The following is a 72,089-nucleotide window of genomic DNA, read 5'->3' as shown; positions in this document are numbered from 1 at the left end:
GAGATGTTTCTTCAACTTGATTGGAGTCCACCTGTGGTAAATACAATTGATTGGACATGATTTGTAAAGGCGCACACCTGTCTATAGAAGGTCCCACAGTTGACAGTGCATGTCAAAGCAAAAGCCAAGCCATGAGGTTGAAGGAATTGTCTGTAGAGCTCCGAGACAGGATTGTGTCAAGGCACAGATCTGGGGAAGGGTACCAAAAAATGTTTGCAGCATTGAAGGTCCCCAAGAACACAGTGGCCTCCATCATTCTTAAATGAAAGAAGTTTGGAACCACCAAGACTCTTCCGACAGCTGTCCGCCCGGCCAAACTGAGCAATCGGGGGAGAAGGGCCTTGGTGAGGTGACCAAGAACCCAATGGCCACTCTAACAGAGCTCTAGAGTTCCTCTGTGGAGATGAGAGAACCTTCCAGAAGGACAACCATCTCTGCAGCACTCCACCAATCAAGCCTTATACAGGTGTGCCAAGCTTGTAGCGTCATACCGAAGAAGACTCGAGGCTGTAATCGCTGCCAAAGGTGCTTCAACAAAGTACTGAGTAAAGGGTCTGAATACTTATGTAAATATGATATTTCAGTGTTATACAAAATTTTCTAAAAACCTGCTTGTGCTTTGTCATTATAAAACTCTAATATTTCTCAAATGTCAGTATTATGTGACAAAATAAGCTAGTTTAGTGTAGAGAATAATTTTACAATTTAAACCGCTGTGAAATATATTTTCTATAACCCAAAATATTTTTGTTTCAGCTGTTTGAAGCTGGTGTACAAAAACCGAAAGTAAAATACGCACACAAAAAATCTTAAGAATGGGAAGCATAGAAATCTACAGCTTCTTAGACTTGCTTTCAAGTAGAATGATTGTCAGTGGCTGATGTGGATGTGGTGTTGGAGTCAGGCGCAGGACACAGAAGCTTAGTCCAACAGACTTTACTAGTAGTAACACGACAATACAAAGTAACGGGCCTCAAAAACAACGGAGGCGAGCGATTACGCATACAGTGCGCAAATACACAAAATACAAAAGAATACGCAAATAGTGCGTCCGTGCTCTAAAATACATGAGAGCAAAATCACAGCTCCTACGGACAGGCGGAACAATTACACACAACTAACTACAAACAAAACGAGAAACTTATAGGGGACATAATGAACACTAAATGAAAACAGGTGTACAAGGAAGACAAAACCAAACAAACATCGATAACATACAACGGTGGCAGCTAGTACTCCGGGGACGACGAACGCCGAAGCCTGCCCGAGCAAGGAGGAGGAGCAGCTTCGGCCGAAATCGTGACAGTACCCCCCCCCCTTGACGCGCGGCTCCAGCCGTGCGCCGACCCCGGCCTCGGGGACGACCAGGAGGACGCGGAGCAGGGCGCGTGGGATGACCACGGTGGACACGGTGGAACTCAGTCAGGAGAGATGGATCTAAGATGTCCCTCCTCGGCACTCAGCACCGTTCCTCCGGGCCGTACCCCTCCCACTCCACGAGATATTGGAGACCCCCCATCCGACGTCTCGAATCCAAGATGGACCGAACTGTGTACGCCGGAGCCCCCTCGATGTCCAGTGGGGGCGGAGGAGTCTCTCTTATCTCACAGTCCTGGAGTGGACCAGCTACCACCGGCCTGAGAAGAGACACATGGAACGAGGGGTTAATATGATAATCAATAGGCAGTTCTAACCTGTAACACACCTCGTTCAATCTCCTCAGGACTTTAAATGGCCCCACAAACCGCCGACCCAGCTTCCGGCAGGGCAGGCGGAGGGGCAGGTTTCGAGTCGAGAGCCAGACTCGATCTCCAGGTGCGTACACCGGACCCTCACTGCGGTGGAGATCGGCGCTCGCCTTTTGTCGACGGATTGCCCGCTGCAGATGGACGTGTGCAGCGTTCCACGTCTCCTCCGAGCGCCGCACCCACTCATCCACCGCAGGAGCCTCGATCTGGCTCTGATGCCATGGTGCCAGAACCGGCTGATACGCTAACACACACTGGAAAGGGGGTTAGGTTGGTGGAGGAGTGGCGGAGAGAGTTCTGTGCCATCTCTGCCCAGGGATATACCTCGCCCACTCCTCCGGCCGGCCCTGGCAATAAGATCTCAGAAACCTACCCACATCCTGGTTCACTCTTTCTACCTGCCCATTGCTCTCTGGGTGGTACCCCGAGGTAAGGCTCACCGAGACCCCCAAGCGCTCCATGAACGCCCTCCAGACTCTGGAGGTGAACTGGGGACCTCGATCAGACACTATATCCTCGGGCACCCCGTAGTGCCGAAAGACGTGGGTGAACAGTGCCTCAGCGGTCTGTAGGGCAGTAGGGAGACCCGGCATTGGGAGGAGACGACAGGCCTTAGAGAACCGATCCACAACGACCAGTATAGTGGTATTCCCCTGAGAGGGGGGGAAGGTCTGTAACGAAATCCACTGAGAGGTGAGACCATGGCCGTTGTGGAACGGGCAGGGGTTGTAACTTCCCCCTGGGCAGGTGTCTAGGCGCCTTACACTGGGCGCACACCGAGCAGGAGGAGACATAAACCCTCACATCCCTTGCTAACGTTGGCCACCAGTACTTAGTGCTAAGGCAGTGCACTGTCCGGCCAATACCTGGATGTCCAGAGGAGGGGGACGTATGAGCCCAATAAATCAGACGATCCCGAACCTCGAGCGGAACGTACGTCCGACCCACAGGACACTCTGGGGGACTAGGGTCGGTGCGCCAACGCCCGCTCGATTTCGCATCGACCTCCCACACCACCGGTGCCACCAGACAAGACTCCGGCAGTATGGGAGTGGGCTCAATGGACCTCTCCTCTGTGTCATACCGCCAGGACAGGGCGTCTGCCTTCCGTTCTGGGACCCAGGGATGTAAGTTATTTTAAATACGAACCGGGTTAGAAACATGTTCCACCGAGCCTGACGAGGGTTCAATCTCCTAGCTGCCCGGATGTACTCCAGGTTACGGTGGTCAGTCAAAATGAGAAAAGGGTGTTGAGCCCCCTCAAGCCAATGCCTCCACACCTTTAGGGCCTGTACCACGGCTAACAGCTCCCTGTCCCCTACGTCATAATTTCGCTCCGCAGGGCTGAGCTTTTTGGAATAAAAAGCACAGGGGCGGAGTTTAGGTGGCGTGCCGGACCGTTGCGACAGTACGGCCCCAATACCGGCCTCTGACGCGTCCACCTCTACCTGGAATGGTAAAGCGGGGTCCGGATGCACCAGCACCGGAACCGAAGTGAACAGGTCCTTCAGTCTCCCAAATGCCCTGTCCGCCTCAGCTGACCACTGCAAATGCACCGGGCCCCCCTTCAGCAGGGACGTTATGGGAGCTGCCACCTGTCCAAAACCCTGGATAAACCTCCGATAGTAATTGGAAAAACCCAAAAACTGTTGCACCTCTTTAACCGTGGTTGGAGTTTGCCAATTACGCACGGCTGACACACGGTCAACCTCCATCTTCACCCCTGACGCGGACAACCGATAACCCAAAAAGGAGACAGACTCCTGGAAAAACAGACATTTCTCTGCCTTGACATACAAGTCGTGCTCCAACAGCCTTCCCAACACTCGGCGCACCAGGGCTACATGCTTGGCTCGGGTAGAAGAGTACACTAGAATGCCGTCAATGTACACCACCACACCTTGCCCATGCATGTCCCGGAAGATCTCATCCACAAAGGATTGGAAGACTGAAGGAGCATTCATTAACCCGTATGGCATGACGAGATACTCATAATGACCCGAGGTGGTACTAAATGCGGTTTTCCATTCATCTCCCTCCCTAATGCGCACCAAGTTGTAGGCGCTCCTGAGATCCAGTTTTGTGAAGAAACGCGCTCCGTGTAATGATTCCGTCATACTCACAATCAGAGGGAGTGGATAACTGTATTTCACAGTGATCTGATTGAGACTACGGTAATCAATACACGGGCGCAACCCTCCATCCTTCTTCTTCACAAAAAAGAAACTTGAGGATGCAGGGGAAGTGGAGGGCCGTATGTATCCCTGTCTCAGAGACTCGGCTATGTATGTCTCCATAGCCACCTTCTCCTCTTGAGACAGAGGATACACATGGCTCCGCGGAAGCGCTGCTCCTGTCTGGAGGTCTATCGCACAATCCCCCTATCTATGAGGAGGCAACCGCGTCGCCCTCGTCTTGCTAAACACGAGCGCTAAATCCTCATACTCAGGGGGAATGTGCATTGCAGGCACTTGGTTCGGACTCTCCACCGAGGTCGCCCCCACGGAAACACCTAGACATCGCCCTACACACTGGGCAGACCACTCCTTGAGAGCCCTCTGTTGCCACGAAATGGAGGGATTATGGGTAATTAACCAGGGAAGCCCCAGCACCACAGGATACGCAGGAGAGTCGATCAGATATAACTGAATAGTTTCCTCATGACCCCCCTGCGTCCTCATCCTAAGTGGTGCTGTGACCTCTCTAATCAACCCCGATCCCAACGGGCGGCTATCTAGTGCATGGACAGGGAAGGGAGCATCAACAGGAAGGAGGGGAATCCCTAATTTTACACAAAAATTCTGATCAACAAAATTCCCAGGTGCGCCTGAATCGACTAGCGCCTTATGCTGGGAATGAGGTGCAACCTGAGGAAATCTTACAGGTATACATAAGTGAACAACAGAGAGCTCTGGGTAAGTGGGGCGCCTACTCACCTGAAAGGACTCCCCAGTGTGTGGCCTGTTGTCCCGTCCCCCTGGAGACCCTCCCCAGCACCTAGCCGCAGTGTGCCCTCCACGGCCACAGTTGGTGCAGGGGACGGCCCCCCTCGGGCTCCCTCTCCTCCTCTCTCTAGCGCCAGCACCCCCGAGCTCCATAGGGCTCGGCTCGGAGGTGCTGGAGGGTGCAATGGACGGCCCCCACTCGGGACGTCCGTGGGTGGCCAGCAGGGTGTCGAGACGGATGGACATGTCCACCAACTGGTCGAACGATAGGTTGGTGTCCCTGCAGGCCAGCTCTCGACGAACGTCCTCCCGTAGACTGCATCGATAGTGGTCGATGAGGGCCCGCTCATTCCACCCCGCATCCGCCGCTAGAGTCCGGAATTCCAGGGCGAACTCCTGTGCGCTCCTCTTCCCCTGTCGGAGGTGGAATAGACGCTCCCCCGCCGCTTTCCCCTCAGGTGGATGGTCGAACACTGCCCTGAAGCGGCGGGAGAACTCCGCGTAGGTGATGGTGGCGGCGTCTATTCCCCTCCATTCGGCGTTGGCCCACTCCAACGCCTTGCCAGAGAGACAGGAGATGAGTGCGGAAACGGTCTCGTATCCCGAGGGCGCCGGGTGTATGGTGGCCAGGTAGAGTTCCACCTGCAGGAGGAACCCCTGACACCCGGCTGTGGCGCCATCATACGCCCTCGGGAGCGAGAGCCGAATCCCACTGGATTCCGGAGCTGGGATGGGAGGACTGACCGATGGTGGTGGTAAGGTTGGAGGAGGTGTGGGCACTCCTCCGGTCTCCCATCGGCGCAGAGTGTTGATAACGTCCTGCAGGGCGGATCCGAGTTGATGGATCCTGGCGTCTTGATCGCAGACTCGATCCTCCAGCGACTCGGGTGCTGCTGCTGCTCCTGCTGACTCCATTATGGTGTGTAATTCTGTCAGTGGCTGATGTGGATGTGGTGTTGGAGTCAGGCGCAGGACACAGAAGCTTAGTCCAACAGACTTTACTAGTAGTAACACGACAATACAAAGTAACGGGCCTCAAAAACAACGGAGGCGAGCGATTACGTTATACAGTGCGCAAATACACAAAATACAAAAGAATACGCAAATAGTGCGTCCATGCTCTAAAATACATGAGAGCAAAATCACAGCTCCTACGGACAGGCGGAACAATTACACAACGGTGGCAGCTAGTACTCCGGGGACGACGAACGCCGAAGCCTGCCCGAGCAAGGAGGAGGAGCAGCCTCGGCCAAAATCGTGACAATGATAGATCTATAACTTCAAAGAACATCCCGGTCAACCCTACTGCCTCTGATCTGGCGGACTCACTAAACACATGCTTCATTTGTAAATTATGTCTGAGTGTTGGAGTGTGCCCCTGGCTATCCGTAAATTAAACAAAACAAGAAAATGGTGCCGTCTGGTTTGCTTAATATAAGGAATTTGTCCACCACTGGTAATGTGACTAACATGACCACTTTAGAGCGTATTCCAATCCTTCGACCCAACATGACACCCTTTATAAAGCACATGTTTATATCATATATCATTGTGGATTATGTCACATTTGACGTTGGTGATTATGTCACATATGCCACATTTATGAACCCTTTATAAAGCATGACATACGGTTATAGATACTCTGTAACACATTTATGTAATGCTTATGAAGGCATTATGAAGGCTTTATAAACTGAACGTCATTTAAACGGTCCAATCTCAAATCCCAAATGCTGGAGAATAGAGCCAAAGAAAGACAAATAAAATAGTTTTAGCTTCACTGTCCAAAAAAAACAAAAAACAAGGGTGGGTCAACATTATTCCCAAGATGTTTAAATAAAACAACTTGGTCATGAAGAAGTTTCAGTAGATTAGGAACTGATTCCTATAAAGCTATGCGGTGTATAAAAAAGCTGCACATTGTAAAGTCATACCACACAATGATATTACTTCTTATTGACATTCAACCTGTGAATGAACATTTTAAATATATAAATGATTTAATGTTCAAAACAAATATAATGCAGTATTAGTGTAGTAGAACAGTCCTGACATACTGTACCTTGACAACTAAAATGTATATTGTAACATCCTTTAAAAGCTACCTGTTCATTGACAGAACGAGCCTTCTGGATAGTATATAAAACACCAGTGTCTCCCTGTTATTTTTCTCAACAATCTAACCTATAAACAATGTTTCACTCCCGTGTAAAATACAGTGGCTTGCAAAAGTATTCACCCCATTTTTTTGCCAATTCTTCAAGGCAAAACTGCTCCAGCTCCTTCAAGTTGGATGGGTTCCGCTGGTGTACAGCCATCTTTAAGTCATACCACAGATTCTCAATAGGATTGAGGTCTCGGCTTTGACTAGGCCATTCCAAGACATTTAAATGTTTCCCCTTAAACCACTCGAGTGTTGCTTTAGCAGTATGCTTAGGGTCATTGTCTCGCTGGTCTCAAATCTCTGGAAGACTGAAACAGGTTTCCCTCAAGAATTTCCCTGTATTTAGCGCCATCCATCATTCCTTCAATTCTGACCAGTTTCCCAGTCCCTGCCGATGAAAAACATCCCCACAGCATGATGCTGCCACCACCATGCTTCACTGTGGGGATGGTGTTCTCGAGGTGATGAGAGGTGATGAGAGGTGTTGGGTTTGCGCCAGACATATCGTTTTCCTTGATGGCCAAAAAGCTGACCAGAGTACCTTCTTCCATATGTTTGGGGAGTCTCCTACATGCCTTTTGGCGAACACCAAAACATGTTTGCTTATTTTTCTCTTTAAGCAATCACTTTTTTCTGGCCACTCTTCCATAAAGCCCAGCTATGTGGAGTGTACGGCTTAAAGTGGTCCTATGGACAGATACTCCAATCTCCGATGTGGAGCTTTGCAGCTCCTTCAGGGTTATCTTTGGTCTCTTTGTTGCCTCTATGATTAATGCCCTTCTTGCCTGGTCTGTGAGTTTTGGTGGGCGGCCCTCTCTTGGCAGGTTTGTTGTGGTGCCAAATTCTTTAATTTTTTAAATAATGGATTAAATGGTACTCCGTGGGATGTTCAAAGTTTCTGATATTTTTAAAAAACGCAACCCTGATCTGTACTTTGTCCCTGACCTTTTTGGAGAGCTCATTGGTCTTCATGGTGCCGCTTGCTTGGTGGTGCCCCTTGCTTAGTGGAGTTGCAGACTCTGGGGCCTTTCAGAACAGGTGTATATACACGGAGATCATGTGACACTTAGATTGCACACAGGTGGACTTTATTTAACTAATGATGTGACTTCTGAAGGTAATTGGTTGCACCAGATCTTATTTAGGGTCTTCATAGCAAAGGGGGTGAATACATACGCACGCACCACTTTTCCGTTATTTATTTTTTAGAATTTTTTTAAACAAGTTATTTTTTAAATTTCACTTCACCAATTTGGACTATTTTGTGTATGTACACGAAATCCAAATAAAAATCCATTTAAATTACAGGTTGTAATGCAACAAAATAGGAAAAATGACAAAGGGGAATGAATACTTTTGCAAGGCACTGTAAAAATGGGAGTATAAACATGTGAAATGGAACTGCTAAAATAGTCAATGTATTGTCGTGTCATATTCTGTTGGGTCAAATTATTCGCAAAATGTGGTATGGAAAACCTTTAGTACTAAGACACTTGACATTTAACCCAAAGTTATTTTTTTAAATATTTTTTTTTATGAAAGCGTGCTCAGAACAAATATTTTAAAAAGGAAATTCAGCTGTAACACATGCTACACACAAAATCCATATCTGCACAACACCCTGAGACTAACCTATTATGAAAAACATATATACTGAACAAAAATATAAATGCAACATGTAAAGTATTGATACCATGTTTGATGAGCTGAAATAAATAATATTTATCTCAAATTTTGTGCAGAAATCTGTTTACATCCCTGTTAGTGAGCATTTCTCCTTTGCCAACATAATCCATCCACATAACAGGTGTGGCATATCAAGAAGCTGATTAAACAGCAGGATTTTTACACAATTGCACCTTGTGCTGGGGACAATAAAAGGCCACTCTAAATTGTGCAGTTTTGTCACGCAACACAATGCCACAGATGTCTCAAGTTTTGAGGGAGTGTGCAATTGGCATACTGACTGCAGGAATGTCCACCAGAGCTGTTGCCAGATAAGTGAACGTTAATTTCTCTACCATAAGCCGCCTCCAACGTAGTTTTAGAGAATTTGGCAGTACGTCCAACCGGCCTCACAACCGCAGACCACGTGTAACCACACCAGCCCAGGACCTCCACATCCGGCTTCTTCACCTGTGGGATCATCTGAGACCAGCCACCCGGACAGCTGATGAAACAGGAGTATTTCTGTCTGTAATAAAGCCCTTTTGTGGATAAAACGTATTCTGATTGGCTGGGCCTGGCTCCCCAGGCCCACCCATGGCTGAGCCCCTGCCCAATGAATTCATTTCAATTAACACATTTCCTTATACAGTGGGGGAAAAAAGTATTTAGTCAGCCACCAATTGTGCAAGTTCTCCCACTTAAAAAGATGAGAGAGGCCTGTAATTTTCATCATAGGTACACGTCAACTATGACAGACAAATTGAGAAAAAAAAATCCAGAAAATCACATTGTAGGATTTTTTATGAATTTATTTGCAAATTATGGTGGAAAATAAGTATTTGGTCACCTACAAACAAGCAAGATTTCTGGCTCTCACAGACCTGTAACTTCTTCTTTAAGAGGCTCCTCTGTCCTCCACTCGTTACCTGTATTAATGGCACCTGTTTGAACTTGTTATCAGTATAAAAGACACCTGTCCACAACCTCAAACAGTCACACTCCAAACTCCACTATGGCCAAGACCAAAGAGCTGTCAAAGGACACCAGAAACAAAATTGTAGACCTGCACCAGGCTGGGAAGACTGAATCTGCTGTAGGTAAGCAGCTTGGTTTGAAGAAATCAACTGTGGGAGCAATTATTAGGAAATGGAAGACATACAAGACCACTGATAATCTCCCTCGATCTGGGGCTCCACGCAAGATCTCACCCCGTGGGGTCAAAATTATCACAAGAACGGTGAACAAAAATCCCAGAACCACATGGGGGGAGCTAGTGAATGACCTGCAGAGAGCTGGGACCAAAGTAACAAAGCCTACCATCAGTAACACTCTACGCCGCCAGGGACTCAAATCCTGCAGTGACAGACGTGTCCCCCTGCTTAAGCCAGTACATGTCCAGGCCCGTCTGAAGTTTGCTAGAGTGCATTTGGATGATCCAGAAGAGGATTGGGAGAATGTCATATGGTCAGATGAAACCAAAATATAACTTTTTGGTAAAAACTCAACTCGTCATGTTTGGAGGACAAAGAATGCTGAGTTGCATCCAAAGAACACCATACCTACTGTGAAGCATGGTGGTGGAAACATCATGCTTTGGGGCTGTTCTTCTGCAAAGGGACCAGAACGACTGATCCGTGTAAAGGAAAGAATGAATGGGGCCATGTATCGTGAGATTTTGAGTGAAAACCTCCTTCCATCAGCAAGGGCATTGAAGATGAAACGTGTCTGGGTCTTTCAACATGACAATGATCCCAAACACACTGCCTGGGCAACAAAGGAGTGGCTTCGTAAGAAGCATTTCAAGGTCCTGGAGTGGCCTAGCCAGTCTCCAGATCTCAACCCCATAGAAAATCTTTGGAGGGAGTTGAAAGTCTGTGTTGCCCAGCGACAGCCCCAAAACATCACTGCTCTAGAGGAGATCTGCATGGAGGAATGGGCCAAAATACCAGCAACAGTGTGTGAAAACCTTGTGAAGACTTACAGAAAACGTTTGACCTGTGTCATTGCCAACAAAGGGTATATAACAAAGTTTTGAGAAACTTTGGTTATTGACCAAATACTTATTTTCCACCATCATTTGCAAATAAATTCATTAAAAATCCTACAATGTGATTTTCTGGATTTTTTTCTTCTCATTTTGTCTGTCATAGTTGACGTGTACAGGCCTCTCTGTACAGGCCTCTCTCATCTTTTTAAGTGGGAGAACTTGCACAATTGGTGGCTGACTAAATACTTTTTTCCCCACTGTATGAACTGTAACTCAGTAAAATCATTGAAATTGTTGCATGTTGCGTTTATATTTTTGTTCAGTATAAATATATATAATCAAATTCAGAACGTTCAGAAAAGTGCATATGCCTGTTCTCTGTATTTGTTGTATTTTGTATTTATTAGGGATCCCCATTAGCTTCTGCCAAGGCAGCAGCTACTCTTCCTGAGGTCCAAAGACATTAAGGCACTTACATCACACAAAAAACAAAAGGTAAAACAGTACATCATTTGACATTATTACACCACTATATATCTACTATACAAAATGTATAAAACCACCATACAACAATATTACAATGTATGTGTGTGTAGAGTGCGTGCGCAAGTGTGTGTGTGCGTACGCGTGTCTGTTCCTGTGTGTGTGTATCTCTTCACAGTCCCCGCTGTTCCACAAGGTGTATTTTTATCTGTTTTTAAATCTGATTCTACTGCTTGCATCAGTTACCTAATGTGGAATGTAGTACTGTGTGCCTCCCATAGTCTGTGTTTGACTTGGGGATTGTGAAGAAACCTCTGGTGGCATGCCTTGTGGGGTATGCATGGGTGTCTGAGCTGTGTGCTAATAGTTTAAACAGAAACCTCGCTGCATTCAGCTTGTCAATCAATCAATCAATCAATCAAATTGATTTATAAAGCACGTTTTACATCAGCAGATGTCAAAGTGCTCTGCAGAAACCCAGCCTAAAACCCCAAACAGCAAGCAATGCAGATGTAGAAGCACGGTGGCTAGGAAAGACTCCCTAGAATGGCAAGAACCTAGGAAGAAACCTAGAGAGCATATCAACACTTCTTACAAAAACAAGTAGTGATGCCAGGGTAGTGGGTTCGATCCCCGGGACCACCCATACACAAAAATGTATGCACGCATGACTGTAAGTCGCTTTGGATAAAAGCGTCTGCTAAGTGGCATATTATGATTATTATTATCATGAAGTCAATCTCTCCTCCACTTTGAGCAATGAGAGTTTAAATGTATATTATTAATGTTAGCTCTCCGTGTATATTTAAGGGCCAGCCGTGCTGCCCTGTTCTGAGCCAATTGTAATTTTCCGAGGTCCCTCTTTGTGGCAATGGATCATGTGACTGAACAGTAGTCCAGGTGCGACAAAACTAGGGCCTGTAGAACTTGCCTTGTTGATAATGTTGTTAAGAAGGCAGAGCAGCGCTTTATTAAGGACAGACTTCTCCCCATCTTAGCTACTGTTGTATCAACATTCTTTGACCATGACAGTTTACAATCCAGGGTTACTCCAAGCAGTTTAGTCACTACAACTTGCTCAATTTCCACATTATTCATTACAAGATTTAGTTGTGGTTTAGGGTTTAGTGAATGATTTGTCCTAAATACAATGCTTTTAGTTTTTGAAATATTTAGGACTAACTTATTCCTTACCACAACACAGTTGTTTGGGGGGCTGGTGGGGGCGTCCACGGCCATGGGGGGAGCATCTAAGTCCCCGGCGGAGGCGGGAAATGTTTGTTCCCTTGGACTGTCGGCGTGCGGCAGTGAAAACTCATTTGAATCTGCTGGGGACTCGTGTGCTATTAAATGTAAAATCTGCGACATGTTCATTGTTGTCACGGGGAAAGGTCCGATGGATACCTTCATTTGTGAAACATGTATTGAACTTGATGCAGCTAAAGAAAGGATTATTACATTTGACCAAGCGCCTTGAACTGAATAAGGATTCTATGAGACTATCGGCATCTTTAAATGCTTCCTATCAAAATATCCAAGAGGATCATAATGGGACCTTCCTGGACTATGATCAGTTTCTGCCACTGCACCCCTCTACTAGCTTGAACCAGAAAATGGCTACTCATTGTTCGACTCCAGGTGAGCGTAAATGGATGCGTGTCGGAACCAGAAAGAAGGAGAAGAATCGTTCAAGCCATCTTCCCCCGCGTCACTTTGAGCCCCTGTACCAGCTGTCTTCTGCCGGGGGCTTGGGTGTTCCATCCATGGCTGTGGATTCCCCTCCAGCTACCTCTCCCTGTCCTAGTCAATCAACTGCCTGGGCACAGCCTGGACCACTGCGGCCCCCTCCGCTGGGCCGTGCTCTCTGGATCAGAGCTCTGTCCCTTTGGCTGTTGTGGCCTGCACGCAGCCAGCGTCTCAGCAGCCCTCTTCTCAGGTGAGTTCTGTGGCTCTGGCCTCGCAATCAGCTTCGAGACATGGCAGAGGCCGGATCATTCTGGCGATTGTGATTGGGAGTTCGATATATCTGTACCTGGGGCAAATACTTTGTGTTTTCCTGGGGTAAAAGTTCAGGATACCACCAGGTTGCTTCCTGAGGCTGAGTCAGTCACCGGGGGCTGATACTGTCATGGTTCATGTGGGGTCAAATGACGTTATGAAGGGCAGATCAGAACAGCTGAAGATGGATTTTAAAGAACTGATTGGGTCTCTACTTGACACCAACAAACACACCATAATATCTGGCCCTCTGCCCTCCCTAAATCGTGGCATTGAACGGTTCAGCAGACTTTTAGCCCTCCATAACTGGCTATGAGACTATTGCAGCTCTGTGGGTGTAACATTTATTGATAATTTTGATACCTTCTGGAAACAAATCTCGTATTATAAGGAGGATGTGATCCACCCTAATCATTTGGGATCCTGGATCCTTTCACAGCATTATAAGGCTGCGTTGAGACAATTACTTTTCCGTGACCCAAGTCCAGTTCATTTAATCCCTACCATTGTGTCGCTGAGTTGTCATGATGCTTCAGCAAATGTACATTATCCTAGGGGCATTGGAAGACACAATGTAAGTAACCTAATGTATGTCCCTCTTACTGCCCTGAATGCCTCTGCTGATCCTACAGCTATTGTATGCAGTAATCATATGCCTATGAACCAGAGCATAAAATAATGTATGCACTCACTAACTGTAAGTCGCTCTGGATAAGAGCGTCTGCTAAATGACTAAAATGTCAAATGTAAATGTAATACTGTTAGCACTGAGGTGGTGTGCCCTAGTAGGAAGTCCACTGTGTGCACCTCACCCTGCACTAATAAACAATCACCTGAGCAGGTCTACCTCTGCTAAGCTTACCAGTAAAGCAAGAAAAATAATCAAGCATCCCAGAAAAGTGCGCAAAATAGCCCACGTTAACATATGTAGCTTAGAAACAAGGTTCATGAAATCAATAATTTTCTAGTAACACATGACATTCATATTCTGACAATCTCTGAAACTCACTTAGATAATACCTTTGATGATACATTGGTAACAATACATGGTTATAAGATCTACAGAAAAGACAGAAATGCCAAAGGTGGAGGTGTGGCTGTTTATATTCAGAACCACTTTCCTGTAAAGCTTAGAGGGGATCTCATGTTAAATACTGATTAAATAATATGGCTACAAGTGCATTTGCCTCACCTAAAGCTCATTCTGGTGGGAAGCTGCTATAGACCACCAAGTGCTAACAGTCGGTATCTGGATAACATGTGTTTGGCTTTATACATAGCTTGGGCTTTGTCGAGTAAGGCTTAAACTATGTATTTAGATTGTTGTTAAGTACTATAGGTAGGCATCGTGGGCTGTATATTATTAAGTAGTATAGGTAGGCATCGTGGGCTGTTGCGGGTAGCTGTTGTGTAGTTATTGTAGGTTACTTTTGTATTCGGCGGTGCCGGATGTAGCACGAAGCTAGCTAGCTAACTCACCTCCTGGATTAGCTGGCGAGTTGCTATTAGCAACGGTTGCAACTAAAAACAATATCCTTTTAGCCAGCTACATTCGCACACAGCGACGCCGTTTTTCAAACAAAGTCAACACAGTAGCCATTGCTAGCTAGCCAACACTACCAGCAGGCTGTGGTAGCTAAATACAATATATCTTTGTCCTAGCTACCCAACGTTTAATCTTTGCTGCGTTATGAAAGGTAAGCTTGGCTTCTCATATGGTGTTGAGTTAAGCTTAAACCATGTATTTAGTTTGTAGGTAGGTATTGTAGTCTGGTATTATAGGCAGCTTACTCCGGTAGTTATTGTAGGTTATTATTGTAGGTTATTATTGTAGGTAAGGATTTTATTCGGCGGAGCCCAGGCGAAGCACGAGGCTAGCTTACCCACTACCTGGACCAACAAAGCTAGCTAGCTAGAGGGTAGCTATCGGTAACTTTTAGCAACTGTGGTTAGCTGTTTCCAATGTTATTTCATGCTTGAGAGTACCTGTGATTGAGCCAGCTAGCTGCTACCATTCAGCTGTTTTTCTAACCTCATCCGAGGCATTAACGTTAGGTGGTTGGTAGCTGCTGTACTTAATTACAGCTACTGATAACAGTCTGCTGTAGCTACAACAATTCTAATTTCTAGAGTGGAAGTTGGGAGAGTTTTATTCGGGTGGTTCAGTGAAACAATCATAGTTTCTGAGGTGGAAGTTGGGAGAGTTATTTATTTATTTATTTTTTGGTGAGGGAGGCCTGCACTCTCCTTTCCCTGATGTTCAGTGCATTTCATCCCGATCTCCTCTGCATTATTGTAGCCATCTGTTGCAGCCTGTCAACTATGCCTCTGCCTATCCCTGTTCTCTCCTCTCCGCACAGGCTACACAAACGCCCCACACCGCGTGGCTGCTGCCTCTCTAACCTGGTGGTCCCTACACGCACCACACACCTGGAGTTCCAGGTCTCAGGCAGCCTCTGGAACTGCCGTTCTGCTGCCAACAAAGCTGACTTCATCCCAGCCTATGCTAATCTCCAGTCCCTCGACTTCCTGGCGCTGACGGAAACATGGATTACCACTGAAAACACTGCTACTCCTACTGCTCTCTCCTCATCTGACCATGTGTTCTCGCATACCCCGAGAGCATCTGGTCAGAGGGGTGGTGGCACAGGAATCCTCATCTCTCCCAAGTGGACATTCTCAATTTTTCCCCTAACCCATCTGTCTATCTCCTCATTTGAATTCCATGCTGTCACAGTCACTAGCCCATTTAAGCTTAATATCCTTGTCATCTATCGCCCTCCAGGTTCCCTTGGAGAGTTCATCAATGAGCTTGACGCCTTGATAAGTTCCTTTCCTGAGGATGGCTCACCCCTCACAGTTTTGGGGGATTTCAACCTCCCTATGTCCACATTTGACTCATTTCTCTCTGCCTCCCTCTTTCCACTTCTCTCCTCTTTTGACCTCACCCTCTCACCGTCCCCCCCTACTCACAAGGCAGGCAATACGCTTGACCTCATCTTTACTAGATGCTGTTCTTCTACTAATCTCACTGCAACTCCCCTCCATGTCTCCGACCACTACTTTGTTTCCTTTTCTCTCTCGCTCTCCTCCCACACTACTCACTCTGCCCCTACACAGATGGTAATGCGCCGCCGCAACCTTCGCTCTCTCTCTCCCACTACTCTCTCCTCTTCCATCCTATCATCTCTTCCCTCTGCTCAATCCTTCTCCCTCCAATCTCCTGATTCTGCCTCCTCAACCCTCCTCTCCTCCCTTTCTGCATCCTTTGACTCTCTGTGTCCCCTATCCTCCCGGCCGGCTCGGTCCTCCCCTCCAGCTCCGTGGCTTGATGACTCATTGCGAGCTCACAGAACAGAGCTCCGGGCAGCGGAGCGGAAATGGAAGAAAACTAAACTCCCTGCCGACCTGGCATCTTTTCACTCCCTCCTCTCTACATTTTCTTCATCTGTTTCCGCTGCTAAGGCCACTTTCTACCACTCTAAATTCCAAGCATCTGCCTCTAACCCTAGGAAGCTCTTTGCCACATTTTCCTCCCTCCTGAATCCTCCCCCCCCGCCCTCTCTGTGGATGACTTCGTCAACCACTTTGAAAAGAAGGTTGACGACATTCGATCCTCGTTTGTTAAGTCTAATGACACTGCTGGTCCTACTCACACTGCCCTACCCTATGCTTTGACTTTCTCCCCTCTCTCTCCAGATAAAATCCTGCGACTTGTGACTGCAGGCCGCCCAACAACCTGCCCGCTTGACCCCATCCCCTCCTCTCTTCTCCAGACCATCTCCGGTGACCTTCTCCCCTACCTCACCTCGCTGATCAACTCATCCTTGACCGCTGGCCATGTCCCTTCCGTCTTCAAGAGAGCGAGAGTTGCTCCCCTTCTCAAGAAACCAACACTCGATCCCACTGATGTCAACAACTACAGACCAGTATCCCTTCTTTCTTTTCTTTCCAAAACTATTGAGCGTGCCGTCTTTAGCCAACTCTCTTGCTATCTCTCTCAGAATGACCTTCTTGATCCAAACCAGTCAGGTTTCAGGACTGGTCATTCAACTGAGACTGCTCTTCTATGTGTCACAGAGGCTCTCCGCACTGCTAAAGCTAACTCTCTCTCCTCTGCTCTTGTCCTTCTAGACCTGTCTGCTGCCTTTGATACTGTGAACCATCAGATCCTCCTCTCCACCCTCTCCGAGCTGGGCATCTCCGGCGCGGCTCACTCCTGGATTGCGTCCTACCTGACCGGTCGCTCCTACCAAGTGGCGTGGCGACAAGCTGTCTCCGCACCACGTGCTCTCACCACTGGTGTCCCCCAGGGCTCAGTTCTAGGCCCTCTCCTTTTCTCCCTATACACCAAGTCACTTGGCTCTGTCATATCCTCACATGGCCTCTCCTATCATTGCTACGCTGACGATACACAACTAATCTTCTCCTTTCCCCCTTCTGATAACCAGGTGGCGAATCGCATCTCTGCATGTCTGGCAGACATATCAGTATGGATGACGGATCACCACCTCAAGCTGAACCCTGGCAAGACGGAGCTGCTCTTCCTCCCGGGGAAGGACTGCCCGTTCCATGATCTCGCCATCACGGTTGACAACTCCGCTGTGTCCTCCTCCCAGAGTGCGAAGAGCCTAGGCGTGACCCTGGACAACACCCTGTCGTTCTCCGCCAACATCAAGGCGGTGACCCGCTCCTGCAGGTTCATGCTCTACAACATTCGGAGAGTACGACCCTGCCTTACACAGGAAGCGACACAGGTCCTAATCCAGGCACTTGTCATCTCCCGTCTGGACTACTGCAACTCGCTGTTGGCTGGCCTCCCTGCCTGTGCCATTAAACCCCTACAACTCATCGAGAATGCCGCAGCCCGTCTGGTGTTCAACCTTCCCAAGTTCTCTCACGTCACCCCCCTCCTCCGCACACTCCACTGGCTTCCAGTTGAAGCTCGCATCCGCTACAAGACCATGGTGCTTGCCTATGGAGCAGTGAGGGGAACGGCACCTCTGTACCTTCGGGCTCTGATCAGTCCCTACACCCAAACGAGGGCATTGCGTTCATCCACCTCTGGCCTGCTGGCTCCCTTCCTCTGCGGAAGCATAGTTCCCGCTCAGCCCAGTCAAAACTGTTCGCTGCTCTGGCACCCCAATGGTGGAACAAGCTCCCTCACGACGCCAGGACAGCGGAGTCACTCACCACCTTCCGGAGGCATTTGAAACCCCACCTCTTTAAGGAATACCTGGGATAGGATAAAGTAATCCTTCTACCCCCCCCCAAAATTGTAAAGTGGTTATCCCACTGGCTATAGGGTGAACGCACCAATTGGTGAGTCACTCTGGATAAGAGCGTCTGCTAAATGACGTAAATGTGCCCTTGAGCAAGGCACCTAACCCTAATTGCTCCTGTAAGTCGCTCTGGATAAGAGCGTCTGCTAAATGACTAAAATGTAAATGTAAAATGATGTGTGAAATGCTTAATAATGTATGTTATATCAATAGAGAGGTATAGTTTCTGGGTGATTTAAATATTGACTGGCTTTCATCAGGCTGCCCACTCAAGAAAAAGCTTCAAACTGTAACCAGTGCCTGCAACCTGGTTCAGGTTATCAATCAACCTACCAGGGTAGTTACAAACAGAACAGGAATGAAATCATCAACATGTATTGATCATATCTTTACTAATGCTGCCGATTTTTTTTTTAAAGCATTATCCAAATCCATTGGATGCAATGATCACAATATAGTAGTCATATCTAGGAAAACCAAAGTTCCAAAGGCTGGGCCTAATATTGTGTATAAGAGGTCATACAATACGTTTTGTAGTGATTCCTATGTTGTTGATGTGAAGAATATTTGTTGGTCCGTGGTGTGTAATGACCAGCAACCAGACGCTGCACTTGACACATTTATGAAATTGCTTATCCCAGTTACTAATAAGCATGCATCCATTAAGAAAATGACTGTAAAAACTGTTAAATCCCAGTGGATTGATGAGGAATTGAAAAATGTTATGGTTGAGAGGGATGAGGCAAAAGAGATGGCAAATAGGTCTGGCTGTACAACCGATTGCAAACGTCCTGCAAATTGAGAAATCATGTGACTAAACTGAATAAAAAGAAGAAGAAACTACACTATGAAACAAAGATAAAGGACAAAGAATGATAGTAAAAAGCTTTGGAGCACCTTAAATGACATGTTGGGCAAGAATACAAACTCCGCTCCATCATTCATTGAATCAGATGTCTCATTCATCACAAAACCCACTGATATTGCTAGCTACTTTAATGATTTTTTAATTGGCAAGATTAGCAAACTTAGGCATGACATGCCAGCAAATCAAATAAAATCTTATTGGTCACATACACATGTTTAGCAGATGTTATGGTGTGTGTAGCGAAATGCTTGTACTTCTAGCTCCGACAGTTCAGTAATATCTAACAAGTAATATCTAACAATTTCACAACATATACCCAATACACACAAATCTAAGTAAGGAATGAATTAAGAATACATAAATATATGGACGAGCAATGTCAGAGCGGCATGGACTAAGATACAGTTTTCATCTATATTTTCCATAGCTGTCTATTTACCACCACAAACCAATGCTGGCATTAAGATTGCACTCAATGAGCTGTATAAGGCCATAACTAAACAGGAAAACGCTCATCCAGAGGCAGCGCTCCTAGTGGCTGGGTACTTTAATAAAGGGAAACTTAAATCCGTTCTACCTCATTTCTACCAGCATGTTAAATGTGCAACCAGAGGAAAAAAAACTCTAGACCACCACACAGAGACGCATACAAAGCTCTCCCTCGCCCTCCATTTGGCAAATCTGACCATAACTCTATCCTCCTGATTCCTGCTTATAAGCAAAAACTAAAGCAGGAAGCACCAGTGACTCGGTTAATAAAAAAGTGGTCAGATGACGCAGATGCTAAGGTACAGGACTGTTTTGCTAGCATAGACTGGAACATGTTCTGGGATTCTTCAGAAAGCATTGAGGAGTACACCACATCAGTAACTGGCTTCATCAATAAGTGCATCGATGACGTCATCCCCACAGTGACCGTACGTACATACCCCAACCAGAAGCCATGGATTACAGGCAACATCAGCACTGAGCTAAAGGGTAGAGCTACCGCTTTCAAGGAGTGGGACTCTAACCTGGACGCTTATAAGAAATCCCGCTATGCCCTCCGCCGAACCATCAAACAGGCAAAGAGTCAATACAGGACTAAGATTGAATCGTACTACACTGGCTCTGACGCTCGTCGAATGTGGCAGGGCTTGAAAACTATTACAGACTACAAAGGGAAGCACAGCTGCGAGCTGCCCAGTGACACAAGCCTACCAGACGAGCTGAACCACTTCTATGCTCGCTTCGAGGCAAGCATCACTGAAGCATGTATGAGAGCACCAGCTATTCCGGATGACTATGTGATCACGCTCTCCGTAGCCTATGTGAGTAAGACTTTTAAGCAGGTCAACATTCACAAGGCCGCAGGGCCAGACGGATTACCAGGACGTGTACTCCGAGCATGTGCTGATCAACTGGCAAGTGTCTTCACCGACATTTTCAACATGTCCCTGACTGAGTCTGTAATACCTACATGTTTCAGGCAGACCACAATAGTCCCCGTGCCCAAGGACACTAAGATAACCTGCCTAAATGACTACCGACCCGTAGCACTGACGTCTGTAGCCATGAAGTGCTTTGAAAGGCTGGTCATGGCTCACATCAACACCATTATCCCAGAAAGCCTAGACCGACTCCAATTTGCATACCGCCCCAACAGATCCACAGATGATGCAATCTCTATTGCACTCCACACTGCCTTTTCCCACCTGGACAAGAGGAACACCTACGTGAGAATGCTATTCATTGACTACAGCTCAGCGTTCAACACCATAGTGCCCTCAAAGCTCATCACTAAGCTAAGGATCCTGGGACTAAACACCTCCCTCTGCAACTGGATCCTGGACTTCCTGACGGGCCGCCCCCAGGTGGTAAGGGTAGGTAACAACACATCTGCCACGCTGATCCTCAACATGGGGGCCCCTCAGGGGTGCGTGCTCAGTCCCCTCCTGTACTCCCTGTTCACCCATGACTGCATGGCCAGGCACGACTCCAACACCATCATTAAGTTTGCCGACGACACAACAGTGGTAGGCCTGATCACCGACAACGATGAGACAGCCTATAGGAAGGAGGTCAGAGACCTGGCCGTGTGGTGCCAGGATAACAACCTCTCCCTCAATGTGACCAATACAAAGGAGATGATTGTGGACTACAGGAAAAAAAAGAGGACTGAGCACGGCCCCATTCTCATCGACGGGCCTGTAGTGGAACAGGTTGAGAGCTTCAAGTTCCTTGGTATCCACATCACCAACGAACTATCATGGTCCAAACACACCAAGACAGTCGTGAAGAGGGCACGACAAAGCCTATTTCCCCTCAGGAGACTGAAAAGATTTGGCATGGGTCCTCAGATCCTCAAAACGTTCTACAGCTGCACCATCGAGACCATCCTGACTGGTTGCATCACCACCTGGTATGGCAACTGCTCGGCCTCCGACCGCAAGGCACTACAGAGGGTAGTGCGTACGGCCCAGTACATCACTGTTGCCAAGCTTCCTGCCATCCAGGACCTCTATACCAGGCGGTGTCAGAGGAAGGTCCTCAAAATTGTCAAAGACTCCAGCCACCCTAGTCATAGACTGTTCTCTCTGCTACCACACGGCAAGCAGTACCGGACCGCCAAGTCTAGGTCCAAAAGGCTTCTCAACAGCTTCTACCCCCAAGCCATAAGACTCCTGAACAGCTAATCATGGCTACCCAGACTATTTGCACTGCCACCCCACACCCCCACCCCATCTTTTTACGCTGCTGCTACTTAATTATTTATGCATAGTCACTTTAACTCTACCCACATGTACATATTACCTCAACTACCTCAACTAGCCGGTGCCCCCGCAAATTTGATTTGATTTGAATTGTATAGAATACAGTATATACATATGAGATGAGTAATGCAAGATATGTAAACTTTATTAAAGTGGCTAGTGTTCCATTTCTTAAAGTGGCCAGTGATTTCTAGTCTATGTCTATAGGCAGCAGCCTTTAATGTTTTAGTGATGGCTGTTTATCAGTCTGATGGCCTTGAGATAGAAGCTGTTTTTCAGTCTCTCGGTCTCAGCTTTGATGCACCTGTACTGACCTCGGCTTCTGGATGATTGCGGGGTGAACAGGCAGGGTGGTTGATGTCCTTGATGATCTTTTTGGGCCTTCCTGTGACATCGGGTGCTGTAGGTGTCCTGGAGGGCGGGTGGTTTGCCCCCGGTAACGCGTTGGTCAGACCGCACCACCCTCTGGAGAGCCTTGCGGTTGCGGGCAACAAATGCTGACGCTATACATCCACTACACATCCAAGTACATCTGACCAAATTATGAAAGACAAGCATTGTAATTTTGAATTCCGTAAAGTAAGTTGTGGAAGAGGTGAAAAGATTATTGTTGTCATTCAACAATGACAAGGCACCGGGGTCTGACAATTTCTGGATGGAAAATTACTGAGGATAATAGCGGAAGATATTGCCACTCCTGTTTGCCATATCTTCAATTTAAGCCTACTAGAAAGCGTGTGCCCTCAGGCCTGGAGGGAAGCAAAAGTTATTCCCCTACTTAACAATAGTAAAGCCCCCTTAACTGGCTCAAATAGTCGACCAATCAGCCTGCTACCAACACTTAGTAAATTGTGTTTGACCAGATACAATGCTATTTTACAGTAAACAAATTGACAGCAGACTTTCAGCATGCTTATAGTGAAGGACATTCAACAAGCACAGCACTTACACAAAGGACTGATGATTGGCTGAGAGAAATTGATGATAAAAAGATTGTGGGGGCTGTTTTGTTAAACTTCAGTGCAGCTTTTGACATTATCGAACATAGTCGTATTTGGGACAAATCATTCACTAAACCCTAAACCTCAATTAAATCTTGTAATGAATAATGTGGAAATTGAGCAAGTTATAGGAGACTAAACTGCTTGGAGTAACCCTGGATTGTAAACTGTCATGGTCAAAACATATTGATTCAACATTAGCTAGGATGGGGAGAAGTCTGTCTATAATAAAGCGCTGCTCTACATTCTTAACTATCAATAAGGCAGGTCCTACAAGCCCAAGTTTTGTCGAACCTGGACTACTGTTCAGTCGTGTGGTCAGGTGCCACAAAGACGGACTTAGGAAAATTGCAATTGCCTCAGAACAAGGCAGCACGGCTGGCCCTTGGATGTACACAGAGAGCTAACATTAATAATATGCATGTCAATGTCTCCTGGCTCAAAGTGGAGGAGAGATTGACTTCATCACTCATTGTATATTTGAGCGGTATTGACATGTTGAATGCCAAGGGTGTGCAAAGCTGTCATCAAGAAAAGAGTGGCTATATTTTGATTTGTTTAATACTTATTTGGTTACTACATGATTCCATATGTGTTATTTCATAGTTTTGATGTCTTCACTATTATTCTACAATGTAAAAAATTGTAAAAATAAAGAAAAACCCTTGAATGAGTAGGTGTGTCCAAACTTTTGATTGGTAGTGTACGTTTTTCCGTCAGCAACTATGATCGATAATGTCAAAAGCCTCACTGAAGTCTAACAAAACAGCTCCCACAATCTTTTTATCATCAATTTCTCTCAGCCAATCATCAGTCATTTGTGTAAGTGCCGTGCTTATTGAATGTCCTTCCCTATAATCGTGCTGAAAGTCTGTTGTCAATTTGTTTCCAAAAGTTTATTAAGGGTTGGTAACAGGCTAATTGGTCACCTATTTGATCCCATAAAGCGGGCTTTACTATTCTTGGGAAGCTGAATAACTTTTGCTTCCCTCCAGGCTTGAGGGCACACACTTTCTAGTAGGCAATAAATCCGCTATTATCCTCAGTAATTTTCCATCCAAGTTGTCAGACCTCGGTGGACTGTCATTGTTGATAGACAACAATACTTGTTTTACCTCTTCCACACTCACTTTACAGAATTCAATATTATAATGCTTGTCTTTCATAATTTGATCAGTTATACTTGGTTGTGAAGGTTCAGTGTTTGTTGCTGGCATGACATGCCTAAGTTTGCTAATCTTTCCAATGAAAAAATAATTAAAGTAATTGGCAATATCAGTGGGTTTTGTTATGAATGAGCGCATCTGATTCAATGAATGATGGAGCTGATTTGGCCTTTTTGCTCCAAAGCTTTTTATTATCATTTATCTTTGTTTCATAGTATAGTTTCTTATTTTTATTCAGTTTAGTCACATTATTTCTCAATTTGCAGTACGTTTGCCAATCGGTTGTGCAGCCAGACTTATTTGCCATTCCTTTTGCCTCATCCCTCTCAACCATACACATTTTTAATTCCTCATCAATCCACAGGGATTTAACAGTTTTTACAGTCATTTTCTTAATGGGTGCATGCTTATTAGTAACTGGAATAAGCAATTTCATAAATGTGTCAAGTGCAATGTCTGGTTGCTTCTCATTACATACCACAGACCAGCAAATATTATTTACACCATCAACATAGGAATCACTACAAAACTTATTATTTGGCCTCTTATACACTATATTAGGCCCAGCCTTTGGAACTTTGGTTTTCCTAGACATGGCTACTATATTGTGATCACTACATCCAATGGATTTGGATACTGCTTTAATTAAAGCAAATTTCTGCAGCATTAGTAAAGATGTGATCAATACATGTTGATGATTTCATTGCTGTGCTGTTTGTAACTATCCTTGTAGGTTGACTGATAACCTGAACCAGGTTGCAGGCACTGGTTACAGTTTGAAGCTTTTTCTTGAGTGGGCAGCTTGATGAAAGCCAGTTTCATCATAGCGTTTGATGGTTTTTGCCACGGCACTTCAAGAAACTTTTAAAGTTATTGACATTTTCCAAATTGACTGACCTTCATGTCTTAAAGTAATGATGGACTGTCCTTTCCATTTGCTTATATGAGCTGTTCTTGCCATAATATGGACTTGGTCTTTTACCAAATAGGGCTATCTTCTGTATACCCCCCTACCTTGTCACAACGCAACTGAGGAAAGAAATTCCACAAATTAACTTTTAAGAAGGCACACTTTTTTGGTTACTACATGATTCCATATGTGTTATTTCATAGTTTATTCTCCAATGTATTCTCCAATGTAGAAAATAGTAAAAATAAAGAAAAACCCTTGAATGAGTAGGTGTTCTGAAACTTTTGACTGGTAGTGTACTTTTCCAGACAAAAAGGGCTCCATTACAAAACTGAATAGCCTACAATGTTTCCGCTCAGCTTTACTCACGAGGCAATGTGAATGTGTCCATGTTCTCAGGAATAGTAGTTGAACACAAACTTGCTGTCCAAATCGGTTCGTCTCCTCTCTTTTTAGAACAAAAACGTTTAGGAGAATAAAAAAAAGTTAATGCAGTCCAGAGACCAACTCAGGCAATTTTATACTCGTTGAACTTGGGTGCGCATTAGATGACACATTCTCAGTATATATGAGCCTATGTTGATATTTGTTGCTTTTGGAGTAATTTAATACAGATTGTTTTACAACTTTTGTGTTTTGTCTGAATGATCATTCAGTAGTAAATAGGAAATTCAGCAGTGTGGTAAAGGGCCTGAAAAAACATCATGAATTCACTAGTGATGTGGATATGGAAAATCCATCTAATACATCTAGATAATGATAGGCTCACCATTTAGTATTTTTACCTACTTTTTAATCCAATAGCAAAAATACAAGATACACATTTAAAAACTGTTCTTTTTGAAGTGCTGAATAGAAAGAATAGATGATAAATATCATTTTCCATACAGTATTTGACTATAACCTGACATGCACAATGTTTTATAATTTTTATCCAATGGCAGGTTGTGAGCATGTTGAGAAATATGTCAGTCTTAAAGTTTCACTATCCTTACACAGTACATACACTATATACAGTGAGGGAAAAAAGTATTTGATCCCCTATTGATTTTGTACGTTTGCCCACTGACAAAGAAATGATCAGTCTATCATTTTAATGGTAGGTTTATTTGAACAGTGAGAGACAGAATAACAACAAAAAAATCCAGAAAAACGCATGTCAAAAATGTTATAAATTGATTTGCATTTTAATGAGGGAAATAAGTATTTGACCCCCTCTCAATCAGAAAGATTTCTGGCTCCCAGGTGTCTTTTATACAGGTAACGAGCTGAGATTAGGAGCACACTCTTAAAGGGAGTGATCCTAATCTCAGTTTGTTACCTGTATAAAAAGACACCTGTCCACAGAAGCAATCAATCAATCAGATTCCAAACTCTGCACCATGGCCAAGACCAAAGAGCTCTCCAAGGATGTCGGGGACAAGATTGTAGACCTACACAAGGCTGGAATGGGCTACAAGACCATCGCCAAGCAGCTTGGTGAGAAGGTGACAACAGTTGGTACGATTATTCGCAAATGGAAGAAACACAAAATAACTGTCAATCTCCCTCGGCCTGGGGCTCCATGCAAGATCTCACCTGGTGGAGTTGCATTGATCATGAGAACGGTGAGGAATCAACCTAGAACTACACGGGAGGATCTTGTCAATGATCTTAAGGCAGCTGGGACCATAGTCACCAAGAAAACAATTGGTAACACACTACGCCGTGAAGGACTGAAATCCTGCAGTGCCCGCAAGGTCCCCCTGCTCAAGAAAGCACATACAGTGGGGAAAAAAAGTATTTAGTCAGCCACCAATTGTGCAAGTTCTCCCACTTAAAAAGATGAGAGAGGCCTGTAATTTTCATCATAGGTACATGTCAACTATGACAGACAAAATGAGAAAAAACAAAATCCTGAAAATCACATTGTAGGATTTTTAATGAATTTATTTGCAAATTATGGTGGAAAATAAGTATTTGGTCAATAACAAAAGTTTCTCAATACTTTGTTATATACCCTTTGTTGGCAATTATACAGGTCAAACGTTTTCTGTAAGTCTTCACAAGGTTTTCACACACTGTTGCTGGTATTTTGGGCCATTCCTCCATGCAGATCTCCTCTAGAGCAGTGATGTTTTGGGGCTGTCGCTGGGCAACACGGACTTTCAACTCCCTCCAAAGATTTTCTATGGGGTTGAGATCTGGAGACTGGCTAGGCCACTCCAGGACCTTGAAATGCTTCTTACGAAGCCACTCCTTCGTTGCCCGGGCGGTGTGTTTGGGATCATTGTCATGCTGAAAGACCCAGCCACGTTTCATCTTCAATGCCCTTGCTGATGGAAGGAGGTTTTCACTCAAAATCTCACGATACATGGCCCCATTCATTCTTTCCTTTACACGGATCAGTCGTCCTGGTCCCTTTGCAGAAAAACAGCCCCAAAGCATGATGTTTCCACCCTCATGCTTCACAGTAGGTATGGTGTTCTTTGGATGCAACTCAGCATTCTTTGTCCTCCAAACACGACGAGTTGAGTTTTTACCAAAACGTTCTATTTTGGTTTCATCTGACCATATGACATTCTCCCAATCCTCTTCTGGATCATCCAAATGCACTCTAGCAAACTTCAGACGGGCCTGGACATGTACTGGCTTAAGCAGGGGGACACGTCTTGCACTGCAGGATTTGAGTCCCTGGCGGCGTAGTGTGTTACTGATGGTAGGCTTTGTTACTTTGATCCCAGCTCTCTGCAGGTCATTCACTAGGTCCCCCTGTGTGGTTCTGGGATTTTTGCTCACCGTTCTTGTGATCATTTTGATCCCACGGGGTGAGATCTTGCGTGGAGCCCCAGATCGAGGGAGATTATCAGTGGTCTTGTATGTCTTCCATTTCCTAATAATTGCTCCCACAGTTGATTTCTTCAAACCAAGCTGCTTACCTATTGCAGATTCAGTCTTCCCAGCCTGGTGCAGGTCTACCATTTTGTTTCTGGTGTCCTTTGACAGCTCTTTGGTCTTGGCCATAATGGAGTTTGAAGTGTGACTGTTTGAGGTTGTGGACAGGTGTCTTTTATACTGATAACAAGTTCAAACAGGTGCCATTAATACAGGTAACGAGTGGAGGACAGAGGAGCCTCTTAAAGAAGAAGTTACAGGTCTGTGAGAGCCAGAAATCTTGCTTGTTTGTGGGTGACCAAATACTTATTTTCCACCATAATTTGCAAATAAATTCATAAAAAATCCTACAATGTGATTTTCTGGATTTTTTTTCCTCAATTTGTCTGTCATAGTTGACGTGTACCTATGATGAAAATTACAGGCCTCTCTCATCTTTTTAAGTGGGAGAACTTGCACAATTGGTGGCTGACTAAATACTTTTTTTCCCCACTGTATACAGGCCCGTCTGAAGTTTGCCAATGAACATCTGAATGATTCAGAGGAGAACTGGGTGAAAGTGTTGTGGTCAGATGAGACCAAAATCGAGCTCTTTGGCATCAATTCAACTCGCTGTGTTTGGAGGTAGGAGGAATGCTGCCTATGACCCCAAGAACACCATCCCCACCGTCAAACATGGAGGTGGAAACATTATGCTTTGGGGACAACTACACCGCATCAAAGGGACGATTTACGGGGTCATGTACCGTCAAATCTTGGGTGAGAACCTCCTTCCCTCAGCCAGGGCATTGAAAATGAGTCGTGGATGGTTATTCCAGCATGACAATGACCCAAAACACACGGCCAAGGCAACAAAGGAGTGGCTCAAGAAGAAGCACATTAAGGTCCTGGAGTGGCCTAGCCAGTCTCCAGACCTTAATCCCATAGAAAATCTGTGGAGGGAGCTGAAGGTTCGAGTTGCCAAACGTCAGCCTCAAATGACTTGGAGAAGATCTGCAAAGAGGAGTGGGACAAAATCCCTGGAGTCATGTTTTGCAGAGGGGTCAAATACTTATTTCCCTCATTAAAATGCAAATCAATTTATAACATTTTTGACATGCGTTTTTCTGGATTTATTTGTTGTTATTCTGTCTCTCACTGTTCAAATAAACCTACCATTAAAATTATAGACTGATAATTTCTTTGTCAGTGGGCAAACGTACAAAATCAGCAGGGGATTAAATACTTTTTTCCCTCACTGTATACACAAAAGTATGTGGACACCCCTTCATATTACTGGATTCGGCTATTTCAGTCATACCCGTTGCTGACAGGTGTATAAAATTGAGCAAACAGCCACGCAATTTTAATTTTAATATCTCCTTAGACAAACATTGGCAGTAGAATGGCCTTACTGAATAGCTCAGTGACTTTCAACGTGGCACCGTCATAGGATGCCACCTTTCCAACAAGTCAGTTTGTCAAATTTCTGCCCTCCTAGAGCTGCCCCGGTCAACTGTAAGTGCTGTTACTGTGAAGTGGAAACGTATAGGAGCAACAACGGCTCAGCCACGAAGTGGTAAGCCACACAAGCTCACAGAACGCACAATTTACTTGGGTGCTGCCAGCTGTTGGCAGGATTGAAATAAACCAAAGGAAAACTGTTACAGTACCCTTCATTCCATGACATACCATTTTTTCATATCATCTCGCAAATCTCCGTTTTTGACGAGATTGACTTTTGGACCAAAATTATCCTATTACCATTTTCTTATTTTTTTCCTATTTTGACACTAGAATAAATGACTCATATCAAGGCTGTTTTCAAAAGGAGGCGTATATTTTTAGGGGCAGTCACTCTTTAAATGCATTGATTTAAATATTTTTAGTTTCCTCAGTCATTTACAGTAGACATAATTTAACCAATGTCTTATTTAGGGTACTAATGTGCTCTAGCATTTCAATGTGCTAGGTTTTTTCAAGCCTCTTTATTTATTTGCATTGAAGCTCAGGGTCTAGTCTCCTCAAATCCTAATCTGGACCTCAAAGCCAGTTTGACTGCTTTTTTTCCCATTCTTCCCCTCTAATCAGGGACGGATTTAGACCTAGGACACCAGGTGGGTGCAATGAATTATCAGGTAGAACAGAAACCCGCAGTACTCCGTACCTCGTAGGGTAAGATTTCAATACCCCTGCTCTAGTCAATGTCCAATTTTACTTATGAAAAGTTTTAAGTGTGTGAGTGTTTGTAAGATGAAAATTCAGACACTTCCTCTTTTGGAACAGGTCCTGTCTTTCGTTAAATAGCAGAAAACAAATAATTCAGTCAACATTCACTCCGGTTATCGACTATGGCAATATCATCTACAGTGGGGAAAAAAAGTATTTAGTCAGCCACCAATTGTGCAAGTTCTCCCACTTAAAAAGATGAGAGAGGCCTGAAATTTTCATCATAGGTACACGTCAACTATGACAGACAAAATGAAAAAAAAAATCCAGAAAATCACATTGTAGGATTTTTAATGAATTTATTTGTAAATTATGGTGGAAAATAAGTATTTGGTCAATAACAAAAGTTTCTCAATACTTTGTTATATACCCTTTGTTGGCAATGACACAGGTCAAACGTTTTCTTTAAGTCTTCACAAGGTTTTCACACACTGTTGCTAGTATTTTGGCCCATTCCTCCATGCAGATCTCCTGTAGAGCAGTGATGATTTGGGGCTGTCGCTGGGCAACACGGACTTTCAACTCCCCTCCAAATATATTCTATGGGGTTGAGATCTGGAGACTGGCTAGGCCACTCCAGGACCTTATAATGCTTCTTACGAAGCCACTCCTTCGTTGCCCGGGCGGTGTGTTTGGGATCATTGTCATGCTGAAAGACCCAGCCACGTTTCATCTTCAATGCCCTTGCTGATGGAAGGAGGTTTTCACTCAAAATCTCACGATACATGGCCCCATTCATTCTTTCCTTTACACGGATCAGTCGTCCTGATCCCTTTGCAGAAAAACAGCCCCAAAGCATGATGTTTCCACCCCCATGCTTCACAGTAGGTATGGTGTACTTTGGATGCAACTCAGCATTCTTTGTCCTCCAAACACGACGAGTTGAGTTTTTACCAAAAAGTTATATTTTGGTTTCATCTGACCATATGACATTCTCCCAATCCTCTTCTGGATCATCCAAATGCACTCTAGCAAACTTCAGACGGGCCTGGACATGTACTGGCTTAAGCAGGGGGACACGTCTTTCACTGCAGGATTTGAGTCCCTGGCGGCGTAGTGTGTTACTGATGGTAGGCTTTGTTACTTTGGTCCCAGCTCTTTGCAGGTCATTCACTAGGTCCCCCCGTGTGGTTCTGGGATTTTTGCTCACCGTTCTTGTGATCATTTTGACCCCACGGGGTGAGATCTTGCGTGGAGCCCCAGATCGAGGGAGATTATCAGTGGTCTTGTATGTCTTCCATTTCCTAATAATTGCTCCCACAGTTGATTTCTTCAAACCAAGCTGCTTACCTATTGCAGATTCAGTCTTCCCAGCCTGGTGCAGGTCTACAATTTTGTTTCTGGTGTCCTTTGACAGCTCTTTGGTCTTGGCCATAGTGGAGTTTGGAGTGTGACTGTTTGAGGTTGTGGACAGGTGTCTTTTATACTGATTACAAGTTCAAACAGGTGCCATTAATACAGGTAACGAGTGGAGGACAGAGGAGCCTCTTAAAGAAGAAGTTACAGGTCTGTGAGAGCCAGAAATCTTGCTTGTTTGTAGGTGACCAAATACTTATTTTCCCCAATAATTCGCAAATAAATTCATTAAAAATCCTACAATGTGATTTTCAGGAATTTTTTTCCTCAATTTGTCTGTCATAGTTGACGTGTACCTATGATGAAAATTACAGGCCTCTCTCATCTTTTTAAGTGGGAGAACTTGCACAATTGGTGGCTGACTAAATACTTTTTTTCCCCACTGTATATGAATGCAGCTGCCACTGTATTGAAGCCACTGGACGCAGTTTATCATAGCGTATTATTACAGATGATAGGTTCAGTATACAGCATTGCATTTTGTATCAGAAAGTAGACTGGCCCCCGAAGTCTCGTAGATCGACGCATTGCGCTCTTTTTGTTTAAAGCCCTCTTGCATAAACTTCCGCCATACTTTACCTCATTAACCTTCAGACGTATAAGTTACCAGACCCGGACTCAGGGATGGCTAACCCTGGATATCCCTTCAATCTCCACCGAGTTAGGTAAATCTGCTTTTAGTTTTTTTGCACCTCATGTGGAATGATCTCCAAAAGTCCTTAAAGTTGGTGGATTTGCTGCCTCTAGGGCAATTCAGGCAGATGTTTACTGAAGAATGTGTTTGTTTCATGATTGTGTTTTGCATTTCATGTTTTGTGTAATTGATGTGTGTATAGTGTAATTGTTGTTTATTGATGTGTTGTTTATTGATGTGTTGGACAGGTCGTCATCGTAAATAAGAATTTGTTCTTAATTGACTTACCTGTATAAATAAAGGTGAAATTAAAAGTTTTAAAATCATTTTGGAGTGCACGAGGTCCAATGAACAATGTAATAATTCCATGCGGCAGTGTTCGAAAATAAACATATTCATTGGACCAGCGCCGTTGAGAACTACTAGCGCCGTTGCTGTCCCATTTTTGCAAAGAGTTATGGGATATTAGAATCCCGTTGTCTTAACCGAATCTTTGTCATCTTTAACCTAGTGGAGTGTGTACATTTCAAATTCAAATTTCAATTCAGAAATTCCGAATTGACCCCAACCTTGGTAAAGACAGCTGTTGATTTTAGTTGTGTCTCTCTCACCCTGTTGAAATTAAACATCTGGTCAAATTCCTGGCAATTCCCTTCTTCAATTGAGTTCTTAGAAATAAATACTTATACTTAAACATGTAGAAGCTCTCCAATTTGATGCCATTAATGCAACAGCTGGTTGGGTGAAATGTGGTGCTTCTATCACAAAGGGCACAATTCTATACTCTAGCCACCCCATTATGTAACATAAACAATATGCTTGGAACTACAGCATATGAATCCTACAATACAAAGGGATAATAGCAGAGATGGGACCCAGTCACAATTTAGCAAGTCTCAAGTCTTAACCTTAGAGTCCCAAGTAATAATGGGCAAGTCTCAAGTAAAGTCCCAAGTTCCACAGCCCAGGTCGAGTAAAGTCACAAGTCCCTAATTTGGGGTTTTGAGTCCTCAAGTCAATGGTTATGTGTTTTATGCCAATTTCAATGCTATTTTTAATTTCCAGTTTTTCTTATGCTACTAGTTTTTGGGACCAATCCCGATGATGCCACAATGACAGACTCAATGAACGTCTCTTTGACTTGACGAACTAGCGTTGACCACAACAGTTTGAGTGACATTGAGAAATGTCCAATTAGAGTCCCTACCCCCCCCCACAACCCCGCCCGCCCACTGGCTGCACGTTGAGAGGTCTGTGGAGGTTGGTTGGCTAATAACATAAGGTGCTGCGAGAGGAGAGGAGGTGAGAGAATGAGAGGAAGGTGAGAATGAGAGGAAGGTGATGCCTTTTTGGGATAGGGAAATCTAAACAAGTCTCTCGGGTCAAACAGCTTAAGTCCAAGTTAAGTCACGAGTCATAGATGCTCAAGTTGAAGTCGAGTGTTTTTTCTTTTTGACAAGTCAAGTCTCAACACAAGTAGTCCACATCTCTGGATAATAGTGAGAAGAAAAAAAAAGTGTGACAAAGGCAAACATTTGTTTTCAACAAAAAGGTTTTATTAAAGTGAAATGGAAACTACAGACAATGAACTTCCTTGGCCATGGAAAACAATTACACATGCCATTACATTTTCGCATATACCCACAAATCCCACCTGCAGTTTTTGCAATAGAGCTTTGGCAACTTCATTTGTAAACCAGAAATAAGAACAATCATCAATAACGAAAGGAAAACAAATAACTCAAAAGTAATAAGAATTCAATGTGTGTTTCAGCTCTGGTACTGGAGTTGAACAGAAGAGAATGTAGAAACTCCGCAGAGTAAACAGTTCAACATTATATATAAATTACTTCATGCCTTACCATTTATTAAGTCACTCCACAAAAATCTATATTTTTATTGAATTATTTATTAATTTAAGTATACATCATTTCGGCCATATGTGACATTTTCTTGGGAATATAAAGATAATACTCCATGTAACCAGAAAGGTCCTCTATTGTGATGTCATCAACATAGCCCCGGGCCTGTTCGGAACAGGAACGCGGGGAGCTTGATGCTGATGTGGTGGACCCGGCGGTCTGAGTTCTCTGGTGCGGGGAGGTCTGGGACGCGTCCTCAGGGCTCGCCAAGTTCCTCTCGCACTCTGAGATGACGTTACGGAGGCCCGTAAAGGAGTAGACCTCCACGCCCTGCCAGCCCGGGCACTGACACTGGCCCTTGCTCCGAGCGCAGGGGCACAGGCCCCCGCCCTCGTGAAGCTTTGACAGGGACTGGAAGTCAGAGGGCACAGCTCCAGCTCTGGCTTCAGCTCCACTCACACTCGCCCCAGCTACAGGGTCAGCCCCCACGCAGGAAGCTGCCTCTGTGACACCCTCGCCCTCCAGCCTGGCTGTGGGGCCTTCCCCAGAGGCAGCAGGGATGTGGGGCTCGTAGCCAGCACCACCAAACACAGAGGAGGATTGGACCGAGGAGAGCAGTTCGTTATTGACGGGGACCCCCAGGAAGGAGCTGCAGCCCTCGGCCTCCGGCAGGTTCTTGTGCTTCAGGTGGCCAGGCGGGGGAGACATCTTGGAGCCACAGTAGGTGAACTTTGGAGGGTGGAGGATGGGAGACTTGGATCTCCGGCGTCTTTGACTTCTCACGGCTCCTCTCGACGTCTTCCTCATACAACTACTACGTAGAAAAACAGTGTCAATACCAAATATAGGCCTAACTATCACAGTGAAATAAATAAAATGTTAAAGACTCAGTGGTACAAAGTACACATTAACATTACAAAGAGCGCGTAGCAAGATACAAAGCTATCATGTTGCAGAAGAGAGGAAAAAAACTCCCCTGCACATGCGCAGATGCTCTGTGTGGGTGCTCGCAAGTGCTGCCTCTTGCGTTGCTCTCACTCTGCAATATCTTTGGATCACACTGCCACTGGTAGTCATATCGCTGGGTCTCAGTTTAAAGCTGCCATGCAGTATTTATTTTATTTTCACATCATCACTTTATATCTAATAAATCACTGTGTGTGTATTTGTTTGAATATAACTCCAAAATATATTTGTAATTTATTTCCCTGAGCTCAGTCCGACTGTGTGGGCGTGGGGATACAAATGTGAATATATAGTAAAAAAAGATATAAAACACAACATGCAACATTTTCTAAGATTTAGAGTTCATTTAAGGAAATCAGTCAATTGAAATGAATTAATTAGGCCCTAATCTATGGATTTCACATGACTCGGAATACAGATATGCATCCGTTGGTCACAGATACCGTAAAAAAAAAAAATCATGCTGAAACATGAGGTGATGGCGGAGGATGAATGGCACAATAATGGGCCTCAGGATCTCGTCACGGTATCTCTGTGCATTCAAATTGCCATCTATAAAATACCATTGTGTTCGTTGTCCGTAGCTTATGCCTGCCCATACCATAACCACTCTGTTCACTACGTTGACATCAGCAAATCGCTCACCCACACAACGCCATACACATGGTCTGTGGTTGAGGCCAGTTGGACGTACTGCCAAGTTCTCTAAAACGACATTGGAGGCGGCTTATGGTAGAGAAATTAACATTAAATTATCTTGCAACAGCTCTGGTGGACATTCCTGCAGTCACATGCCAATTGTAGCCTCCCTCAAAACGTGAGACATCTGTGGCATTGTGTTGTGTGACAAAACTGCACATTTTAGAGTGGCCTTTTATTGTCCCGTGCACAAGGTGCATGTAATGATCATGCTGTTTAATCAGCTTCTTGATATGCCACACCTGACAGGTAGATGGATTATCTTGACAAAGTAGAAATGCTCACTAACAGGGAAATAAGCTTTTTGTGCATATGGAAAACGTTGGGGATATTTTATTTCAGCTAATGAAGCATGGGACCAACAATTGTTATGTTTATATTTTTTGTTCAGTGTATTTACAAACAGCCCTGATTGGCTGATAGAATCGGCTAGAGCCCACCCCCATCAAAAAAAACAACAACAAAGGCACATGGTATTCAACCCGCTGAAAGCGACAAACTTCTACAGGTGTATAGGCTACTTTGTTTTGTCGAAACAAAAAAGGCATACAGCACACATCTTAATTTGCTATATCATGGTTGTACGGTTTTTTAATAGGTCACCAGAAGACACAGGACCAGAACAGCCTGTTTGCATGGTGGACCATCCCGGACTATACCCTGTCTGCAGTGTATTCATTGCAGAATGCCATGATTATCTACAGGGAAGACTACGGACGTCAGTCTCAGAGGCCAAACACAGTCAGTAATACTTAGTAGCCCATTGTACACTCTTCAGTATTATCACAGTCGATTTCATCCTTTAGCAAAATAGACTGTGATACTGGAGATTATAACTTAAAAATATATATAAGTAAACACTGGAATTACATGTTTTGGAATGTTTTCTGTTGTTCAAAGTAAATAAAGAAACCAGATCGCAATTAAAGGTTGTCATTCTTCATGAATTATATTTTCAGTTATTTACATAACATAAACAGATCATAAACAAGGTTATAATGAAAGTCATGGCATGTAAGTATATTTTCAAGTTATTCTTTTACAACTCAAGCTCTGGAAGGTATAACGCCCAGTAAAATGTGTTTTTATTCTGATCCCTACAAAATAAGGAACACCTGTTTTAATGACTGATGGTGCTTTTCAAAAAATTATATGGAATTTTACATGATCAGACACTGTCTTATCCAGGTAGTAAATTAAATACATATCTAAACCAAAACAAATTACAGAAAGCATTGAGTCTCACACATGTAATATAATATTAATAAAAACAACTTTATTTAAAGAATAAGGTTAGGGGAATACATTGTCTCATTCAAACCTGAAAATAAAGTGCAAGTTACATCACTATCATAACCATAAAAATCATACACAACCACTTGCCCTCGCATTCAGGTGCCATACAAGCAAACCACATCATATCCTCCCTTCTATCGTTCCTGTAACAAAGCCAACAATTTCTAGAGTAGTCCTCAAGTACATTGAAGTGTCACTCTTTCTGTTCTGACAATCAGCCAAATGTTAGCTTGGTCTTCGATCTGTTTGTGCTATATAGCCAACTCCTATGTATAGCCAACTGATATGGTAGCATCGCATGACAACTATCATACATAAGGAGTTAGCAAGACAGCATAAACAGATCTGGGACCAGGTTAGAGCATTTCTACGAGCTGCACCACCAGCTTGATATGTAGAGCAGCCACCTCCACCAGCATCAACATAGGAGGGTTTGGGGGGAAGCAGTTCAGCTGCTTCTCTGCCAGTTGATGTTCACCCGTCTGTCCTGTGTGTGTCTCTCATTCAAGTAGGTCCTCATCAAAAGCATCTTCCTCCAAGAAGTCCATGACTTCATGTTTCTTTCTCATCCTGCAGGCCTTCCTCAGCGATGACCCTTTAGCACATAAGAAAGGGGACCATGAATGGAAGGGAATTGTGTTGCTAAGTTTGCAACCTGTCTGCAAGGTAATCCTAAAAAAAGGTTTTCACGCTAACATTTGAGAAAACATGTAACATAATTTAATATCTAATAGTCATTAGGGTTATATATACACATTATTGCATTCAACAGCCAGAAGGATTACATTTGTTTTAGGAATCATATATAAAAGAAAAACATACACCTAATGAGATATCTATCTGGCAAATAATAATAATAATAATAATAATAATAATAATAATAATAGTAAACCCTCTTCCTTCTGGCTTGCAGGCTAGTAGTTACTAATCCAAATACAAGCCATGTTGTTTTAGCTCTAATACCTAATGACAAATACTCTTCAAATTGTCAATTTGAGCATTCTATTTTCTATAGACATCAAAGAAAACATTAACATCCAAAAGACAAGAGTCGTTACATCAAGTAGGCTACCTTGGTCCATTTTGGGTGACTGCTTGAACAACAGTAAACAGGCTAGCTAATATTAGTTAGCTAGATTGCTAGCTACCAAAGTCTGTGCGCTAACTTTCTCTCAGGCCTGGAAATAGCAATGTCATTGTAAAGTATGCAACTAATTAGTAGGAAACAACTTTGCTATCATTATCATGTCTTCAAATTTACTTTAGAGAGATGGCAATTGCCATAGCTAGAACAGTTAGTCAAAAATAGCTAGCAATGCTAACATTAGCTAGCAAAAATCCGGTCCTGTCCCTCAATCTTAGCTAAAGTTAAACTCCATCTAAAGTCAAACTGGCGACATCACAGTGATGACAAAGGTTTTCCTACTAATGATTTGCCTCCTTTAGAAATATTCTTCATTTTCCCAAGTCACTATAAAGCATTTTAGACAAAATCTTCATCAGCACATGGCTCAGAGAATGCATTGAGTAGTAGAATGTTAATTCGGGCATCAGTCCTCAAGAGAACATTCAAAACAATATTGTGACGAAGCATGCAATCCATGAAAAGCATGTCCTTTACTTATAATAGAAAAATAACTAATCTAGACACTTACATCATGATTGGTTGCTGCTGCTGCCAGTTTCAAGATCCATGCGACAATCTTGATGGGGCTGCTGGGAAATCCATGCGTGTACCTAGCCAATGCAGTCCGATGTGAAATGTGCTGTGCATTTGTGAAGGTTCGGACTGAACTTCTCACACTTGATCATGAAAAAGAAATCGAAGCCAAATCAGACGAAGTGATTGTTCGGATGGAAGTGCAAAGACAGCCATACTGCACAATCTCTCTTGCTTTTGGGCGCGACAAGCACGAGAAATAGGAGGATATATGCAAATAAACAATGAAAGTTCATTCGCCTATTATAATCAGATCGCTGTGTGACGTTCTGCAGGGTGCCAAGAACTCCATCCCACCTGAACAGGTGGAAATTCCATGAATTGTTTTCAAACAGTTCTTACACAAAAAGGGCATCATCCTCATTTTCACAATTTCAGAGTTTTAATTTAGATGGAGTTTAACTTTAGCTAAAATTGAGGGACAGGACCGGATTTTAGCTAATTTGACCTTGGAATGGAAATACTTTTTATTTTTTTTACCAGGAAATCATGTTAAGTGCACTGCCACTAACTGTTATTGTGAGTTCATAAACTGAATCTATCGTTTGTTTTGCGAGAGGACATTAGCACTGTCCCTGAATCACAACCAGATTAGTAATTTCTTACAAATATTAATTAATCCACAAAGTTTTAGAGCCTAATCATTTATTTACTAAACCTAATAAGTCTGGTATTTCAAGTAGGGTTGGGCAGTATCCAGACTATCATACCGTTTCTGTACCATACCGGGGTAAAAGGTATTACCGAATGTATGGGCCCCCTGTAGCTCAGTTGGTAGAGCATGGCGCTTGCAAGGCCAGGGTTAGGGCTTCGATTCCCACGGGGGCCAGTATGAAAAAAGTTTATGTCGCACGTACCCCATACCGCTAGCAGCATTTTAGCCACAGACTTGTGTGCTCGCTGTCTAGTCTGTTTTATACATTTGCAATGAGCATGAAATAAAAGATCCCAGAAATTTTCCATACGCACAAAAAAGCATATTTCTCTCAAATTGTGTGCACAAATTTGTTTACATTCCTGTTAGTGAGAATTTCTCCTTTGCCAAGATAATCCATCCACCTGACAGGTGTGGCATATCAAGAAGCTGATTAAACAGCATGATAATTACACAGATGCTCTTTGTACTGGGGACAATAAAAAGGCAGTTTTGTCACACAACACAATGCCACAGATGTCTCAAGTTGAGGGAGCATGCAATTGGCATGCTGACTGCAGGAATGTCCAACAGAGTTGTTGCCAGAAAATTGAATGTTAATGTCTCTACCATAAGCCACCTCCAACGTCGTTTTAGGGAATTGGGCAGTACGTCCAACCGGCCTCACAACCGCAGACCACGTGTAACCACGCCAGTTGAGGACCTCCACATCTGGCTTCTTCACCTGCGGGATCGTCTGAGAGGAGAGGGGGTCATGTGAAATCCATAAATTAGGGCCTAATGAATTTATTTCAATTGACTGATTTCCTTCTATCAACTGTAACTCAATAAAATCTTTGAAATTGTTGCATGTTGCGTTTATATTTGTGTTCAGTATAGATCCAAGTTGGCTAGAGTTGAAATACACATATACAGTGAGGGAAAAAAGTATTTGATCCCCTGCTGATTTTGTACGTTTGTCCACTGACAAAGAAATGATCAGTCTATCATTTTAATGGTAGGTTTATTTGAACAGTGAGAGACAGAATAACAACAAAAAAATCCAGAAAAACGCATGTAAACATTTTTATAAATTGATTTGAATTTTAATGAGGGAAATAAGTATTTGACCCCCTCTCAATCAGAAAGATTTCTGGCTCCCAGGTGTCTTTTATACAGGTAACGAGCTGAGATTAGGAGCACACTCTTAAAGGGAGTGATCCTAATCTCAGCTTGTTACCTGTATAAAAGACACCTGACCACAGAAGCAATCAATCAGATTCCAAACTCTCCACCATGGCCAAGACCAAAGAGCTCTCCAAGGATGTCAGGGACAAGATTGTAGACCTACACAAGGCTGGAATGGGCTACAAGACCATCGCCAAGCAGCTTGGTGAGAAGGTGACAACAGTTGGTGCGATTATTCGCAAATGGAAGAAACACAAAATAACTGTCAATCTCCCTCTGCCTGGGGCTCCATGCAAGATCTCACCTCGTGGAGTTGCAATGATCATGAGAACGGTGAGGAATCAACCTAGAACTACACGGGAGGATCTTGTCAACGATCTCAAGGCAGCTGGGACCATAGTCACCAAGAAAACAATTGGTAACACACTACGCCGTGAAGGACTGAAATCCTGCAGTGCCCGCAAGGTCCGCCTGCTCAAGAAAGCACATATACAGGCCCGTCTGAAGTTTGCCAATGAACATCTGAATGATTCAGAGGAGAACTGGGTGAAAGTGTTGTGGTCAGATGAGACCAAAATCGAGCTCTTTGCCATCAACTCAACTCGCCGTGCTTGGAGGAGGAGGAATGCTGCCTATGACCCCAAGAACACCCCATCCCCACCGTCAAACATGGAGGTGGAAACATTATGCTTTGGGGGTGTTTTTCTGCTAAGGGGACAGGACAAATTCACCGCATTAAAAGGGACAATGTACGGGGCCATGTACCGTCAAATCTTGGGTGAGAACCTCCTTCCCCCAGCCAGGGCATTGAAAATGGGTCGTGGATGGGTATTCCAGCATGACAATGACCCAAAACACACGGCCAAGGCAACAAAGGAGTGGCTCAAGAAGAATCACATTAAGGTCCTGGAGTGGCCTAGCCAGTCTCCAGACCTTAATCCCATAGAAAATCTGTGGAGGGAGCTGAAGGTTCGAGTTGCCAAACGTCAGCCTCGAAACCTTAATGACTTGGAGAAGATCTGCAAAGAGGAGTGGAACAAAATCTCTTGAGATGTGTGCAAACCTGGTGGCCAACTACAAGAAACGTCTGACCTCTGATTGCTAACTTGGGTTTTGCCACCAAGTACTAAGTCATGTTTTGCAGAGGGGTCAAATACTTATTTACCTCATTAAAATTCATAACTCATAAAATTTTAACTCATCAATTCATAACATTTTTGACATGCGTTTTTCTGGATATTTTTGTTGTTATTCTGTCTCTCACTGTTCAAATAAGCCTACCATTAAAATTATAGACTGATCATTTCTTTGTCAGTGGGCAAACGTACAAAATCAGCAGGGGATCAAATACTTTTTCCCTCACTGTACATACAGTTGAAGTCAAAAGTTTACATACACTTAGGTTGGAGTCATTAAAACTCGTTTTTCAACCACTCCACAAATTTCTTGTTAACAAACTATAGTTTTGGCAAGTCGGTTAGGATGTCTACTTTGTGCATGACAAAAGCAATTTTTCCAACAATTGTTTACAGACAGATTATTTCACCGTATCACAATTCTAGTGGGTCAGAAGTTTACATACACTAAGTTGACTGTACCTTTAAACAGCTTGGAAAATTCCAAAAAATGTCATGGCTTTAGAAGCTTCAAATAGGCTAATTGACATCATTTGAGTCAATTGGAGGTATACCTGTGGATGTATTTCAAGGCCTACCTTCAAACTCAGTGCCTCTTTGCTTGACATCATGGGAAAATCTAAAGAAATCAGCCAAGACCTCAGAAAACAAAATTGTAGACCTCCACAAGTCTGGGTCATCCTTGGGAGCAATTTCCAAATGCCTGAAGGTACCACGTTCATCTGTACAAACAATAGTACGCAAATTTAAACACCATGGGATCACACAGCCATCATACCGCTCAGGACGAGACGCGTTCTGTCTCCTAGAGATGAACGTACTTTGGTGTGTGAAAAGTGCAAATCAATCCCAGAACAACAGCAAAGGACCTTGTGAAGATGCTGGAGGAAACAGGTACAAAAGTATCTATATCCACAGTAAAACAAGTCCTATATCGACATAACCTGAAAGGCCGCTCAGCAAGGAAGAACCACTGCTCCAAAACCGCCATAAACAAGCCAGACTACGGTTTGCAACTGCAAAGATCGTACTTTTGGAGAAATGTCCTCTGGTCTGATGAAACAAAAATAGAACAGTTTGGCCATAATGACCATCGTTATGTTTGGAAGAAAAAGGGGGTTGCTTGCAAGCCGAAGAACACCATCCCAACCGTGAAGCACATGGGTGGCAGCATCATGCTGTGGGGGTGCTTTGCTGCAGGAGGGACGGGTGCACTTCACAAAATAGATGGTATCATGAGGAAGGAAGATTATTTGGATATATTGAAGCAACATCTCAAGACATCAGTCAGGAAGTTAAAGCTTGGTCGCAAATGGGTCTTCCAAATGGACAATGACCCCAAGCATACTTCCAAAGTTGTGGCAAAATGGCTTAAGGACAACAAAGTCAAGGTATTGGAGTGACCATCACAAAGCCCTTACCTCAATCCTATAGAACATTTGTGGGCAGAACTGAAAAAGTGTGTGTGAGCAAGGAGGCCTACAAACCTGACTCAGTTACACTAGCTCTGTCAGGAGAAATTGACCAAAATTCACCTTGTGGAAGGCTACCCGACATGTCTGACCCAAGTTAAACAATTTAAAGCCCTGTGTAGCTCAGTTGGTACAGAATGGCGCTTGCAACACCAGGGTTGTGATTCGATTCCCACAGGGGGCCTGTACGAAGAAAAAAAATGTATGCACTCACTAACTGTAAGTCGCTCTGGATAAGAGCGTCTGCTAAATGACTAAAATGTAAATGGCAATGCTACCAAATACTAATTGAGTGTATGTAAAATTTTGACCTACTGGGAATGTGATGAAATAAATAAAAGTTGAAATAAATCACTACTATTATTCTGATTTCACATTCTTAAAATAAAGGGGTGATCCTAACTGACCTAAAACAGGGAATTTTTACTAGGATTAAAATGTCAGGAATTGTGAAAAACTAAGTTTAAATGTATTTGGCTAAAGTGTATGTAAACCTCCGACTTCAACTGTATGTATGTATGTATGTATGTATGTATGTATGTATGTATGTATGTATGTATGTATGTGTATATGTATGTATGTATGTATGTATGTATGTATGTATATACAGTGGGGGGAAAAAAGTATTTAGTCAGCCACCAATTGTGCATGTTCTCCCACTTAAAAAGATGAGGCCTGTAATTTTCATCATAGGTTCACGTCAACTATGACAGACAAAATGAGAAAAAAAAAATCCAGAAAATCACATTGTAGGATTTTTAATGAATTTATTTGCAAATTATGGTGGAAAATAAGTATTTGGTCAATAACAAAAGTTTCTCAATACTTTGTAATATACCCTTTGTTGGCAATGACACAGGTCAAACATTTTCTGTAAGTCCTCACAAGGTTTTCACACACTGTTGCTGGTATTTTGGCCCATTCCTCCATGCAGATCTCCTCTAGAGCAGTGATGTTTTGGGGCTGTCGCTGGGCAACACAGACTTTCAACTCCCTCCAAAGATTTTCTATGGGGTTGAGATCTGGAGACTGGCTAGGCCACTCCAGGACCTTGAAATGCTTCTCCTTCATTGCCCGGGCGGTGTGTTTGGGATCATTGTCATGCTGAAAGACCCAGCCACGTTTCATCCTCAATGCCCTTGCTGATGGAAGGAGGTTTTCACTCAAAAGCTCACGATACATGGCCCCATTCATTCTTTCCTTTACACGGATCAGTCGTCCTGGTCCCTTTGCAGAAAAAGCCCCAAAGCATGATGTTTCCACCCCCATGCTTCACAGTAGGTATGGTGTTCTTTGGATGCAACTCATCATTCTTTGTCCTCCAAACACGACGAGTTTAGTTTTTACCAAAAAGTTCTATTTTGGTTTCATCTGACCATATGACATTCTCCCAATCCTCTTCTGGATCATCCAAATGCACTCTAGCAAACTTCAGACGGGCCTGGACATGTACTGGCTTAAGCAGGGAGACACGTCTGGCACTGCAGGATTTGAGTCCCTGGTGGCGTAGTGTGTTACTGATGGTAGGCTTTGTTACTTTGGTCCCAGCTCTCTGCAGGTCATTCACTAGGTCCCCCGTGTGGTTCTGGGATTTTTGCTCACCGTTCTTGTGATCATTTTGACCCCACGGGGTGAGATCTTGCGTGGAGCCCCAGATCAAGGGAGATTATCAGTGGTCTTGTATGTCTTCCATTTCCTAATAATTGCTCCCACAGTTGATTTCTTCAAACCAAGCTGCTTACCTATTGCAGATTCAGTCTTCCCAGCCTGGTGCAGGTCTACAATTTTGTTTCTGGTGTCCTTTGACAGCTCTTTGGTCTGGGCCATAGTGGAGTTTGGATTGTGACTGTTTGAGGTTGTGGACAGGTGTCTTTTATACTGATAACAAGTTCAAACAGGTGCCATTAATACAGGTAACAAGTGGAGGACAGAGGAGCCTCTTAAAGAAGAAGTTACAGGTCTGTGAGAGCCAGAAATCTTGCTTGTTTGTAGGTGACCAAATACTTATTTTCCACCATAATTTGCAAATACATTCATAAAAAATCCTACAATGTGATTTTCTGGATTTTCTTTTCTCAATTTGTCTGTCATAGTTGACGTGTACCTATGATGAAAATTACAGGCCTCTCTCATCTTTTTAAGTGGGAGAACTTGCACAATTGGTGCAAGTTCTCACTGCCGATTTTGCAGGTTTTCCTACTTACAAAGCATGTAGAGGTCTGTCATTTTTATCATAGGTACACTTCAACTGTGAGAGACGGATTCTAAAACAAAAATCCAGAAAATCACATTGTATGATTTTAAAGTAATTAATTTGCATTTTATTGCATGACATAAGTATTTGATCACCTACCAACCGGTAAGAATTCCGGCTCTCACAGACCTGTTAGTTTTTCTTTAAAAAGCCCTCCTGTTCTCCACTCATTACCTGTATTAACTGCACCTGTTTGAACTCGTTACCTGTATAAAAGACACCTGTCCACACACTCAATCAAACAGACTCCAACCTCTCCACAATGGCCAAGACCAGAGAGCTGTGTAAGGACATCAGGGATCCAATTGTAGACCTGCACAAGGCTGGGATGGGCTACAGGACAATAGGCAAGCAGCTTGGTGAGAAGGCAACAACTGTTGGCGCAATTATTAGAAAATTGAAGAAGTTCAAGATGACGGTCAATCACCCTCGGTCTGGGGCTCCATGCAAGATCTCACCTCGTGGGGCATCAATGATCATGAGGAAGGTGAGGGATCAGCCCAGAACTACACGGCATGACCTGGTCAATGACCTGAAGAGAGCTGGGAGCACAGTCTCAAAGAAAACCATTAGTAACACACTACGCTGTCATGGATTAAAATCCTGCAGCGCACGCAAGGTCCCCCTGCTCAAGCCAGCACATGTCCAGGCCCGTCTGAAGTTTGCCAATGACCATCTGGATGATACAGAGGAGGAATGGGAGAAGGTCATGTGGTCTGATGAGACAAAAATATAGCTTTTTGGTCTAAACTCCACTCGCCGTGTTTGGAGGAAGAAGAAGGATGAGTACAACCCCAAGAACACCATCCCAACGGTGAAGCAGGGAGGTGAAAACATCATTCTTTGGGGATGCTATTCTGCAAATGGGACAGGACGACTACAACGTATTGAGGGGAGGATGGATGGGGCCATGTATCGCGAGATCTTGGCCAACAACCTCCTTCCCTCAGTAAGAGCATTGAAGATGGGTCGTGGCTGGCTCTTCCAGCATGACAACGACCCGAAACACACAGCCAGGGCAACTAAGGAGTGGCTCCGTAAGAAGCATCTCAAGGTCCTGGAGTGGGCTAGCCAGTCTCCAGACCTGAACCCAATAGAAAATCTTTGGAGGGAGCTGAAAGTCCGTATTGCCCAGCGACAGCCCCGAAACCTGAAGGATCTGGAGAAGATCTGTATGGAGGAGTGGGCCAAAATCCCTGCTGCAGTGTGTGCAAACCTGGTCAAGACCTACAGGAAACGTATGATCTCTGTAATTGCAAACAAAGGTTTCTGTACAAAATATTAAGTTCAGCTTTTCTGATGTATCAAATACTTATGTCATGCAATAAAATGCAAATTAATTACTTAAAAATCATACAATGTGATTTTCTGGATTTTTGTTTTAGATTCCGTCTCTCACAGTTGAAGTGTACCTATGATAAAAATTACAGACCTCTACATGCTTTGTAAGTAGGAAAACCTGCAAAATCGGCAGTGTATCAAATACTTGTTCTCCCCACTGTATAAATAAACTCAGCTTTTTCAGGACCCTGTCTTTCAAAGATAATTCGTAAAAATCCAAATAACTTCAGATCTTCATTGTAAAGGGTTTAAACACTGTTTCCCATGCTTGTTCAATGAACCATAAACAATTAAATGAACATGCACCTGTGTAACGGTCGTTAAGACACTAACAGCTTACAGACGGTAGGCAATTAAGGTCACAGTTATGAAAACTTAGGACACTAGAGGCCTTTCTACTGACTCTGAAAAACACCAAAAGAAAGATGCCCATGGTCCCTGCTCATCTGCGTGAACGTGCCTTAGGCATGCTGCAAGGAGGCATGAGGACTGTGGCCAGGGCAATAAATTGCAATGTCCGTACTGTGAGACGCCTAAGACAGCGCTACAGGGAGACAGGATGGATAGCTGATCATCCTCGCAGTGGCAGACCACGTTTAACAACACCTGCACATGATCGGTACATCCGAACATCACACCTGCGGCCAGGTACAGGATGGCAACAACTGCCCGAGTTACACCAGGAACGCACAATCCCTCCATCAGTGATCAGACTGTCCGCAATAGGAAGAGAGAGGCTGGACTGAGGGCTTGTAGGCCTGTTGTAAGGCAGGTCCTCACCAGACATCACCGGCAACAACGTCGCCAATGGGCACAAACCCACCGTCACTGGACCAGACAGGACTGGCAAAAAGTGCTCTTCACTGACGAGTCGCGGTTTTGTCTCACCAGGGGTGATGGTCGGATTCACGTTTATTCTTGAAGGAATGAGCGTTACACCGAGGCCTGTACTCTGGAGCGGGATCGATTTGGAGGTGGAGGGTCGGTCATGGTCTGGGGCGGTGTGTTACAGCATCATCGGACTGCTTGTTGTCATTGCAGGCAATCTCAACGCTGTGCGTTACAGGGAAGACATCCTCCTCCCTCATGTGGTACCCTTCCAGCAGGCTCATGCTGACTTGACCCTCCAGCATGACAATGCCACCAGCCATACTGCTCGTTCTGTGCGTGATTTCCTACAAGACAGGAATGTCAGTGTTCTGCCATGGCTAGCGAAGAGCCCGGAACTCAATCCCATTGAGCACGTCTGGGATCTGTTGGATCGGAGGGTGAGGGCTAGGGCCATTCCCCCCAGAAATGTCCGGGAACTTGCAGGTGCCTTGGTGGAAGAGTGGGGTAACATCTCACAGCATGAACTGGCAAATCTGGTGCAGTCCATGAGGAGGAGATGCACTGCAGTACTTAATGCAGCTGGTGGCCACACCAGATACTGAATGTTACTTTTGATTTTGACCCCCCCCTTTGTTCAGGGACACATTATTCAATTTCTGTTAGTCACATGTCTGTGGAATTTGTTCAGTTTATGTCTCAGTTGTTGAATCTTGTTATGTTCATACAAATATTTACACATGTTAAGTTTGCTGAAAATAAACGCAGTTGACAGTGAGAGGACGTTTCTTTTTTTGCTGAGTTTATATACCATATTTAGTGTATTCGGCTATTTCAGCCACACCCTTTGCTGAAAAGTGTATACAATCAAGCACACTGCCATGCAATCTCCATAGACAAACATTGGCAGTAGAATGGCGTTACTGACGAGCTCAGTAACTTTCAACGTGGCACTGTCATAGGATCTCTCTCCTCTGCTCTTGTCCTTCTAGACCTGTCTGCTGCCTTTGATACTGTGAACCATCAGATCCTCCTCTCCACCCTCTCCGAGCTGGGCATCTCCGGCGCGGCTCACTCCTGGATCGCGTCCTACCTGACCGGTCGCTCCTACCAAGTGGCGTGGCGAGAAGCTGTCTCCGCACCACGTGCTCTCACCACTGGTGTCCCCCAGGGCTCAGTTCTAGGCCCTCTCCTATTCTCCCTATACACCAAGTCACTTGGCTCTGTCATATCCTCACATGGCCTCTCCTATCATTGCTACGCTGACGATACACAACTAATATTCTCCTTTCCCCCTTCTGATAACCAGGTGGCGAATCGCATCTCTGCATGTCTGGCAGACATATCAGTATGGATGACGGATCACCACCTCAAGCTGAACCTTGGCAAGACGGAGCTGCTCTTCCTCCCGGGGAAGGACTGCCCGTTCCATGATCTCGCCATCACGGTTGACAACTCCGTTGTGTCCTCCTCCCAGAGTGCGAAGAGCCTTGGCGTGACCCTGGACAACACCCTGTCGCTTCTCCGCTAACATCAAGGCGGTGACCCGATCCTGCAGGTTCATGCTCTACAACATTCGGAGAGTACGACCCTGCCTTACACAGGAAGCGGCACAGGTCCTAATCCAGGCACTTGTCATCTCCCGTCTGGATTACTGCAACTCGCTGTTGGCTGGGCTCCCTGCCTGTGCCATTAAACCCCTACAACTCATCCAGAATGCCGCAGCCCGTCTGGTGTTCAACCTTCCCAAGTTCTCTCACGTCACCCCGCTCCTCCGCACACTCCACTGGCTTCCAGTTGAAGCTCGCATCTGTTACAAGACCATGGTGCTTGCCTATGGAGCTGTGAGGGGATCGGCACCTCTGTACCTTCAGGCTCTGATCAGTCCCTACACCCAAACGAGGGCATTGCGTTCATCCACCTCTGGCCTGCTGGCTCCCCTTCCTCTGCGGAAGCATAGTTCCCGCTCAGCCCAGTCAAAACTGTTCGCTGCTCTGGCACCCCAATGGTGGAACAAGCTCCCTCACGACGCCAGGACAGCGGAGTCACTCACCACCTTCCGGAGACATTTGAAACCCCACCTCTTTAAGAAATACCTGGGATAGGATAAAGTAATCCTTCTACCCCCCTAAAAAAAAATATATATATATAATAAAAAAAATATATATATATATATATATATATATATATATAAAAATTAAAATTAAAAGACAAATAAAAATCAAGATATTGTAAAGTGGTTATCCCACTGGCTATAGGGTGAATGCACCTATTTGTAAGTCGCTCTGGATAAGAGCGTCTGCTAAATGACGTAAATGTAAATGTAATGCCACCTTTCCAACAACTCAGTTCGTCAAATTTTTGCCCTGCAAGAGCTGCCCCGGTCAACTGTAATTGCTGTTGTTATTGTGAAGTGCAAACGTCTAGGAGCAACAACAAATCAGCAGCAAAGTGGTAAGCCACATAAGCTCACAGAACGGGTCCACCGAGTGCTGAAAAATCGTCTGTCCTCGGTTGCAACACTCACTACCGAGTTCCAAACTTCCTCTGGAAGCAACATCAGCACAAGAACTGTTAGTCGGGAGCTTCATGAAAACGAGTTTCCATGGCCGAGCAGCGCGCACCAGCCTAAGATCACCATGCGCAATGCAAAGCATCGGCTGGAGTGGTGTAAAGCTCGCCACCATTGGACTCTGGATCAGTGGAAACGCCTTCTCTGAAGTGATGAAGCACGCTTTACCACCTGGCAGTCCAACGGACGAATCTGAGTTTGGCAGATGCAAAGAGAAAGCTACCTGCCCCAATGCAGTGCCAACTGTAAAGTTTGGTGGAGGAGGAATAATGGTATTGGACTGTTTTTCATGGTTTGGGCTAGGCCCCTTAGTTCCAGTGAAGGGAAATTTTAATGCTTTAGTATACAATGACATTCTAGACGATTCTGTGCTTCCAACTTTGTGGCAACAGTTTGGGGAAGGCCCTTTCCACGAGCATGACAATTCCCCCATACACAAAGCGAGGTCCATACAGAAATGGTTTGTCGAGATCAGTGTGGAAGAACTTGACTGGCCTGCACAGAGCCCTGACCTCAACCCCATCGAACACCTTTGGGATGAATCGCCCAACATCAGTGCCCGACCTCACTAATGCTCGTGGCTGAATGGAAGCAAGTCCCCGCAGCAATGTTCCAACATCTAGTGGAAAGCCTTCCCAGAAGAGTGGAGGCTGTTTTTAGCAGCAAAGGGGGGACCAAGTCCATATTAATGCCCATGATTTTGGTATGAGCAGGTGTCCACATACTTTTGGTCATGTAGTGTATAAAGATAAGCTGGCTACTCACTAGCACGTGGGAGATTGTTTATGAGACCTCTTAATTTTAGATCATGCCTGCTAGAAGAAGTTGGTCATAATTAGTGTCTGCATGGTTTTGGTAAAACATTTTTAAAAAAGTGATTTTTCATAGACTTGGTCATCATTGCAAAAATGCAGATTATTAGTGGCTCTTATGGTTGAGCAAGGCTTATATTTAGCCTAGGTACAATTTTACAAGCCTTGAATTTATTAGATGATTGCTGAGCGTTTGAAATGCAGTGTATTGACCTTTAAATTGTGCAACAAAGCTTATTTAGAGAAAAAATATTTTTAAAAAAAAATAGAGAATAGCCCAATATATGATTTTTAAGCGATAACGCCCAGCCCTACTTTGGGGTCAGCCATAAATTATAGTGATACACAATGAAGTTGTTCCAGAAAGGTTTTTAACATGGACGATATATTAGAGATAATATAAGGCAAGTACTGGAAACAATAGAACACTATGAAAAATCTGGGAAACCAGGCCTGCTATTCATAGCAGACTTTGAAAAGGCATTTGATAAAGTACGACTGGAGTTCATATATAAATGCCTGGAGCATTTCAATGTTGGAGAATCTCTTATAAAATGGGTTAAAATCATGTATAGTAACCCTAGGTGTAAAATAGTAAATAATGGCTATTTCTCCGAAAGTTTTAAACTGTCAAGAGGAGTAAAACAAGGTTGTCCATTATCGGCATATTTATTTATTATGGCCATCGAAATGTTAGCTATTAAAATCAGATCCAACAATAATATCAAGTGATTAGAAATCCAGGGCTTAAAAACAAAAAGGTGTCATTGTACGCTGATGATTCATGTTGTCTAGATACATCTTCTAATCTCTCTGGATTACAACAGAATTATGATAAAATGTACTATATTACGTATTGAATAACAAAAGAAAAATACAATTTTTACATTACCATGTAGTTTACCAATAAAATGGTCTGATGGTGATGTGGATATACTCAGAATACATATCCCAAATGAAATAAATGATCTCACTCCAATAAATTTTAATAGAAAGTTAGCAAAAATAAATAAGATCTTGCTACCCTGGAAAAGTAAATACCTGTCTATTTGTGGAAAAATAACCCTGATTAATTCTTTAGTATTATCCCAGTTTACCCATTTGCTTATGGTCTTGCCTACGCGAACAGTTTTTTAAATTATATGAGAAAAAAAATATTCCATTTTATTTGGAACGGCAAGCCAGACAAAATTAAACGGGCCTATTTATATAATGAATATGAATTCGGAGGACAGAAATTATTAAATATTAAAGCATTAGACCTATCACTAAAAGCTTCACTCATACAAAAGTTATACTTAAATCCGAACTGGTTCTCTAGCAAATTAGTAAGATTGTCTTACCCAATGTACAAGAATGGCCTTTTTCCCTTTATTCAGATTACAAACTCTCACTTTCAGTTATTTGAAAAGTAAATTATCTCCCAAATATCATTATTTCTAAAACAAGCCATAGAAAGTTGGTTGCAATTTCAATTTAATCCTGCAGAAACGACAGAACAAATAATGCAACAAATATTGTGGGTAAACTCAAATATACTAATTGATATATATAAAAATAAAAAAGTACAATCTTTGTAAATGTTATCATAGGTAGGACTGGTGGAGTTGTCGCACATGCAGCTAACAAAAACAATTGGAAATGTCTGCTCTACCCAAAATTACAACCAAATAATTGCAGCATTACCGCAAAAATGGAAGAGGAAAGTGGAAGGGGGAAAAGTAAGGAACTTGTCTGTCGGCCCTGCATTAAAATTACATAATTGGTTAAAGAAAATTGTGATAAATAAAAAAGTATACCAGTTTCATTTAAGGACCAAAGGATTGACAGCCATCCCACATAGATTGCAAAATAGTTGGGAAGAGATTTGACGTACCGATTCCATTGCATAGTGTTTATGAACTGATATGCAAAACGACGCTAGATTCAAAACTTATAATTTTTCAATTTAAATTATTATAAAAAATTATTACTACCAATAGCATTTTATTTATATGGGGGATACAATCTTCCCAGCTCTGCAGATTTTGCTGCGAAGAGACAGAATCATTAGGTCATTTATTTTGGTACTGTCCATTTGTAGCTTGTTTTTGGTCACAGGTCCAGGAATGGCTGAAGGATTGCAATATTTACATGGAGCTAACCCTGCAGATAGCACTACTGGGTGATCTGAAAAGTCAGTCAAATCGATCAATAATATAATACTTTTAGCAAAAACAATATTTTAAATTCACAATCTGTAGAAACAATGAGAATAGAAAGGTTCAGAACTTTTGTGAAACATCACAGTACAGTTGAAAAATATATGGCAAATAGAAATCCAATATGGATGGTGTTAAGAGATAGATGGGAGGTGTTGAATGGAGCTGAAGAATGGGACTAATAACAACAGGATAACTAATGTAAAGCATACTGTGTCCATAATAAGTATATGGGTTATAGGTTGAGAGCTTTTGTGAAAGAGCACACTTAGAAAGATATGGCATATAGAAGCAAACCGGATGGACATCATGAAAATGATCGGAGAGGTTGAGGAAGTTCAGGAGTAAAAACAAACAAAATAGAATTATTGTAAAATTGACTGTGTCCATAAAGTGTATATAGTATGTATAAGCTGGAAGTAGAGGCCTAAGCGTTGTTGTTCACTAGTTTACTCCAATTAGGGAAGGGGTGGTGGGGTTGGAAACTAATGAAGGGAAATATATATTTTTAAAGGATACATAATTATGTACACTACCGTTCAAAAGTTTGGGGTCACTTAGAAATGTCCTTGTTTTCAAAAGAAAAGCAATTTGTGTCCATTAAAATAACATCAAATTGATCAGAAATACAGTGTAGACATTGTTAATGTTGTAAATGGCTATTGTAGCTGGAAACGGCTGATTTTTAATGGAATGTCTACATAGGCATACAGAGGCCCATTATCAGCAACCATCAGTCCTGTATTCCAATGGCACGTTGTGTTTGCTAATTCAAGTTTATCATTTTAAAAAGGCTAATTGGTCATTAGAAAACCCTTTTGCAATTATGTTAGCACAGCTGAAAACTTGTGCTGATTAAAGAAGCAATACAACTGACCTTCTTGAGACTAGTTGACTATCTGGAGCATCAGCAATTGTGGGTTCGATTACAGGCTCAAAATGGCCAGAAACAAATAACTTTCTTATGAAACTCATCAGTCTATTCTTGGTCTGAGAAATGAAGGCTATTCCATGTGAGAAATTGCCAAGAAACTGAAGATCTCATACAACGCTGTGTACTACTCCCTTCACAGAACAGCGCAAACTGGCTCAAACCAGAATAGAAAGAGGAGTGGGAGGCCCCGGTGCACAACTGAGCTAGAGGACAAATACATTAGTGTCTAGTTTGAGAAACAGACGCCTCAAACGTCCTCAACTGGCAGCTTCATTAAATAGTACCCGCGCAAAACACCCGTCTCAACGTCAACAGAGAAGAGGCGACTCCGGGATGCTGACCTTCTAGGCAGAGTTGCAAAGAAAAAGCCATATCTCAGACTGGCCAATAAAAATAAAATATTAAGATGGGTAGTCTAAGATATGGCTTTTTCTTCATTGGAACACAGGACTGATGGATGCTGATAATGGGCCTCTGTACGCCTATGTAGATATCCATAAAAAATCAGCCGTTTCCAGCTACAATAGCCACTTTCAATACATACACTGTATTTCTGATCAATTTGATGTTATTTTAATGGACAAAAAATATATTTTATTTCGAAAACAAGGACATTTCTTAGTGACCCAAAACTTTTGAACGGATATATATATATATATATATATATATATATATATATATATATATATATATTTGCGTGAATTTCTTTTTGCTACAATATAAATTGATAGGGCTGTGCATCTTTCCCTTTTAAGATGATTCGATACATATCTAAATACATGGGCTCTGATACGATACAGGAACGATATGTTATAGTTTGAAACTATTCGGTTTGATTGAGGAACGAATCGATGCGATTCGAAGCACTAACATTTGTTGCATAAACACATTCATTTCTAAATTAAAATCTGCTGCTGATGGCGCTCATGAGCTGGGCCTCTCTGAGCTCGATCTGTCCGTCTGTGCGTGTGTGCAAATGATCTGTATGTAGGCACCTGAGCTGAGCCATAAGGGAGACTGGGCATCTACCACACCACTATCAGATTAGGGGGCAAAGTAGGCCTATGCTTTTTGTCCCCACACTTTTGATCTGAAATCACCTTCACCTACTAATTGTAATTTTTGCAGATTATAAGTGTCTGAGCTAGTAATGTATCAATATTAATCTTAAAAGATTAGCTATGACATAGCCAAAGAATATACAGTGCCTTCAGAAAGTATTCATAGCCATTGACTTATTCCACAATGTGTTACAGCCTGAATTCAAAATTGATTAAAAAATCCTCACCCATCTACAATACCCCATAATGACAAAGTGAAAACATGTTTTTAGAATTGTTTTGCAAATGTATTGAAAATGAAATACAGAAATCGCATTTAGATAAGTATTCACACCACTGAATCAATACATGTTAGAATCACCTTCGGCAGAGATTGGGTCTCTGGGTAAATCTCTAAGTGCTTTGCACACCTGGATTGTACAACATTTGCACATTATCCTTTTTCAAATTCCTCAAGCGGTCCTCTGTAGCTCAATTGGTAGAGCATGGCGCTTGTAACGCCAGGGTAGTGGGTTCGATCCCCGGGACCACCCATACGTAAAAAGAATGTATGCACACATGACTGTAAGTCGCTTTGGAAAAAAGCGTCTGCTAAATGGCATATTATTATTATTATTATTATGATCATTGCTAGACAGACATTTTCAAGTCTTACCATAGATTTTCAAGCCGTAACTAGGCCACTCAGGAATACTCAGTCTTCTTGGTAAGCAACTCCAGTGCATATTTAGCCTTGTGTTTTAGTTATTGTCCTGCTGAAAGGTGAATTTGTCTCCCAGTGTCTGGTGGAAAGCAGACTGAGCCAGGTTTTCCTCTAGAATTTTGCCTGTGCTTAGCTCCATTCCGTTTATTTTTATCCAAATAAAACTCCCTAGTCCTTGCCAATGACAAGCATACCCATAACATAATGAAGCCTTGCTTGACAATATGAAGAGTGGTACTCAGTGATGTGTTGGCACCAAAAATAATGCTTTGTATTCAGGACAGAAAGTTCATTTCTTTGCCACATTTTTTTGCAGTTTTACTTGATTAAAATCCATGTTTTGGAATATGTTTATTCTGTACAGGCTTCCTTCTTTTCTCTCTGTCATTTAGGTTAGTTTTGTGGAGTAACTACAATGTTGTTGATCCATCCTCAGTTTTCTCCTATCACAGCCATTAAACTCTGTAACCGTTTTAAAGTCACCATTGGCCTCATGGTGAAATCCCTGAGCGGTTTCCTTCCTCTCCGGCAAGCGGTACCGGAGTGCAAAGTCTAGGTCCAAAAGGCTTCTCAACAGCTTCTACCCCCAAGCCATAAGACTCCTGAACAGCTAATCATGGCTACCCGGACAATTTGTACTGCTCCCCCACCCCCACCCCCGTCCCCCTTTTTTACTCTGCTGCTACTCTGTTTATTATTTATGCATAGTCACTTTAACTCTACCCATGTACATATTACCTCAATTACCTCAACTAGCCGGTGCCCCCGCATATTGACTCTGCACCGGTACCCCCCTGTATATAGCCTCCCTTCTGTTATTTTATTTTACTGCTGCTCTTTAGTTATTTGCTTTAATTTTTTTTGCTTAACACTTTTTTTTTTTTTTTAAATTTGTTTTACTTTGCATTGTTGGTTAAGGGCTTGTAAGTAAGCATTTCACTGTAATGTCTACACCTGTTGTATTCGGCGCATAAAATCTAAATTTAATCCATTTTAAATTCAGCCTGTAACACAACAAAATGTGGAAAAAGTCAGGGGGTGGGAAAACTTTCTGAAGGCATTGTATAGCAGAACTTTGGATTTCACACCCTTCTCAAAATCGAATGGTTTTGAACGTTTGGAAATGTTTACAGTGAGCTTCGCTTCTCCTCCAATTTTGCTGATGGTGAACCTGAACAATCAAAATAAAATCTAAATGTAGGCCTAAGCCCTGATCAGCAGGTAGGCCAATAGCCAGATGAGAGTTGTGTCTCCGTTACCTTACTTTTATTCTGGTAAAACACCATGTTCATAACAAAAAAGAAATCATACTTTTCAATTCTGCATTGTTAGGAAAGGGCTCGTTAGTAAGCATTTCACAGTAAAGTCTACACCTGTTGTATTCGGCCCATGTGACATTTTTTTGGGAATTTGAATAACCAAGCAAATTACATTGGTTGCCACTCAACTAATAAAGTATAATATTGCGTAAGCCATTTTACAAGCATTTGAATGCTGAAGGTGCTGCGCATATATGCAAGATCAGAAATAGACCTCTTTGGTCAGAACGGAAAGCTGCACACAGTGCGCAGTTTGACTAGGCTACTGATATTGCCTGGGGTTGTTCAGCATGCAAAATGACTTGTAAATTAATGACCGTCAACGCAGTTACATGCTTAGTTTGACACTGAAGGAGAGGACACATCAGTTGTCACAAAATATGAGGTATTTTCAGAAGGTAAAAATAAAGTAATATGAACAAAAAAAACTATTGATTTTCTGACCGATGCATGCTACATTTGGATCGGTTTGGGGTCCCACAGACCGATGCACTCATATCTTAAATAATATAGAACTTCGAAGACTAAATTTGGCCCCAGGGGTTCTAACACATTACTTAAATAATAAAAAGGAACATACAATAGAGAAGCATGGCAAGGAGATAACAAACCAGTGGACAATTGTGAGAGGGCCTTTCCTTACCCATGCCAGTTCTCCTTGGGGCAGCTTAGTTTGGGCTTCGCCCCCTCTGGTAACCACTCTCGGAGTGATGGTCTTACGGACGTCTCACAGACGTGCACAGTGGTAGACAAGCTAGAGAAACCAACATAAACTCAGACCACAATATACTGAACAGCAGAATAACTTAAGTGAGACTTCATAATGTCAAAAAACATTACATTAGTTCTGGAAACTGACCCTAGATCAACCAGTAAGGAAGGACCTAAAATGTGAACGAACTGAAAACGGAATAGCGATTAACAGCGCTACGAACCTTTCAGCATCTACCCGGAGCTTTTTGAAGGCAGTCTGTAGGGTCTCATCCTCACAGTCTTTTCCTCCTGCCTCCATCGTGGGAGGAGGTTGTAGTGAACAGCCACCCAGCTATGAAACAAGAACACTTCATTAGCAAGCAACTTTTCACTTCCGACTCAAGATGTGAGTGATTGACTAGCTAGCTGAGTTTGAGGTTGACTTTAAGAGGTAGACATGCTGGCTACAGTTGTCATGTTCCCAGACTATGGCTGGTTCCATTCTCCTTTGCTGGAGAAGAACATAGCAAGTCAGTAATTCACATGTACAGAAGCTAGCTTGCTTGCTGCTAGCCCCACAGGTTCGCTGTCATGTAAACAGTTAATAACTTGTAAGTACAGGTATTATAACAGTAACATTCAATCTTAGGGTATAACATAGGAGAAGCGTTCAAGTTAAATCATGCTGAAATGACTGTACCCATTTAGCAACATGTCCCACGTCGGAAGGTAGGCTATATCCATAGTCGGTAGACAATCCTTATTAAAATCAGCACCCCTTACAACACCGAGCACTGCACAAAGAAATATGAAATCCAATTGTTAGATGCTACCCCCCTCCCCAAACCATGTCAATGGTGGGCTGGTTCCATTCTCCTTTGCTTCTCCTAGTATTTAACAACTGGCTTTAATACTTTCTTGTGCACTGCTTGGTGATGTAAGGGATGCAGATTTAATAAGAACTGTCTACAGACTATGGTAATTTGTAAGTCGCTCTGGATAAGAGCGTCTGCTAAATTACTTAAATGTAACATACCTTCCGACATGAGGTGTCGCTAAACAAGTACAGGTTTAAAGGGCCAATCTACAGTTCAAACAATAACAAAGTGGCCACCCGCCACTGTTTTGGTAAAAAGCTGAGGGATGGGGCTGGAGAAATGTAACCACTCAAATTCATATACAGAGCTATGGATGCAAGTACTGACCATCCATGATATAAAAATGATAGATTTAACCATGTCTTGCTATTAGCGTTAGCGCAATGACATGCTAGCTGTTCCCATAGACTTCCAGTCATTGAGCCAACGACTATCCATTTAAAAAGAGTCTCAGCAGAAATGTATATAAAAAATGCATTACATCCTATTTTTTGCTAAATTAATATACAGTGGGGGAAAAAAGTATTTAGTCAGCCACCAATTGTGCAAGTTCTCCCACTTAAAAAGATGAGGCCTGTAATTTTCATCATAGGTACACGTCAACTATGACAGACAAATTGAGAGAAAAAAATCCAGAAAATCACATTGTAGGATTTTTAATGAATTTATTTGCAAATTATGGTGGAAAATAAGTATTTGGTCACCTACAAACAAGCAAGATTTCTGGCTCTCACAGACCTGTAACTTCTTCTTTAAGAGGCTCCTCTGTCCTCCACTCGTTACCTGTATTAATGGCACCTGTTTGAACTTGTTATCAGTATAAAAGACACCTGTCCACAACCTCAAACAGTCACACTCCAAACTCCACTATGGCCAAGACCAAAGAGCTGTCAAAGGACACCAGAAACAAAATTGTAGACCTGCACCAGGCTGGGAAGACTGAATCTGCAATAGGTAAGCAGCTTGGTTTGAAGAAATCAACTGTGGGAGCAATTATTAGGAAATGGAAGACATACAAGACCACTGATAATCTCCCTTGATCTGGGGCTCCACGCAAGATCTCACCCCGTGGGGTCAAAATAATCACAAGAACGGTGAGCAAAAATCCCAGAACCACACGGGGGGACCTAGTGAATGACCTGCAGAGAGCTGGGACCAAAGTAACAAAGCCTACCATCAGTAACACACTACGCCACCAGGGACTCAAATCCTGCAGTGCCAGACGTGTCTCCCTGCTTAAGCCAGTACATGTCCAGGCCCGTCTGAAGTTTGCTAGAGTAAATTTGGATGATCCAGAAGAGGATTGGGAGAATGTCATATGGTCAGATGAAACCAAAATATAACGTTTTGGTAAAAACTAAACTCGTCGTGTTTGGAGGACAAAGAATGCTGAGTTGCATCCAAAGAACACCATACCTACTGTGAAGCATGGGGGTGGAAACATCATGCTTTGGGGCTGTTTTTCTGCAAAGGGACCAGGACGACTGATCCGTGTAAAGGAAAGAATGAATGGGGCCATGTATCGTGAGATTTTGAGTGAAAACCTCCTTCCATCAGCAAGGGCATTGAAGATGAAACGTGGCTGGGTCTTTCAGCATGACAATGATCTTAAACACACCACCCGGGCAACGAAGGAGTGGCTTCGTAAGAAGCATTTCAAGGTCCTGGAGTGGCCTAGCCAGTCTCCAGATCTCAACCCCATAGAAAATCTTTGGAGGGAGTTGAAAGTCTGTGTTGCCCAGCAACAGCCCCAAAACATCACTGCTCTAGAGGAGATCTGCATGGAGGAATGGGCAAATATACCAGCAACAGTGTGTGAAAACCCTGTGAAGACTTACAGAAAATGTTTGACCTGTGTCATTGCCAACAAAGGGTATATAACAAAGTATTGAGAAAATTTTGTTATTGACCAAATACTTACATTTACATTTTACATTTAAGTCATTTAGCAGACGCTCTTATCCAGAGCGACTTACAGAAGCAATTAGGGTTAAGTGCCTTGCTTAAGGGCACATCGACAGATTTTTTCACCTAGTCAGCTCGGGGATTAGAACCAGCGACCTTTCGGTTACTGGCACTTATTTTCCACCATAATTTGCAAATTAATTAATTAAAAATCCTACAATGTGATTTTCTGGAGAAAAAAAATCTCATTTTGTCTGTCATAGTTGACGTGTACCTATGATGAAAATTACAGGCCTCTCATCTTTTTAAGTGGGAGAACTTGCACAATTGGTGGCTGACTAAATACTTTTTTTCCCCCACTGTATAGTGGGCCGCCGTTGCTAAATGAATATAGGGGAAACACTGGTTCGCTAGCTAAGTAGTGTACCCATCAGCTAGTCAAGGTGTCATGACTGGCAGGGGTTGAAAAACCAGATAAAAGGCAGTGTAGCAGCCATTTCTCAATGATAGAAATGTATAGAATAGTAACTTAGAATACCCCAAGAAAACATTCCCAAATTACACACTCTTAATTCAATTGTTATAATATTATGTTGTTCTAAAAGTTGGCTTTGAGGTTCTCTGAATGAGCTCTAACTACAGAAAAAAAATCCCACAATACCCCGCGGTCAGTGTCACACGAAGAATGAAAAAATTATTCAAAGGTGGGATACACTTGTGAGAATGAGGTGGGCGAATTGGGCCTCTACTCGTCAACCTGCGGGGCACATTTAATCCCTGAGAACTTCCACGGCTATCGACAACAGAAGGAGGGCTTCAGAAAGAAGTTGCTTCTCAAAATGGCTGCTGTCCCTACCATCAATGTGGCTTCTAAGCATCTAAAACAGCAAGCAGCACCAGCAGAGACTGAGAGAATGGAAGTGAACCGGGTAAGTGAAAGAGCTAGAATGCTACCTCTATGCTAACGTTAGCTAGTTATAGCGCATTTAGCACACGTCTTCCATCTAAATAACACTTATAAAACTAAGCAAATGTAAACATGTCTGCCAGCCGTTGGTAGCCAACTGTTGATGCTGTCATACTATAGATAATACAAGCCTATGGGAAAGAGTACTTTTGGCTGTGACGGAGGTCACTGTTACTGTATAGAGCAAGTTTTTAAAGGGGTCTGTGGGGGTTGCTCATTGCATTAATTCGGCCATTCTGTGGCTCCGGGAGAGTTTTCTATATAGCCTGCCGAGTGCAGGCTAAACTGAAATGCGACGCTTCGGTCATGAATCCGATCGCGGATCTGCTGGCATTTTGGAGAAGTCCCAAAGCCATGCTTTCTTTGGAGGGGTGGATTTTGCTCAATGGGTAGGGTGTATGCCTACTCTGCCCAGAGGAGATGAAAACGCACTTTAGTGATGACATTTCACTTCTTTATGTTATAAAATTGTACAATTGTAAACTAACAACGCATTTTTTAAGTTATAACCCATGCAGACAGTGCCTTCAGAAAGTATTCACACCCCTTTACTTTTTTTCACGTTGTGTTACACCCTGAATTTAAAATGTATTAAATTGAGATGTTTTGTCACTAGCCTACACACAATACCCCCATAATGTCAAAATGGAATTACGTTTCTTGACATTTTTACAAATGAATAAACAATGAAAAGCTGAAATGTCTTGAGTCAATAAGTATTCAACCCCTTTGTTATGACAAGCCTAAATAAAGTTCAAGAGTAAAAATGTGCTTAACATAATAGTTGCATGAACTCACTCTGTGCAATAATAGTGTTTAACATGATTTTTGAATGACTACCTCCTCTGTACCCCACACATACAGATAATTGTAAGGTCCCTTAGTCGAGCAGTGAATTTCAAACAGATTCAACCACAAAGACCAGGGAGGTTTTCCAATGCCTCGCAAAGGGCACCTATTGGTAGATGGGTAAAAAAAATAGATAATCCTTTTGAGCATGGTGAAGTTATTAATTAAACCTTGGATGGTGTATCAATACACCCAGTCACTACAAAGATAGGCTTCCTTCCTAACTCAGTTGCCGGAAAGGAAGGCAACCACTTTTTCACAATGAGTCCAATGATGACTTTAAAACAGTTATAGAGTTTAATGGCTGTGATAGGAGAAAATTGAGGATGGATCAACAGCATTGTAGTTACTCCACGACTGCATGGCCAGGCACGACTCCAACACCATCATTAAGTTTGCTGATGACACAGTTGTAGGCCTGATCCCAGACAACGATGAGACAGCCTATAGGGAGGCGGTCAGAACCTGGCAGTGTGGTGCCAGGATAACAACCTCTCCCTCAACGTGATCAAGACAAAGGAGATGATTGTGGACTACAGGAAAAAAGAGGACTGAGCACACCCCCATTCTCATCGACGGGGTTGTAGTGGAACAGGTTGAGAGCTTCAAGTTCCTTGGTGCCCACATCACCAATAAACTATCATGGTCCAAACACACCCAAGACAGTTGTGAAGAGGGCACGACAAAGCCTATTGCCCATCAGGAGACAGAAGATTTGGCATGGGTCCTCAGATCCTGAAAAGGTTCTACAGCTGCACCATCGAGAGCATCCTGACAGGTTGCATCACTGCCTGGTATTGCAACTGCTCGGCATCCGACCATAAGGAGCTACAGAGGGTAGTGTGGAAGGCCCAAAAAATTGTCAAAGACTCCAGTCACCAAAGTCATAGACTGTTCTCTCTGGGACCGCTTGCTGTGCGGTAGCAGAGAGCCAAGTCTAGGTCCAAAAGGCTCCGTAACAGCTTCTACCCAGAAGCCATAAGACTGCTGAACAATTAATCAAATGGCCATCCGGACTATTTACATTGACCCCCCCAAGCAAGATTTCTGGCTCTCACAGACCTGTAACAACTTCTTTAAGAGGCTCCTCTGTCCTCCACTCGTTACCTGTATTAATGGCACCTGTTTGAACGTTTTATCAGTATAAAAGACACCTGTCCACAACCTCAAACAGTCACACTCCAAACTCCACTATGGCCAAGACCAAAGAGCTGTCAAAGGACACCAGAAACAAAATTGTAGACCTGCACCAGGCTGGGAAGACTGAATCTGCAATAGGTAAGCAGCTTGGTTTGAAGAAATCAACTGTGGGAGCAATTATTAGGAAATGGAAGACATACAAGACCACTGATAATCTCCCTCGATCTGGGGCTCCACGCAAGATCTCACCCCGTGGGGTCAAAATTATCACAAGAACGGTGAGAAAAAATCCCAGAACCACACGGGGGGACCTAGTGAATGACCTGCAGAGAGCTGGGACCAAAGTAACAAAGCCTACCATCAGTAACACACTATGCCGCCAGGGACTAAAATCCTGCAGTGCCAGACGTGTCCCCCTGCTTAAGCCAGTACATGTCCAGGCCCGTCTGAAGTTTGCTAGAGTGCATTTGGATGATCCAGAAGAGGATTGGGAGAATGTCATATGGTCAGATGAAACCAAAATAGAACTTCTTGGTAAAAACTAAACTTGTCGTGTTTGGAGGACAAAGAATGCTGAGTTGCATCCAAAGAACACCATACCTACTGTGAAGCATGGGGGTGGAAACAACATGCTTTGGGGCTGTTTTTCTGCAAAGGGAACAGGACGACTGATCCGTGTAAAGGAAAGAATGAATGGGGCCATGTATCGTGAGATTTTGAGTGAAAACCTCCTTCCATCAGCAAGGGCATTGAAGATGAAACGTGGCTGGGTCTTTCAGCATGACAATGATCCCAAACACACCGCCCGGGCAACGAAGGAGTGGCTTCGTAAGAAGCATTTCAAGGTCCTGGAGTGGCCTAGCCAGTCTCCAGATCTCAACCCCATAGAAAATCTTTGGAGGGAGTTGAAAGTCCGTGTTGCCCAGCAACAGCCCCAAAACATCACTGCTCTAGGAGATCTGCATGGAGGAATGGGCCAAAATACCAGCAACAGTGTGTGAAAACCTTGTGAAGACTTACAGAAAACCTGTGTCATTGCCAACAAAGGGTATATAACAAAGTATTGAGAAACTTTTGTTATTGACCAAATACTTATTTTCCACCATAATTTGCAAATAAATTCATTAAAAATCCTACAATGTGATTTTCTGGATTATTTTCTCATTTTGTCTGTCATAGTTGACGTGTACCTATGATGAAAATTACAGGCCTCTCTCATCTTTTTAAGTGGGAGAACTTGCACAATTGGTGGCTGACTAAATACTTTTTTCCCCCACTGTATGTTGTACCCCTGCACATCGACTCAGTACTGGTACCCGTGTATATAGCCAAGTTATCATTACTATTTTTATATTTTTCCCCTCTGCACTGTTAACTCGGCTAGCCAAACCGAACGAGTGTGCTCGCATACTCCCTTAAAAGACCTTAGCTTGAAAAACGACAAAAAAGCAGCAACAGTAATGTTTGTCCATTTTGAGACACCGTAGCCAGTACACACTTCCTCAAAAGTCAGAATTAATCGATTCTAAGTCAAGAAATCTGTCATTAATTTTGTTTTTTGCCGAAGAGATCTTATTAAAGCAATTTTACATCTAACATTTACATGTTTGGTGCAGTATTTTTCAATGAAGAAATTTGCCTGAAAACGAGTCATCTCTCGTTGAATGACAAAAACTTTACTGAAGAATCCCTACTCTTGACCAATTACCGACGAAGGGGTGTAGACTTCGGCTCCGAACTTTGGCTTGCCCCAGAAAAAAAATTGTGTGCCCGAACAACAGAAAAAACCCTCACCGAAATCCAAAACTGAAAAAAACATCACAAAATGTAGTCATAATATGTGCAAACTCTACTGAACTGTTTTGGCTGGGAAGAATGCGGACGCCTTTAGTCTACCTATTTTACGAAAGCGTGTGACAAATTTTGATTCAATAAATACAATAATCATGAAAAAACTTTTTTGATTAGATTTTAACTAGGACTAGATTAAATATGTTATTGCTTCTTATAGCCATTTCTTGTAGAAGTTGATGAATAGTACCTGGGGAGATGGCAAAAACACCTACCTCCACTGAAAAAAGTGTTAAAAATGCATAAAAGTCCATTTCAAGATCTATATTTGTGTTTTTAAAAGGTAAAAAGACAGACCTTATAATGAAAGCCTTTTGGAATCCTCGGGTTAGCTGACAACATCACGAAAACGATCCGCACGCTTCAATGGGTCAGAAGTCTTATGTGGTTGTGATTCTGGATGTCAATTAAGGCAGCCCCCACGCACCGCTCTGATTCAAAGGGGTTGGGTTAAATGCGGAAGACACATTTCGGTTGAATGCATTCAATTGTGCAACTGACTAGGTATCCCCTTTCCCTATAAAAGTCACTGGCCACACCAATACATGGATTTGACAGTCAAACTGATTTGGACACGTAAAAACTGTGTTTTGACATTGGACTATTTATCAAAATGTCTTGTCAACAGCATCATTTTCAAATTAAGTTTTAGGACTATAAAATCGAACTTTCAACATTATTCCATTGGTCATGTTATTGTACTTAAAATCAGGTAAAACTGCTGAATGAGTCCAAAAACGTGCTGCGGTGGATTTATTTTGATGATATACCAGAAATCACAAAGAATGGGGTTTCCCTGCCAAACAGATGACTTACAGTATGTGTAATGGAATGGAAGTGAAGAGTCATGATCAAGGGCTAGCAGTTAGCTAGCTAGTTACACTGAACACAAATATAAAACGCAACATGTAAAGTGTTGACCCCATGTTTCATAAGCTGAAATAAAAGATCCCAGACATTTTCCATACGAACAGAAAGCTTCTCTAAAATGTTGGGCACAAATTTGTTTACATCCCTGTTAGTGAGCATTTCTTCTTTGCCTATATAATCCATCATCCTGACAGGTGTGGCATATCAAGAAGCTGATTAAACAGCATGATCATTACACAGGTACACCTTGTGCTGGGGGCAATAAAAGACAACTAAAATGTTCAGTTTTGTCACACAACACAATGCCACAAGTTGAGGGAGAGTGCAATTGGCATGACTGCAGGAAAGTCCACCAGAGCTGTTGCCCGAGAAAGGAATGTTCATTTCTCTACCATAAGCCGCCTGCAACGTCATTTTAGAGAATTTGGCAGTACGTCCAACTGTCCTCAACCGCAGACCACGCTAGCCCAGGACCTCCACATCCGGCTTCTTTACCTACAGGATTGTCTGAGACCAGCCACTTGGACAGCTGATGAAACAGTTTGCACAACCGAGGAATTTCTGCACAAACTGTCAGAAACCGTCTCAGGGAAGCTCATCTGCGTGCTCGTCATCCTCACCAGGGTCTTGACCTGATTGCAGTTTGGCGTCGTAACTGACTTCAGTGGGCAAATGCTCATCTTCGATGGCCACTGGCATGCTGGAGAAGTGTACTTTTCACAGATTAATCCCGGTTTCAACTGTTCCGGGCAGATGGCGTTATGTGGGCGAGTGGTTTATGGATGTCAATGTTGTGAACCGAGTGCCCCGTGGTGGCGGTGGGGTTATGGTATGGGTAGGCATAAGCTACGGACAACAAACAATTGCATTTTATCGATGGCAATTTGAAAGCACAGAGATTCCGTGACGAGATCCTGAGGCCCATTGTCATGCCATTCATCCGCCGCCATCACCTCATGTTTCAGCATGATAATAAACGGCCCCATGTCGCAAGGATCTGTACACAATTCCTGGAAGCTGAACGTCCCAGTTCTTCCATGGCCTGCATACTCACCAGACATGTCACCCATTGTGCATGTTTGGGATGCTCTGGATCGAGGTGTACGTCAGCGTGTTTCAGTTCCCACCAATATCCAGCAACTTTGCACAGCCATTGAAGAGGAGTGGGACAACATTCCACAGGCCACAATCAACTCTATGCGAAGGAGATGTGTCAGGCTTGCATGAGGCAAATGGTGGTTAACACCAGCTACTGACTGGTTTTCTGATCTACACCCATACCTATTTTTTAAGGTGTCTGACCAACAGATGCATATCTGTATTACCAGTCATGTGAAATCCATAGATTAGGGCCTAATTAATGTATTTCAATTGACTGGTTTCTTATATTAACTGTAACTCCGTAAAATCTTAGGAAATTGTTGCATGTTGCGTTTATATTTTTGTTCAGTGTAGTTAACATGTTACGCTGTGGGTAGTTCCACGAAACGTTGATACTAGCTAGCCATTAAATTATCGAAGTTGGATTTCTACAAATTCTAATCTAATGTAGGTATAGGTTATTCCAAGTTTCCGTGTGGCCTTTGAATAGTGTTTGTTTAAACAACACTAACTTACACCCCAAACGTTTGCCCCGTTCTTTTGATTTCAACGCGATATCGATGGAAGCGATTCCCCCCAAAAGTTTTGCGTTACACTTACCGCGTTGGCGACCGACTTGAATCAACATACAACATTGTCTGACATCGTGTGAAAATTGGGGTAACGTTACTCACGGCTCAGGATATCCTGCCCACAGTCCAGATTGCGGATGGCCTGGACATGCAGTGGCAATCAGACCCTGCAACAACGGGCCTCGAATGTGTAGTAAGCAACAGTGAGGTGGCTAGCTAACTGTTAGCAATGTGTCCTCATCGATTGTCTTCGCGACAAACGCGATCTATTGCATTTGTTTTATTAGGTTTAGCTTTCCACAAGCAACACAAATTAAATTGCAATCGAATCTATTTTTTTAAGCAGTATCTACTTGTCTAGTTCTAGACTTTTCTTTCTCCAACATCTTGTTTACACACGAAACACTCACAGTGACTCTGCAACAACGCACTCTGCCCTGACGTAGTACACGAACTTCTTCGTTGGCGCGTTTAGCTCAACTGGGAACACGGATTAAAACGAGGTCAACTCATGGCGTCAGTGATCTTCAGGTCGGAAGTCGTAGCTCTAGAAAGATGCCCGAGGATCCGACTTGGAATTCCAAGTTGGATGACTGATATTTCCCAGTCGGAGCTCGTTTTTTCCCCAGTGGTAATGAACGCACTTAAATCGGAAGTCGGAGAATTCCGAGTTCCCAGTTGTGTTGAACGCTGCATAACTGCAGTTGGCATCCAATATTTAGTAGTACACACACACCAACGTAAATTATTTAAAGACGTCATCGAATGTTCTTGTAATCATGTGATACAAACTACATCATCTCTGGCTATCTACTCCGATTTCAGAGCACTCTCGTCTGAGTGTGCTAGAGCGCAGAATAACTGATGAATTTACGAATGAGCTACACCAGTCTAATATGACCGGTGTCAGTAAAAGTCGACAAAAAAACGTATTTAAATTGTTGCCAGCAGCAAAGTTACAGTCACCAACGAAACAGATAACATGAAAACAGCCTAACCAGCTCTGCTTGGTCGTAAAATTGTCAGTGAGGTGTTCTCTCATTTGTGTCTGCAAGTAGCTAGCCAACTTTAGCCATTTAGCTTGGGTGCTTGACTAACGTTGTGAGGTCAGAACGCTCGGATCAACCCTAATCGTCTGGGTGCGTTCGTAAATTCACTCTGGCTATCTATTCTGATTTCAGAGCGCTCTCGTCTGAGTGTGCCAGAGTGCAGAATAACTGATGAATTTACGAACGCTCAACACCCGCTGAACATGACCAGTGTCAGTAAACACAGGCAAAAAACGTAATTAAATTGTTGCCAGCAGCACAGTTACAGTCACCAATGCTCTAGATAACATTAAAACAGCATAACCAGCTCTGCTAGGGCAAGAACAATGGTCAGAGTGAGGTTTTCTCTCATTTATTTCTGGAAGTAGCTACGAACAGACAATCTGACAACGCTTGGAATTTACAAACGCCTAGAGCACACTCTGGTACTCCAGAATGAATTTATGAACACACCCTCGGTCAGAGCATCCAGTGTGTGCTCTGAACGCTCCTAGAGCGAAACGGACAATCTCACAAAGCTCTGATTTTTCTAATTCCCAGAGGCACTCTGAGCGCACTCTGGCACTCCAGAGTGAATTTACAAACACACCCTATATGGGGTGAGTTCGTAAATTGCCTCCAGTGTGTCAGAGTGCGCTCTGGGTCATTCGTAAATTCAGAGCGCTGTCAGATTGTCTGTTCGTAAATTCTGAGCGTTTCACTCTCGGCGCGTTCAGAGCACTAAGGGCTCCAGAGTGGCGCAGTGGTCTAAGGCACTACATCTCAGTGCTTGAGGTGTCACTAAAGACCCCCTGGTTCGATTCCAGGCTGTATCACAACCGGCCGTGATTGGGGGTCCCATAGGGCGGTGCACAATTGGCCCAGCGTCCTCCGGGTTTGGCCGGTGTAGGCCGTCATTGTAAATAAGAATTCGTTCTTAACTGACTTGCCTAGTTAAATAAAGGTAAATAAAATAAAAATAAAAAAGGGTTGATGCAAGCATTCTGACCTCAACAGCAGTCATTAAATGCAGGGCTGCTGACTTTTGAAGAAAGCTTGGAGTGAGATTTGCTATGTGAATTTCATTGCCCCCTGGCACAATCACTAGAAGGGTGACTGGAAAATATTTACTGTTATAAAGCTAATTTCCTGCAATTCTACGTATTTTGACATGGCTTAGGCCTATGACCAGGGTGGAAAATAAAAACAACAGGTCAGGTGTATTCAGGATGCTTTGAACTTTAAATAAACACTCATCATTCTAAGACTTTGATTTTGGGGGGATGAATTGTAAATGATGGTAATATTTTTTGGAATATATTTTTTAGGTGGTTAGACACAGTAATGAAATGAGATAGGGAGACAGGCAAATGCTAGAAACAGTGGGAAGGTTGGAAGCAGGGATTGATCCCTGTTTTCAGGTAGAAAGGTGTATGCGACACATGCCGGGGAGTGTTACCACAACACCAAGGCTCTGCACAGGATTTTTTTATTTTATATTAATGGTTGATGGCATAGGGTAACCAAATCATAGATTGCAGTCTGCTTGTCCATAGACTGCTTTCAAGGTGACACAAACATTTTGTAATTTGGGTGAACTATCTCTTTAAAATAGGGCTGGAAGAAAGGAGGGTTGGCCACACCTAATCTATGTTTCCCAAGTGCTGTGTGCTTGAAAATGTTCTTGTTATAACAATTAATTTATCAAAATCACCCAACCTTCAAGAAAAATCCAATGACCATCAATATTCAGGTGGTTTATGCCTGGTAGTTGAAGATCCTTGCCATCATCTTACTCTACATAGACAAAATATGATGTCTTTATGAGTTATGAGTCCCCCTACCATCTCTGCCTAGCATGTGCACAATACTAAAATGTCAAAACATTTATTTGATTCCTGGAGCATTTAATATCCAATGCATATTTGTATGACTTATTCAAAACTGTCCATAAATGGCTGCAAAAATACATAACGTCATATCATTCAAGTAGGCATTTCAGATTTCAAATATGTGATTACACTGGCAAAATTGGGAAGAAGTGGAATAATGAAATACATTTGGGGAATAACAGTAGTGTTCTTGCTGACAAGCACATTCATTTCCCTATATTTTAGCCCATTGTTAAGAATGAGAATTGTTCCACTGATCAGACTAAATAAGGTAAATATATAATAAAATCTATTGAAGACAAGATTACATAAATCTGCCCCTAAAATTATTATTGTATTTTTAAAGTCGTTTCAATCAAACGTACACTGCTAAAACATACTGTAGGTCAGTCTGCTGCCTTTTTGTTGTAATGCCTAAATGCTAATCACCAAACGAGGGGACTAATGGAAGTATTTATTAAATCGACTTTAGTACATGCTGTCAAAAGGCTGCATACTGTAATAGATTTATGGATGGGGGTAACAGCAACCTAATTTTGTTGACAGCATTTTATATAAAACAGTGCTACCATGCAGAGAACGTTCAGTCTCTCCATTCAACTCCACTCTAATCTTGAGGGGCGTTTCTTTAAAACATGCATCCAATCCCCTTGATCCCTCACATAACTAGACCAATCATATGCTTCAATGTACCATGATTCACAGTGCTGTGGCAAGACAGGACAATGATACAGATTCCGCTGGTGATGTTAAATTGCAGATGCTCTAATTTCAAAACGCCTTGGAGCACAGTTAAGAAGTTCACGCGCTAATGGACTAATTAGAAAAATAAAAGCAGTAGTTTTCAATACTTGAGATATAAGAGGTGTGCCGTGAGAAGAGGTCCAATGTGTGAGAGTTGGCAGCTCTGAGTCAAGCATCCAAGCTAACTGGCTAAAGTTGTCTAGCTTGCTAGCAGGGTTGCCATGTGTGCGATCTTCTCACCAAATTGAGCTACTTTGGAAACGTTGTTGCAGGTTTTTGGGCTGCTTCTAAGTTGCACCGCGGCTGCCATGGCATTTTTCTTACTATATATTTCACTGTGACCTGCTGCTGCTAACTAGTTAGTGAGTGTGTGGTGGAGAGGGCCGGAGGGGTGTATGTTTGTGTTGGGACTGAGCGTTTGAGTCACGTGAGTGAGAGGAGCATGCCATGAAAACTTTTTACCAGTTGTAGGTAAGCCTTTTAGATTGTTATTATGGAGACACCTATTTTCAACCCATTTTCCCAAAAACATATTAATGCGCTAGAACTTATGCAC

General features: G+C 43.2%; 1 protein-coding gene across 6 annotated transcripts; it reads right to left on the bottom strand.

Annotated features, from left to right (window-relative positions):
* Positions 1 to 33,579: 33,579 nt before the first annotated feature.
* On the bottom strand, positions 33,580 to 68,361 carry oser1 (oxidative stress responsive serine-rich 1). 6 transcript variants are annotated; one of them, XM_045223118.1, is made up of 5 exons: positions 67,972 to 68,361; positions 65,624 to 65,757; positions 57,979 to 58,088; positions 57,687 to 57,797; positions 33,580 to 34,718 (listed from the first exon to the last, which is right to left on the bottom strand). In XM_045223118.1, exons 2-5 carry the CDS (start codon positions 65,666 to 65,668, stop codon positions 33,962 to 33,964), a joined length of 1,023 nt encoding a protein of 340 aa, XP_045079053.1. In that variant the 5' UTR covers positions 65,669 to 65,757; positions 67,972 to 68,361; the 3' UTR covers positions 33,580 to 33,961. The 6 variants fall into 6 exon arrangements, with proteins under 6 accessions (XP_045079053.1, XP_045079052.1, XP_045079055.1 ...); XM_045223117.1 differs by having other exon boundaries at positions 33,580 to 34,721; positions 67,972 to 68,357; XM_045223120.1 differs by lacking the exon at positions 65,624 to 65,757 and adding an exon at positions 58,437 to 58,530 and having other exon boundaries at positions 33,580 to 34,721; positions 67,972 to 68,352.
* Between the last annotated feature and the right edge of the window lie 3,728 nt (positions 68,362 to 72,089).

The sequence above is a fragment of the Coregonus clupeaformis genome, chromosome 10, assembly GCF_020615455.1.
Source record: "Coregonus clupeaformis isolate EN_2021a chromosome 10, ASM2061545v1, whole genome shotgun sequence".
NCBI lineage: Eukaryota > Metazoa > Chordata > Actinopteri > Salmoniformes > Salmonidae > Coregonus > Coregonus clupeaformis.
This window is presented reverse-complemented; position numbering and strand designations above follow the sequence as displayed.

Excerpts from the sequence above, each read along its gene's own strand:
- oser1 (XM_045223117.1), bottom strand. The coding sequence starts at position 65,668 with ATGTTGTCAGCTAACCCGAGGATTCCAAAAGGCTTTCATTATAAG. Across the intron at positions 58,089-65,623 it reads CAAAAGGCTTTCATTATAAG|CTGGGTGGCTGTTCACTACA; the intron begins GTCTGTCTTTTT and ends CTTGTTTCATAG. Across the intron at positions 34,722-57,686 it reads CCCAAGGAGAACTGGCATGG|TAGTTGTATGAGGAAGACGT; the intron begins GTAAGGAAAGGC and ends TTTTCTACGTAG.